The sequence below is a fragment of the Papaver somniferum genome, chromosome 9, assembly GCF_003573695.1.
Source record: "Papaver somniferum cultivar HN1 chromosome 9, ASM357369v1, whole genome shotgun sequence".
NCBI lineage: Eukaryota > Viridiplantae > Streptophyta > Magnoliopsida > Ranunculales > Papaveraceae > Papaver > Papaver somniferum.
The window spans coordinates 20,749,723-20,808,421 of record NC_039366.1 but is presented as its reverse complement, the minus strand read 5'-3'; the positions used below and the strand labels follow the sequence as shown (position 1 = coordinate 20,808,421).

At 39.7% G+C, this 58,699-nt stretch overlaps 2 protein-coding genes across 17 annotated transcripts; one reads left to right on the top strand and one right to left on the bottom strand.

Moving 5' to 3' along the window:
* Nucleotides 1–24,680: 24,680 nt before the first annotated feature.
* Nucleotides 24,681–30,365, bottom strand: LOC113310680. 16 transcript variants are annotated; one of them, XR_003341323.1, is made up of 10 exons: nt 30,159–30,360; nt 29,912–29,989; nt 29,655–29,759; nt 29,351–29,503; nt 28,700–29,162; nt 27,213–27,427; nt 26,415–26,722; nt 25,756–25,881; nt 25,177–25,236; nt 24,681–25,090 (listed from the first exon to the last, which is right to left on the bottom strand). XR_003341323.1 is itself a non-coding variant. In XM_026559429.1 (7 exons), the coding sequence occupies exons 4-7, from the start codon at nt 25,782–25,784 to the stop codon at nt 24,815–24,817; spliced, it is 432 nt and encodes a 143-aa protein (XP_026415214.1). In that variant the 5' UTR covers nt 25,785–25,881; nt 26,415–26,722; nt 27,213–27,427; nt 28,689–28,713; the 3' UTR covers nt 24,681–24,814. The 16 variants fall into 16 exon arrangements, 1 of the variants encoding a protein (XP_026415214.1); XR_003341322.1 differs by having other exon boundaries at nt 29,655–29,752; XR_003341327.1 differs by lacking the exon at nt 29,351–29,503 and adding an exon at nt 25,596–25,658 and having other exon boundaries at nt 29,655–29,752.
* A 4,436-nt stretch (nt 30,366–34,801) lies between these two features.
* LOC113311547 (chloroplastic import inner membrane translocase subunit HP30-2-like) lies at nt 34,802–36,334 on the top strand. The gene is made up of 4 exons (XM_026560375.1): nt 34,802–34,996; nt 35,071–35,186; nt 35,483–35,612; nt 36,137–36,334. The coding sequence occupies exons 1-4, from the start codon at nt 34,802–34,804 to the stop codon at nt 36,332–36,334; spliced, it is 639 nt and encodes a 212-aa protein (XP_026416160.1).
* Nucleotides 36,335–58,699: the final 22,365 nt, after the last annotated feature.

Here is a 58,699-nt window from a genome sequence, read left to right as displayed (position 1 = left end):
AAGCTGGATTTCTTGGCACACCAAATGGTGAGGCAATAACATGAGGCAAAAGGTATTTCTATTTCTCTTTTTTCTTTTTTCTTTATTTTAAATTTTAATTATTTATTTTAAATTTTTTGCCATATCAACTAGTGAGGCAATAACGGAAGGCAAAAACATTTATTATTATTTAATACAAAATTATTTTGATTTACATTTTATTCAAAAATTATTTTGCCACATCATTGAAATTATTTTGCCACACCATTATTGTGGCTATGAGTGCGGCAAGACAAACCCTGATGCCACAACTTGTATGTAGCTAAAACTCATTTACTGATTTACTGGCCATTGTAATATGTTTTAAATTATGCACGGTAACAAAAAAAACAGTAAAACAATAACAAAAAGTGAATCCGAATTTAGAATTTAAGTTCCATTAAATAAAAGTAGTTGTGACAAGACATAGAGAATCCCACTTAACCATAAGGAAACAAAAAAAATTACACAATCAAAACTAAAGAAACCTAATAAATCAAACTTGGCCTAGTCCATGTTAAATCAACTCCTAGGGGGCCTAGGTATCCAATCCTAGACGTCTTTTCATGTTCCCCGCGTACCTGCTAAACAAGACCACCAAGCAAAAAGAATATCAACAAACGTAGAGAACCATCATGTCTAATGGAGCATCAACAAATACCTTTATTATCAAAGAAGAGAGACTTACAATCATTTTGAGGTTTGTTGAGTTTGTCCCTGGATATGTAAAGCGGCTCCGAAGGTCCAAAGAGTAGCTCCTAAGGTCTTCCAGGCTGCTCCCCAGGTCTTTGGCGCTGCTCCAACGGTATGAAAGGCGTCTCCCCGTGTCTGTTGGGATGCTCCCCGGGCCTGTAAAGCGGCCCCGCAGGTCCAAAAAATCGCTCCTCTGGTCTGCCAGGCTGCTCCCCATGTCTTTGGCGCTGCTCTAAAGGTATGAAAGGCATCGTCCCATGTATAGATAGTTGATCCCAAGGTCTGTGATGATGCTCCCCAGTTCTGAAGAGGTGATCTGAAGGTCCTGAGAGTTGCGCCGATCTCGTAAATAGGTCTAGCCTGCACAATCTGACATACTCCATCATTTTGTTCTGACGCATGTTATACTGCTCATTTTGCGCTTCCATTCGTCTCTCCCATTCTGCATCTCGTTCTTTCATTTGCCTCTTAAATTCTTCCTCTCTCTCTTCCTTTTCTCTCTCAAAATCCTCATTTCTGTTTGTAGGTACTACATTTGCATAGACTTCATTAGTTATTGACTGTTGGTTACCATCTTCATCCAACCCATTCTCATCCAATCCGGATTGTTCCCTCAGTTGGGCCTATGTAAATCAGGAAAAAAATAAAATAAGCAATCTTCTATAAGCAGCAAATTCATGAACTTTGCTAGTGATACTTTGAAACCATTACAATAGACTTGCAATGTATCCTTGTGAAAATGGGTCCAAAGCTTTTCCACTGACTTTATTTATATGGGTTTTAATAAACACGTCACCACCAGTTGGTGGGTTCCCTCTTTTCTCTTGAGCCTAAACAAATTCAGCCACATAATGAATAATGGTATCCAATAGAATTAAATGATTAGAATTCTGACAAAACTTAATAGAAGAAAAAACTGGTTTAGCACTATCCAATGTTCACTAGCAGTTAAGTCAGACAGATGACCAACAAGTGCTAAATATGCTAAAGGAAAGAAAGGCCATTTAAGCACTGTTGAAAATACATGCATCTACATACCATTTCAGCTTCGCATCGAGAGTAGTTTTTCCTGCCCATTTTGTGTGCTTCGTTTTCTGTTGGCTTCTACTAATGGCATTTTTCTTGGATAGTATCTTACGAATACACAAGTCAAATTTAATTAGGCATGAATGTTTTAACATAACTCAAATGCAAACATTTTAGATGTGTGAACTTACTTGATGCTGTTCACTATCCCAAAGTTTTCCAAGAGACTTCCATCGCCCTTCGGTTAACGAATTGGGTTTATCTTTCAGATTCATTGCATGTGTATTTGTGAGCTTATAGTGTTTCCTTTTCCATTTACCCTTCTTGTCTTTAAATATTCCACCAACAATAGATAGGGTACCTTGTTTATGACATTCATCAACAACAAACAAATCCTGAAATGAATAAAACAAAAAAAATTCCATTCAGTTCATAAGTCACACAAAAAATCCTTAAGTTCACTGCAGAGCATGTTCACCTTATGTTCGGCCCACAACCAATCCTTAGCGTTGTCATCTTGCAAATTCCAAGGGTTTTCCCAGTTCCAACTGCGAGATTGTTTGAGCAACACACCAATGACACCGGAATATTTCGCTTGTTTTTTTCCACAAGGTTTATCTTTTTTCATATCCCAATCAACCATTTCCCTTTCTTTCTCCTCTTTTTTCTTTCCAATGAAAGATTCAAAAGTGCTATCACCTCACACCTTTTTCTCTCGATAGACAACAACTGCTTAGAGAGTAACGTAAGCATTTTGTACACGGTTAACTAAAAATACATCTAAACATAACGATACCCAAAAAAAAAAATCACCAGTAGTTTCGGAATTGGAATGCTCTCCTTGCTCCCCATTTTGTTGATATTCCATCCTGCATAAAACAACAAGGTTTCTTTTATAATCATACATCAGAAGAACACTCAGATTGGAATCTACGAGAGAACTGTTGGAATATGCTAATTTATAATGTCCAAATCTAATCAAGGAGCTCATACGTAATACTTAAGCAAGAATATAATAAAAGAGTGAGTTTTGAGCAGCAACACTAAAACTAAGAAAATACATCTCCTAAACAACATCATTGAGTGACCAATCTCACATGATATCATTAAAAATAAGGGTAAATGGCAACAGAATCAGGAGGGTGGGAATAAATCAAAGTATTCAGACATGACTAGGATGTTAAGAAAGGTTTTTCTCTTATTTCTAAAATTACTATTACAACTAATTTTTGGGGAACCAAGACCAACTTAGGAACAGGACTAGGATAATTAATTTGTATGGAAGCATAGTTATTACGAAAAACAAATAATTCATCTGTAAAAAATAAGTAACATGGACAGTTAGCTAGGTACTAAGTGACAATGCCATCTTATCACTATTTCGACTTAGTTCACATGTCAATTTGCGGATCTTTAGCTATGACAAGAGCCGCCAACTCACTTCATGGGACACAATCTTTACAAGATTTTCTGATGCGTGGAAATACGCGAGCGAATGTATGCTTCCGGAGAAATGTGGCTCACTAGGGATCTGTGAGAACAATAATTGTGTATCTTGTCCAACACCTAATGTATTGAAGAGATGGACTAAAGATTGTAAGCCAGCAACACTTCCTTATTGCACAACTAATAAGAAAGTTAACGTTACTACTTCTAATACTAATGTGACTTCTAGAAGAATCTATAACCTTGTTCAGGGTATTAAGACGAGCAGTAAGCAAGCACCTCAAATAATAAGTCATTATATAAGAGACAACTGATTAAAAGTAAAGACAGACAAGTCAAAAATAGTACACCACACACAACACATGATCAGCAATATTAAAACCTTTCCTGCTCACAGAATTTAGTCTAATAGACTTTCAAATTAGAACCGAGTACAAGCTTTAAGTACACCTTAACCAATATAAGATAATGCTTTAAACATCTCATCTACACACAATTGGCGATTCTCAAACAAAATCAAATCTAAACAAGAACTGAAACAAAACAAATGAAAAATCCTTACCTAATACTCAAAATGGCCCTAACAATCAAATATGAGAACCAAACCAAAAAAAAAAAAATCTTGCCAAAAACAACATAAACCTTATAAGAAAGGGAAAGATAATAGGGATTGAAAACTTACTCTTCCTCAAATTCCATCTTCAGAAATTGAATAACTCTACAAACAAAATTTTAAAAAAAAAAATCAGAAAATCGAAAACCCAAATTAAAGAAAATCCCTTTTCGAATTAAAATTTCTGAGCGGAAGGAGGTGAGAAAATGACCTGAATAGTCTCTGGAGAGTGAAAACCCAAAATTAATCCGAAGAACTGTGTAGATATGTAAATAAAAAAGAATAACCTATTATGATCGATTGGAAGTTATTTAACCATTTATATAAGCATAAAAATGATATACCTTGATGTTTTTGATCTCGGAACTGATAATCCCCGAGAAAAGGTGTATTTCTTAACATCCCTCGACTGATTTTAGGGTTCAATTTATAGATACTCCAAAACACCAAGCGCGAATAATCCCGCCCAAAAGGATTTTCTTTTGATTTCATCCCGCCCAGAATGAAAATATTAGGGTTCAAATCGAAAAAGAATTGACCGAGATTATTCCCGCTAGATGTTCTTCGTTCATTCCTTCACAATATACTTTTGTTTTCATCAGATTTTCATCCTACGGCGATGCAAAAATATTTCCAAAATTCCAGAATAAATCTTCTATGAATAACCCCTAATTCCCCTTTTCCTCTAACAAACTTTCCCTAATTTGAAACGAAAATATCTCACAAATTTATCCTCGTTATCTCCGATTCTCTCTGCTGCTCTGCAACCTTGTTTTGGGAAGGCAAAAAAAAGAAAGAAAGAAAATTGAGGATTATGTCCTCTCGTGTATTAGTTAGGTCAGGCCAGGTGTAAACAAGGAATCAAAAAAAAAGTGAACATTTTTAATCCGAATTTTTAATGATGGACCCTTCTATACCTTTGTTACGTGTGGCTTCCACTTCTATCTATAACTTTGTTAGTGACTTCTTTGTTAATACCTGACTGTTAATACGTGGCTTCCACTTCCATAACTTTGTTAGTGGTTTCTTTGTTAGTACGTGGCTCATCTGTGCATATACAAATAAAAGATCTATATATGTTGTTTGGTTAAGTTCTAGGGTTAAGTTGCATAGGGGAAAGAAGATTGCACAGGGGAAGAAAGGTGAGATTTTGGCTATTACACGTTACCAAGAATACTTATCCAGGGTTTTCCCAAAAGAAAAAAAAAAGGGCACGTGAATCACGTGATTTCTTTTCTTTTATAATTAACCGGATATTATTGCTATTATTGTAATAATTTAATCGATAAAATTATTGGAAAAAAAAATGAATATTTAATAAATGGTTTTAGCCTCAAAAAGGGAATTTAAAATTTATTAATTATTCTATTCTACATTATTTAAACCCGTTGCCACGTCTATGTGGCTAGAAATTAAGCTATTGCGTCTTCAAAGAATAACATGAGGCAAAAACGTATCTTTTGCCTCGTCCGTTCACATGTGTAGCAAAAACTATTACTTAATGTCACACCTGTTATGGCGTGAGGCTAAACCCCCCTTATTGCCACATTATTTATAGATGTGTGGCAACATAATGAGGCAATAGACCCACTTTCTTGTAGTGTTGGTCGAAGCGAAAAGCTTACCAACACATATTTCGATATATAGATAGGCGAGGTATACTCGGCTTGAAATACCAAATGTGTATAATCATAGTCTATATATATAGCATACGACTTTTTGTTTCAAAGAGTAGGAGATAGAATAGATAGACTTTTGAGTGACAGATAAGTTCAAGTCTCCACATACCTTATTGTCAAGAAGTTCCACCGGTTCCTTGAGTAGATCTTCGTCTTGTATGATGAATCGCCATGGAGTCCTTGAGCTCAACTACACTTACTATCCTAGTTCGAGACTTAGTTATAGTAGACTAGAAATCAAGACTTATAGTTTTGATCACTAACATTGACAAACATGCTTGAGATAGCAACGCATGCGAGTTCGACCGAGCAATGCTCTAACAGTCTCCCCCTTTGTCAATTTTAGTGACAAAACTATCAATACATATGGAATACAAAAAAAATAATGAAACTTTAGTAGCTCCTGTTCCACATGTATAATCTTCAACATTCCTCGAAATCTTCGTCACTTCCAAGTACTCCAATGATCCCAAAGGTTGTAAGTTTAGCATCACCGTTGTTGAAGATCTGTAGCTATAACAATGAGAAAACATCGGTCTCGATCATTGTTACACAGTGTCATAGTATTATTACATAGTGTCAAAGTTCAATTGTATCACAACTTCAACAATAATACTATGGTGATATGTATCACTCCCACTTAGTCAATACTCCATCTCACATGGAAACCACTCCCCCTTACACAATGATCCGAAAACCATATGTATTTGTAGTGTGAACTACATATTAATTCTCCCCATTTATGGCAATAAAATTTGCAAAGGTATAAGAATGGGATCATAATGAAATTTCCGTAAGAGACATTTCATGACTGAGAGAAAGAAACACACATCATCTTATTTAGATGCAATCATATAGCCGAAGCTAACAGCATTCATCAAGGAGTTTAAAGATACAAGATAACCCCTCTAAAATTCCACAGCCGCACACCCCTCAAGATATGACCATTAAGCACAAGTTCAAACGAACTCTCCCACATTTGATGTCATTCCTGAAAGAACAACAACGAGCGATCTTAATTTCAAGAGAAAAGAAGGATTTTTATTGGACACCAAAACCATATGAATGATTTTTATATCCAAAAACTCAATCAAATTAATCACAAGTAAACCCATGATTAATTTAATCGGAATACGTAATCAAATAAACACAAAAAGTGATCAATTTAATTGATTGTGCTCAACATAAGTAAGCTTACGGAGTAACGACTAAGTTAACCATACAAGAGAGTGATTGGCTTAATCGTTCATATACTCAACACAAGTGAAACTTATGGAGTAATAACTAAATAACCAAACAAGATGATTAATTTAGTTCTAAAATGCTCAACATAAAGTACCTTACGGAACAACCAACAAAGCTAATCAAAAAATAATCAACTTGGTTGTATCGTGCTCAACATAAGACACATTACGGAGCCTCACAGTATTACATAAAATATGGATCAGTGAAGATTAATACTGTGGAAAACACAAGGATTCATTCTATCTTAAATCATTATATGCATAACAATAATTAATAGACATAATCCTTGATTACAAAAGATTTTAACCTATCTTCCATCAAAGATTGACAATATAGGCTTAACTTTTGTATATGTCAAAAGTCCATTCATTCCTTAATCAATAAACGAATATTGATCGTGAACGACTTTACTTTTGACAAAGTATGGGTCAACATAGTTCACGGACGTAAACACCAATATCCCATAACAAGTTGCAATATAACAAATCATAAAGATTAAATACTTCAAAACATCATCCTCCAAACAGTTTTAGAATTTAAACCAAAAACCTAAAAACATGAAGATGAAAATAATAGCTATGTGTAGACACAATCATCGCTAGTCAAAACACTAGTTATTCTTCCAACTAAGCCAAAAAGAAGACATACTAGGCAACAATGTCTTTGAGAAATTCTTTATCATTCCCGAACTCCTTGTCGTCAACAACCATTGGTACATAAGGTTCGTGAAGATAGGAGTTAATATCAACAAACCGTCTTGGATGATGATGTCGAACCAGGTCTTTCTGAATTTCTAAAGATCTTAAAACGCAAGCCTTAATATCACGAATCTCCTTTCTTACTTCCTTCAACTCATCAAGAACATCGGAAAACTTCTGAGAGTTAGAAGGGACAGCCCTCGGCTTTCTTGTATTCCTCCTTTTTCTTTTCAAGGACGGAGTTACTGGAGATATCTCTTTTTCCTTGGTTGAAGGCTTAACAATCATGTTGACATCCTTTCCATCCAAAGACATGATGCTTTTAGGGAACAATTATAAACAACTGATTTTTGTGAGTAGAATTCACAATCTCAACAAGCAGTCTTAAGATGTAAAGGATATCAGAGAGGAAAAAGGAATGTAGGGTTTGCAACCTTTAAACAGGTTCGTGGACGTCCAACTCTAAACCCTATAAAGAGTATAATTGTTGAAAATAACCCTTCCTTTTATTTGATAGACAGAAAAGAACAACCCTAAGAGAAAAAAACTTTTCCTAAAGCCTGCGCATTCACAATCTTTTCTCTTTTGATCAGGCACATGAGACAAGATTTACCAACCAACACAATTAATTTGTGCTGTGGTGAACAACAATTTGTCCACCATTTTCCTCTTGAGAGGAATCTTCTGACCTCTGTCTATCAAAACTATTTGATCATTCCTTCTTCTCTAATGGTCTTGTTTTGTCTTTGAAAACTAACTTCTTAGACGAAGATAAAATCCTACATACCTCAGCGGTCTTCTGAGCAAGTTTAAACTTCCTTACTAATTGATTTTCTCTTCGTTGAAGTTTGTTGGCGTGCCTCACTTGATGTTTGTACTTGTAACATCTTGATAGTTCACGACCCTTCTGAGAACAAAACGAGCACGTCAATCTTGAATAATATTCAGGCATCTGTGGTGTAACAGCATCTAGACACAAGGTAGATCCTGAAACATTACAAACAGAGTTTCCAAAAGATGGGTCAATTGATTCTTCCAGCTTGATTGGGTTCTCTTCTTTACCGAAAACATCAAGGTTGATATATGTATTGCTACAACTATCAAAATCAATGTTTTCACATAGAAGACCGACACTTGATTTCCTATCTTCATCAGAATCATGGATTTCAGACATCCCATCAAGTGTTACACCAAGACCTTTGTTCCCAGTGTATTTTCTACGATTTGGTCACTCGTTTTCAAAATGACCAAAACCTTTACACTTAAGCACTGTGGCATATCCTCGTCATCAGCCTCGTCAGCATCCCTGTTTTTAGGAGGAACACGATTGTGAGGTTTATCTGATGACCTAGGTTTGTTTCTTGAAAACCATTTACTTCTCTTCAATAGAAGATCCCTAAACTGTCATGTCATCAAGGAGACTGATTTGTCAAGATCTTCATCCGAAAAATAACTCTCAGACTGATCATCCTCAGAGACATAAACACTTTTACTCTTATCAAGTAATTTAGTGTTCTTCTGTGCTTTAAAGGCAACATCCTTTCCGATTTTGGATGTATGCTCATGATCAAAGATCTTTAGCTTTCCAACCAATGTATTTCTGGAAAGATTATCAAGGTTATTTCCCTCAACGATGGCATGCTTCTTAGACTCGTATCTAGATGGCAGCGATCTGAGAATTTTCATCAGAGTGTCCTTTTTAGGAATAGTCTTACCCAATGCAAAAGATGCATTAACAATTTCAGACACTATGTGATTAAACTCATCAAATGTATCTTCATCTGCCATACGAAGGTTCTCCCAATCGGAATTAAGGTTTTGAAGCCTAGCTTCCTTTTCACTGGAGTTTCCTTCGAATACGATTTCTAAGATATCCCAAGCATATTTAGACCGAGTGCAATTAGACACATGGTGCTGAAGATTTGGGGTAATGGCATGTATGATGGCATTCAAACCGTCGGAATTTTGATTTGCATCATTTATCTCAACAGGGGTGTATTTACCAATAGGTTTGGGAACGTTTACATCTCCAACTTCCACAACGGGAGCATCATAGCCATTAACAACATATACCCATGATTGAAAATCTCGTGCTTGAAAAAAAACTCGCATAACAATTTTCCACCATAAGTAATTAGAGCCATCGAAGACTGGTGGTACGTTAATAGAGATAGCACCTCTGTCCATAGAGTCAGATTGCTACAAACACAGACTTGTAAGGTCTTGAATGTGTTTGCCTGCTCTGATACTAATTGAAAAAGTGGGGGTCTAACAACACCATCCAATATTTCGCTTAGCAATCTGTATGGAATAACTCCGAAACACTTTCTAGAGAATCAACTAGACAGTCAGACTCAATCTAGGTAAAAGTATCTCAAGAAGTTAATATCTCTCTCTTGTTTTGATTTACTCAAGCTAATAGAAATCAGCGAGTCTTTAATCAAACACAAGGAATAACTTGGACGGTACCAAAGACCAATGTCCAAGGATCAATCAATGTTAATCAACAACCAAAGGTTGGATTATACTAATTGATTATCTAAACACACAACTTGTATTATTTCAATTATAAAGATAAATCAATATAATGCGGCAACTGAAATAACACAGACACCAGAAATTTTGTTAACGAGGAAACCGCAAATGCAGAAAAACCCCGATACCTAGTCCAGATTGAATACACACTGTATTAAGCCGCTACAGACACTAACCTACTCCAAGCTAACTTCAGACTGGACTATAGTTGAACCCCAATCAGTCTCCCATTGATCCAAGGTACAGTTGTACTCCCTACGCCTCTGATCCCAGCAGGATACTGTGCACTTGATTCCCTTAGCTGATCTCACCCACAACTAAGAGTTGCTACGACCCAAAATCACAGGCTTTGAAAATAAACAAATCTGTCTCACAGAGACAAGTTTATCGAAGGATAAATTTGTCTCCCACAGAAAAACCCTAAAGTTTTTGTTCCGTATTTTGATAATAATCAAGGAGAACAGGAACCAATTGATAACCCGGTCTTATATTCCCGAAGAACAACCTATATTAATCAATCACCTCACAACAATCTTAATCGTATGGTAGCGAAACAAGATGTTGCGGAATCACAAACAATGAGACGAAGATGTTTGTGATTACTTTTTATATCTTGCCTATCGGAGAAATCAAACATTCTCAAGCCAATCAATATGATTTTACTCGTACGATAGAAGATGCAAAATCAGATCACACAACTACGATAAAAGTAGTATCGATCTGGCTTCACAATCCCAATCAAGTCGTTTAACCTGGTTTTAGAAGAAGAAAACCAAAGGTTAAAGGAGAACCGGCTCTAGCACGCAAACTAGTATCACATGTAAGGTGTGGGGATTAGTTTTGCAGAGTTGCTAGATGTCCCCTTATATAGTCTTTCAAATCAGGGTTTTGCCTTGGTGACAAAGCAATCAATATCCACCGTTAGATGAAATCCTGATTTAGATTCAAGCTAATACTTCTCAACCGTTAGATCGAAAACTTAGCTTGTTATACACAAATGAACTACACGCTTCTAGGTTTGTTAACCGTACCCAAACGTCTACATTTTTGGTTCAACAATAGTCAACCAAAAAGTTAGCCATATGAGCATTTCATATCAACCATGTTCTTCTTCACCATAACTAGTTCAAATGACTCAATTGAACTAGTTAGAGAGTTTTTAAATTGCAAGGAAATCTTATGTAACTACACAAGACACAATTGAAGCAAAGATGATTTGATTCACTCGAATCGGTTCATGAACTTTTATAGCCACGGTTTGCAAATAGCATTCCTTAGTCTTTTTAAGTTTAAGTTCAGAAATCATCTTTAGATATATAACCTTCTCAAATTTGCACACTAGGTTCGCAGACTTAAGCAACCGGGCAGAGTTTACAAACTCCAGCAGAAAATCTCGTCAAAAGACATTCCACCGGTTCGCGGACTGGGTTCGCGGACTGGTACTCACGCAACTAGTTTGTCAACTCCAGCAGAATTTCTCGGGATGAGAAGTTCGGAAGTTCGCGGACTGGGTTCGCGGTCTTGGCAACAAGCCATTCTTTCAGTTTCTCTTAATCAACAAAGTTCAAAAACTTTGGTTCAAGGAATAGGACTTATACATAATTGTGTTTCCACAACAATTTTTATGTCCACCATTGTTTATGTAATATAAACTCTCATTCCAATCATTGAAACATTCTTAGAAGAAGTTATATAGTTGTTACACCATTTCTCGTCAAAGTAATTTTCAAAGTGATTGAAACATATCATGACTTTCGTCACTAGGTAAAAATAAACTTGGTCGAAGCGAAAAGCTTACCAACACATATTTCGAGATATAGATAGGCGAGGTATACTCGGCTCGAAATACAAATGTGTATAATCATATTCTATATATATAGCATACGAATTTTTGTCTCAAAGAGTAGGAGATAAAATAGATATACCTTTGAGTGACATATAAGTTCAAGTCTCCACATACATTTTTGTCGAGAAGTTCCACCAGTTCTTTGAGTAGATCTTCATCTTTTATGATGAATCGCCATGGAGTCCTTGAGCTCAACTACACTTACTATCCTAGTCCGAGATTTAGCTATAATAGACTAGAAATCAAGACTTATAGTTTTGATCACTAATATTGACAAACATGCTTGAGATAGCAACGCATGCGAGTTCGACCGAGCAATGCTCTAACAAACACGATTCATTAGATAACAAGCAATGTAAAAAGAATCATAACAATATGAGGATAGTACAGAAGCCATGTTTAGAATTGTAAGTCCAGTTTCACGAATATGACAATGACGGCGTTCCACTAAACCATTTTGTTCAGAAGTGTGTGGACATGAAAATCTATGAAAAATACCAAGTTGTTGAAGATGCGGAGTAAGTTTGCGATACTCAATTGCATTATGAGATTGAAATTTTTTGGTTTTTCGATTAAAAATATTTTCAACAGGATTTTGAAACAAAAAGAAGATAGAAAAAACATCAGACTTTTGAGACATAGGAAACATCCAAGTAAAACGACTAAACACATCAATAAAAATAATATAATATTTGTATCCTTCATTACATAAAATATGAGAGGGTCCCCATACATCTGAGAAAATTAAATCTAATGGATTCAAATAAGTAGTTTTACTAGGATTGAAAGGTAACTTATGACTCCTATGTTCAAGACAAGATGAACAAAACTTAATAGTCTGACTGGAAACCGGAAGTGAAAACTGAGAGACGACTTTACGAACTGTACGCATCATTGGATGTCCCAATATAGAGTGTCAGTTTTGTAAGCTAGCACCTTCTCCTATACAAACTTTAGGAGACTTAAACGAATCATCAAGTTGATAGAGACCACCCCTCCTACTGCCGCGAAGAATAACCTTCCCGGTACATCGATTCTTCACAAGAAAAAAATTCGGATGAAATTCAAATAAGACATTATTATCAGTAGTAAAACGAGATACTGACAAGAAATTATGAGAAATTTGTGGTGCAAAGAGGACATTACGAAGCCGCAACTTACGATTGGGAGTTCCCAAAACAAAAGATCCAACATTAGAATTTGGAATAGAAGATCCATTACCCATCTGAATTTGATCAGGACCAGTGTACTCGGTTGAAAAATGAAGACGAGAAAGATCATTTGTTATATGATCTGTAGCACCATTGTCAGGAGTCCATGGAGGAGTTGGCAATAAACCAGTTTGAGCAGTATAGGCACGCGGTGCGGAACCAGGTGGTTGACGGCGCGGAGGACGAAAGCTTCGATCAAACCGGTTCCAACAGTCTGGAGCTTCATGATTTGGACGACCACAGAGCTGACATGGGAGTTCCACACGACTACGTTGTGCTTGAGGATCTGGAGGACTATTGGACACAGGTAACCGAGACGAGCTTGGTGCAGTATTGAAACGAGTTGGTGCAGCAGCGAACTGAGTTGGGGAGGAGTTGTATACGCCAGAGAATCGAGTTGAACTTGATGCAACTGTTGACAGTGGTTTTTAGCTTAAGAACTGTACAACTGACATGACGTCACTATGGCCATTCGCACATTTATTGAATCAATCAGCATGCCTATGCAAGAATTACCGGGGTACCTTTTTTTGGGTCATGTTCCACGGCAGAACCCTTATCATCGACTGACATCATCTATGAAAAACCCTAATTCTCATGCTATCGCGCCAAGGCATGCCAACCATGCCAGCCGCACCACTGTACCAATGGCAAACCATGCCAGCAACATCTCCGTGCCAAGGCATTCCAACCATGCCAGCCGCACCACTGTGCCAATGGCAAACCATGCCATCCACATCTCCGCGCCAATGCATGCCAACCATGCCATCCGCACCACTGTGCCAATGGCAAACCATGTCAACCACATCTCCGCGCTAAGGCATGCCAACCATGCCAGCCGCACCACTGTGCCAATGACAAAGCATGTCAACCACATCTCCGCGCCAAGGCATGCCAGCAACATCTCCGTGCCACGGCATGCCAACCATTCCAGCCGCACCACTGTGCCAATGGAAAACCATGCCAGCCACATCTCCGCGCCAAGGCATGCCAACCATTCTAGCCGCACCACTGTGCCAATGGAAAACCATGCCAGCCACATCCCTGCGCCAAGGCATGCCAACCATGCAAGCCGCACCACTTTGCCAATGGCAAACCATGCCAGCCACATCTCCGCGCCAAGGCATGCCAACCATGTCAGCCGCACCACTGTGCCAATGGCAAACCATGCCAGCCACATCTCCGCGCGAAGGCATGCCATCCATGCCAGCCGCACCACTGTGCCAATGGCAAACCATGCCAGCCACATCTCCGCGCCAAGGCATGCCAACCATGCCAACTGCACCACTGTGCCAATGGCAAACCATGCCAGCCACGTCTACCGTTCCAAGGCATGCCAATCATGCTAGCCGCACCATGCGCCAATGGCATGACAAACCCTTGGCACCACCATGCCAAGCCAACCGCACCTTGCCTTGGACCCAACCATGCTAGCCGCACCATGCGCCAATGGCATGCCAAACCCTTGGCCCCACCATGCCAAGCCAACCGCACCTTGCCTTTGTCCCACCATGCTAAGTCGTCCGTGCCAACCCTTGGCCCCACAATGCCAAGCCGTCCGCGCCAAACCTTTGGCCCCACCATGCCAAGCCAACTGCACCTTGCCTTGACCCCAACCATGTTAGCCGCACCATGCGCCAATGACATGCCAAACCTTTGGCCCCACCATGCCAATCCAACCGCACCTTGCCTTGGCCCCACCATGCCAAGCCAACCGCACCTTGCTTGGACCCACCATGCCAAGCCGTCCGTGCCAAACCCTTGGCCCCACCATACCAAGCCGTCCGTGCCAAACCCTTGGCCCCGCTATGACAAGCCGTCCGCACCATTTTCCTTGACCCCACCATGCCGGCCTTCCCTATGCGGCTACCAAAACGAAGGCGTGCGACGATCAACGACCACCCTTCAATCCTAGATGCAAATCCTAGCCGTCCAAGGTCGCCAAACAACACATGGTAACCTTTGGCCCAAAACCCTAGTTTTGGCCACGCCAAACCGCGTCAAGGCATGCCATGCCAAATGTTCCAATGACATTCCAACCACCTTGTAGCGCCATACCATGCGGCCTTCCCTAAGCGTCTACCAAAACGAAGGCGTGCGACAATCAACGACCATCCTTCAATCTTAGATGCAAATCCTAACCGTCCAAGGTCGCCAAACAACGCATGGTAACCTTTGGCCCAAAACCCTAGTTTTGGCCACGCCAAGGCATGCCATGCCACACGTGCCAAAGGCATGCCAACCACCTTGCCGCGCCATACCATGCCGGCCTTTCCTATGAGGCTACCAAAACGAAGACGTGCGACGATCAACGATCACCCTTCAATCCTAGATCCAAATCCTAGCCGTCCAAGGTCGCCAAACAACGCATAGTAACCTTTGGCCCAAAACCCTTGTTTTGGCCACGCCAAGGCATGCCATGCCACATGTTCCAATGGCATGCCAACCACCTTGTCGCGCCATACCGGCCTTCCCTATGCGGCTACCAAAACCAAGGCCTGCAACAATCAACGACCACTCTTTCATCTAAGGTGCATATCTTAGCCGTCCAAGGTTACCATCTAACGCATGGCAACCTTTGGCCCTAGTTTGGTCGCGCCTAAACAAAGCTAAAACCATAACTTTTGGCCGTGCCTGAACTAGGCCATATTAAAGCCATACTGATCATGCTTTCATGTCACTGGCTACCAAACGAAAGGTTACAATAATCAACATCTACCTTTCCTCTTAAGATGCAAAATCTCGACCGTCGAAGGTCACCACCGAGCCGGCAAGTCTCCCAATCTCAACTTTCCAGACAAAAACAACGTGCTACATGTTTTCCATGAAAACACTCGAGACATCAACGCATGTCACAAACTGGGGGATGCTCATTGGGTATTGGTTTGGCGGTTTACAGCGTGCGGCGTACACTACGCTCGTTATAAGAAAGTATCATAAGGACGAGGTGGTTAGTAAATACAGGGAGTAATGGTGAAACGCTTTCTTTTATGGAACATCAATTCCATACATTACCGGTTACCACCTCCTCCCATTTACTCACCCATTTTCCATTTGTTAATGAGACCAGAGTACGTTTCACTTCGACTTGTATAAATAGGCATTACCTATTTCCACCGAACAACGAGTTCAGAGCAGGAGCATACAACACTCAGAAAATATTTGCTAGCTTTCCATCTGTTAGCTTCCCACTTTCTGATACAAGTCGTAGAAAATAACTACTCTTCCAGAATCAACTATTTTGATCTCAACACTTTCTTCGCTTCCCTCCCCAAAACCAACCCTTCTCCTTCACTTTGTGACCGAAGCAATTTTGGAACGGCCATTTCTTGGTTTAGGCCGGATTTGTACAGATTGATCTCTCGAATCTAAAGTACTCCCTTGCAGTACATTGTTTAGGGTTTAAATTCGTTTCTCACTCACACACCCGAAATTACCAAAATCAGCAGAAACCGTTTTCACCCTCAAACAATTGGCGACCACAGTGGGAGATTGATCGTTCGGTTACAATGTCAATTTTCAATCCTCGATCTCATACTTCGACCCAGACGTCAGGACGGTAGAGGAAAACGATCCGCTAAGGGATCGACGACTCAGCTACCAGACGGCCCGATACGATCCGCTAAGGGATCGACGACTCAGCTACCAGTCGGCCCGATACGATCCGCTCAGGGATCGACGACTCGATTATCAAGTGACTCAGGGACGACTGGGGAAATTCCACATCGTGGTGCTTCACACAAAACTCGGACTTGCACCTGACTCATTTTTTGTTAGCAGATCAAAAAAACCGAGTAAGTCTTGCCTAGACAAAATACATGGTTTACTATTTCAAGTTTTCACGGGAATGATAAAACCGATATCCATGTTATATTTCATCCCATGTCTTCTGCCGACACGCAACATTCACGGTTCCATATCTTCCCTGGGATGTTTGTGTCAGTTACAATCATAACCAAAAACGGCATCATCCTAAAACAGTTCATCCTGAATAATGATCCAAAACCCTCATATGTAACACTTGTCTATTAACCCAAAAATACAGAAAATCAAACCATAAACCAGGCGCTTTGTTTGACTTACAAAAAAAAAAAAAAGGAAAACCCTAACGCCTGATTCTTCGTGGAATCAGTCACCTACCCGTACGTACCCACTTTTCATAATAATGATTACCCGTCACTATTCATGAGGTAGCTGACGCTACTACGGTGATATTCGAAGAGGAATTGTTTACGATGAATTATTTCTACAAGTTTATGAAAGGCATCCCTACGGCTAGGGTTTATACCAGTTCAGAAGAATAATATTTCTACAGATTTATGGAAGGCATACCTATGGCTAAGGTTTGCACCAACACAATAAAAACAAGAAAACAAATTGAAAGAGAAACACTGGAGTACATACCTGGAATATGCTTTCCCACTTTATTGCTACCACGTCATGCCAAGTTAGCGCCTTGCCAAGCCAGCGCCCATTCCAAGCCGATCTAGCGCTAGAAGCTTGCATCCATCCAGCGCTAACAACTTTCATCTTTCTAGCGCCAGCAGCTTGCATCTCTTCCATCGTTGAAAGCTTGCATCCTTCCAGCGCTAACAGCTTGCATCTTCCCAGCGCCAGCAGCTTGCATCCTTCCAGCGTTGCTCTTGAACGCTCAGTAGAAGGGAATCAGTAATCCAATTTCATCACACGTAGAGGTCAGGAATGACTTCTCCAAAATCGATGCAAGGAGATCAGCAACCCCCCTGAGTTCAAAAAGACTTTCTTCCCGTCAGGAGATGCATGATTTCGAGAGACTTCACCCAAAAAATTGTGCAGTCTATGGTGGAACATTTATGAGAGATTTTATATTTTACCAAGGCGCAACGTCAAGACATATTTGCATCCCTCAACCGCGCTGTGTCAGGAAAACATCTATTTCCGGCCAAGAAGTCGTTCCCAAAAACATCTATTTTCAGCCAAGAAGTCATTCCCAAACCCCTACCTCTCTTGGAAAGTACGATAGATGAAACTGGGGACTCCTAACCATTGTTCGCTTGAAGGGTGTCCAGTTTGACAGCACACTGATTGACGCATCCTCTCCGCTTCAACGTCCTCCAGCAGCGGCTCCGCTTCAATGTTCACTTCAGCGGCCGCTCCGCTTCAGCATTCTCTCCATAAGCTGCTCTAGGATTGAAGCCGAAGCTTCAGTGTTTGTCTTCTTATGTTTCAACATCCTCTCCAAGAGCCGAAGCCTCCTCAACGCCGCTTCCTCCTGCCAAGGATCGTACGGGGGCCGCCACTCCTTCCTGCAAAGGGTCGTACATCCACGCTCCCCATGTCAAGGATCATGATTGCAGCCAGCCAATCTTCGTAGTCATGACCGCCTTTTGATCCATCCCGCCAAAACTCATGATCATGGACAGTTTGCTCGCTTACGCATCCATCCAATTATTTAATTCCATGGATGCCCTTACAATTCCAGCCAACCTACTTTGTTACCACAACAATGTAGTCTCTTCTGATTACATATGCTACCAAAAACTGTTACCACTCATTTGTTGATACCAGCCAGAGCTTCACCACAACAGCAATCACTACAAAGATGAAAACATGTAAACCATACTTGGGGACTGAGGATATACACGGAATCCCTTCACTGTCAAATCTCAGAAGACACGGTCAACCAAAAGGTTATAGCCACAACAAGGTCATCTACTATTCAAGGGTGAAGCGCAAGAATATCATCACCTTTGTGTCTAGAAGACGCCTTCAACACTTTGCGAGGCCGCGGAGGATCCCAGGCCTTCTTAGATGAAAACAACTTCAAAAACTAAAGAAAAATGCGATTGGGGACTGCTCATCGCACTCGACGGCCATCAAAAACTCATGAGAGCACTCCAGAGACGCGGCTGAAACATTTTCTTGAAGAAATAGAGGAAGCCACGATAAACAACATAACTCTCTCATTTCTACCTCTTCGCTATCCAGAATATTGCGTCCATGTGATATTCTGAGCATCCCAGCGTCGCATCCAAAAGAATAAAATAAGCTTGTATCAAATCCCGTGGACGTGGAGTCAAGACGATGCAATGAAAGTAGGCTACTCACAGGGACTACCAGCATGGGAACGCTTTCACTCCCCTCAACCAGGTTATTTTTGATTTCAACATCATCACTGTCGAAGTTTTACGAGCCACGAGAATTTCTCAACACAAAGCCGTACATGTGCATCGAAGACTCCAAAAGCACACCACAGAGATACATTCACATGTTCGGCCGTACCATCGGATCTAACAGAAATATAACTGGGGAATGCTCACCCATCTCACTCCATACAATAGTCCAAGATTCATAAGATGGTTTGAAGGATGTCTCTTGGAACAAAGTCCTTGAAGACTTGATAGTAGCACGTCGGTAACGAAACGTCTCCCAACTCATCTATTTCATCCAGTGGCTCCGGAAGATTTCGACCGTACAAGCATCCACAACATACTGTCATCGCGATCAGAAGGTTCAGGACTGAACAACCTAAAATCAAGGATGAACCGACAACGCAACCACATCCATCCGTCCCAAGAATGCGATGGAGTTTGGTAAATTTTGGAATCCACTGGAGAGACACTGCAGACGAAATCACGGATCCGGACGAGCGACAGAAAAAAGAAGAAGGTCAATACCTCTTTTCATATGGATGGAGTTTCTATAGTTTGCACAAAATAAAGTTTTCTTCTTGCTCCATGAACGGGAATGGATGACTCGGCGCGACTATGTTACCCCGGGCCCGCAACATCCCTCCTGAATTCTTCCTGAGTTTCATTGTCGGGCCATTTTCACCTCCTAAACGAGCTCAAAAACTAAATATTCTCTCGTAAGGAGATAGGAAATTCTTTTCCGGTCATATGGAGGGGCGGACCGTCAAAATCCGAGTTCGTACGATAATTCTACAACGATTCTAGTAAGGGGCGCTAATTAGGGTTTCGGCATGCCAAACCCTAATTTAGACAAAGTTGCCAGGCGCCATCACTACCATTTGATAACCGAAGTTCCAGCGTCATCACCATCGTTTGGTAGCCGAAGTTCCGAAACCAGTTTACACCATTCTGTGGACTGAAGACAGTTTCCACCATTTCGTGGACCGAAGCCAGTTTCCTCCCATTCCAAGCCGACCGACGCCTGCGGCTCCCATTCCAACCCGACCAACGCCTGCGGCTCCCATTCCAAGCTGACAATCTATATCTCACCACTTTACGGTATAGCCAGCAACACCACAAGTAGAATCTATGCAAGGCCTCCAACACGAGAATCACGAACTCTCCTTACCTCTCGAAAAAGGTTAGTCGGACCTTCCTGACCATCTTTCCACGACTTGTCGTTTCGATTTTTGTCCTTGCCCGTCACCATCTTCTTCTTACCTCGCAACAATGCTCATGTTCCGAGCTAAGCAAGGGACTTAATGTTGATGATGGTTTTTAGCTTCGGGTTAAAATCGTAAAATTATACAACAGACATGACGTCACTATGACCATTAGCACATTTATTGAATCAATCAGCATGCCTATGCAAGAATTACCGGGGTACCTTTTTTTTGGGTCATGTTCCACGGCATAACCCATAACATCGACTGACATCATCTATGCCAAACCCTAATTCTCATGCTACCGTGCCAAGGCATGCCAACCATGCCAGCCACACCACTGTGCCAATGGAAAACCATGTCAGCCACATCTTCGCGTCAAGGCATGCCAACCATGCCAGTCGCACCACTGTGCCAATGGAAAACCATGCCAGCCACATCTCCGCGCCAAGGCATGCCAACCATGCCAGCCACACCACTGTGCCAATGGAAAACCATGCCATCCCCATCTCCGCGCCAAGGCATGCCAACCATGCCAGCCGCACCACTGTGCCAATGGCAAACCATGTCAGCCACATCTCCGCGCCAAGGCATGCCAACCATACCAGCCGCACCACTGTCCCAATGGCAAACCATGCCAGCCACATCTCCGCGCCAAGGCATGCCAACCATGCCAGCCGCACCACTGTGCCAATGGCAAACCATGCCAGCCACATCTCCGCGCCAAGGCATGCCAACCATACCAGCCGCACCACTGTGCCAATGGCAAACCATGTCAGCCGCATCTCTGCGCCAAGGCATGCCAACCATGCCAGCCGCACCACTGTGCCGATGGAAAACCATGCCAGCCACGTCTACCGCGCCAAGGCATGCCAACCATGCTAGTCGCACCATGCGCCAATGGCATGCCAAATCCTTGGCCCCACCATGCCAAGCCAACCGAACCCTGCCTTGGCCCCACCATGTCAAGCCGTCCGTGCCAAACTCTTGGCCCCACTATGTCAAGCCGTCCGCGCCAAACCCTTGGCCCCACCATGCCAAGCCAACCGCACCTTGCCTTGGCCCCAACCATGCTAGTCGCACCATGCGCCAATGGCATGCCAAACCCTTGGCCCTACTATGTCAAGCCGTCCGCGCCATTTGCCTTGGCCCCACCATGTCGGCCTTCCCTATGCGTCTACCAAAACGAAGGCGTGCGACGATCAACGACCACCCTTCAATCCTAGATGCAAATCCTATCGGTCCAAGGTCGTAAAACAACGCATGGTAACCTTTGTCCCAAAACCCTAGTTTTGGCCACGCCAAACCGCGCCAAGGCATGTCATGCCACATGTGCCAATGGCATGCCATGCCAACCACCTTGTCGCGCCATACCATGCCGGCCTTCCCTATGCGGCTACCAAAACGAAGGCGTGCGACGATCAATGGTCACCCTTCAATCCTAGATGCAAATCCTAGCCGTCCAAGGTCGTCAAACAACGCATGGTAGCCTTTGTCCCAAAACCCTAGTTTTGGCCACGCCAAATCGCGCCAAGGAATGTCATGCCACATGTGCCAATGGCATGCCAACCATCTTGCCGCGCCATACCATCCCAGCCTTCCCTATGCGGCTACCAAAACGAAGGCGTGCGACGATCAACGATCACCCTTCAATCCTAGATGCAAATCCTAGCCGTCCAAGGTCGCCAAACAACGCATGGTAACCTTTGGCCCAAAACCCTAGTTTTGGCCACGCCAAACCGCGCCAAAGCATGCCATGCCACATGTGCCAATGGCATGCCAACCACCTTGCCGCGCCATACCATGCCGGCCTTCCCTATGTGGCTACCAAAACGAAGGCGTGCGACGATCAACGGCCACCCTTCAATCCTAGATGCAAATCCTAGCCGTCCAAGGTCGCCAAACAACGCATGGTAACCTTTGGCCCAAAAACCTACTTTTGGCCACGCGAAACCACGCCAAGGCATGCCATGCCACATGTGCCAATGAGATGCCAACCACCTTTCCGCGCCATACTGGCCTTTCTTATGCGGCTACCAAAACGAAGGCCTGCAACAATCAACGACCACTCTTTCATCTAAGGTGTTGATCTTAGTCGTCCAAGGTTACCAACGCATGGCAATCTTTGGCCCTAGTTTGGTCGTGCCTAAACAAAGCCAAAACCCTAACTTTTGGCCACGCCTTAACTAGGCCATATTAAAGCCATACTGATCATGCTTTCATGTCACTGGCTACCAAACGAAAGGTTGCAATAATCAACGACTACGTTTCCTCTTAAGATGCAAAATCTCGACCGTCGAAGGTCACCACCGAGCCGGAAAGTCTCCCAATCTCAACTTGCCAGACAACAACAACGTGCTAGATGTTTTCCATGAAAACACTCGAGACATCAACGCATGTCACAAACTGGGGGATGCTCATTGGGTATTGGTTTGGCGGTTTACAGCGTGCGGCGTACACTACGCCCGTTATAAGAAAGTGTCATAAGGATGAGGCGGTTAGTAAATACAGGGAGTAATGGTGAAACACTTTCTCTTATGGAACATCAATTACAGGCGTTACCGGTTACCACCTCCTCTCATTTACTCACCCGTTTTCCATTTCTTAATGAGACCAGAGTACGTTTCACTTCGACTTGTATAAATAGGCATTACCTATTTCCACCGAACAACAAGTTCAGAACAGGAGCATACAACACTCAAAAAACATTTGCTAGCTTTCCATCTGTTAGCTTCCCACTTTCTGATACAATTCGTAGAAAACAACTACTCTTCCAGAATCAACTATTCTGGTCTCAACACTTTCTTCGCTTCCCTCCCCAAAACCAACCTTTCTCCTTCACTTTGTGACCGAAGCAAGTCTGGAACGGTCATTTCTTGGTTTAGGCCGGATTTGTACAGATTGATCTCTCGAATCTAAAGTACTCCCTTGCAGTACATTGTTTAGGGTTTAAATTCGTTTCTCATCCACACACCCGAAATTACCAAAATCAGCAGAAACCATTTTCACCCTCAAACAACGGCATTACGGGATGGTGAAGCAAGGTTAGCAACAGGCTGAGCAGTCAACGTTTTGGCCTGATGCTCTATACGCAATTCAAAAGTTAGAAGAAAAGTAAGAAAATCTTCCACAGTTAGAGAACTCATCGTGGTATTCAAGGATGTAACAATTGCATCATACGAACTGTCAAGGCCAACGAGAAGACAGTGACGAAATTCCTTGTCCGTAATTGTTGTATTAGCAGCTGCAAGATTATCCACTAAGTTTCGAGCATGATTGATATATTTGCGCATAGTTTTTGATCATTTCTTAAGAGCACGTAGCTCACAGTGAAGATGGTGAATTTGAGCATCGGATTTAGAGGCATATTGAGCTTCAAGAGAGTCCCAGATTTCTTTGGAAGTAGTAAGACGATGAACATGACGAAAAAAGCAGGTGTAAGAGACGAGAACAACCAACTTACCAGGAATTTATCCTGTTTTGTCCATGAAGTAAACACAGGATTGGGAGATTCATCGGCAAGAGCAGGGGCAGGGCAAGGATTGGTACCGGTTACGTAACCATCTAAATCATAACCTTGAAGATACAGTAAGAACTGAGCACGCCACAATGAGTAATTGGTTTCATCCAGTTTGACGGTGATGATGTGATGAGGTTGGGAAAATTGAACAGACAACATAACAGATGTTTGCAAAGAAGAACTGGAAGAGGACATAAAAGCAGAGGTTGTTGAAGAAATAGTTGCAGACTCGGTAGACATTATAGAGGATCGAAAAGGCTAAGCTGATACCAAGTTAGAACTACTAGGTTTAGGTTTAGTTAAACAAGAAGATAGAACTGCTAGGTTTAGGTTTTGTTAAACAAGAAGGTAATAAACAGAAGAAGAGATAAACTGACAACTGAGTTTCTATTGATTTTTCACACATACAATTGTCGAACAGAGTACATCATATATACATAGATTTCCTTGAACTACAAGGTGCACTGTTTCCTAAATAACTTTGATTTCCTAATATACAACGAGTCTTCTTGTCTGGTAGGGTATCGTGTGTTATTTCACACACGTACCATATGTTGTGTTAACACGTCTTTTCATTCAAGGCGGCAGTCTCTCTCGCTTTCCCAAAGTAGGATGGGAAAAATATAGTTTAGTCCAAAAACGCATCAAAAAGTATGGACTAGTCCATCCCGAGTTAACTAGGTACAATTTAGTCCAAAAGTTATTTAAAATATGAAAAATACAATATAACCTTCCTGATTTACAATTTAGTCCAAATGTTTATAATTTAGTCCAAAATGACACATGATGATGTCAGCAATTTTACATAAAATAAAAATAATTAAAAACAATTTATTTTTTAAATCATTCGTCCAAAATTCACAATCTCTATATATTCGGAAAGCTCTTTCCGAGAGCTACAAAAAGAGTACCTGTATGACTATATAACTCTCATTTTATTAAAATCTTAATTTATACTGGTGTACAAACATGTACACATTTACAAAAATCCAGAAAATCCAAATACAAGACTGAGGTGCACTTTAATCGTCCATCTAAGTGACAGTAGCCGATGGCGGTAGTATAGTGACAGGCATGAACATGTAAAAGGCTCTGGAACTTACTCTGACTGGTCGTCGCCAACACTTTCAAGTGTACCCCATGGAACACGTGTCGTGACATCAGTTTGGTTTCTGAACCTTGCACTAACGTCAGCAACGCTCCTGTTACTACTGTCGAGAATTCACCCTGCACACAAATGCAAGCACATAATTTACATGGTTATGGACATCAATATTGTTGGGGAATAACAGAGGCCTAGAAGGTTCAGATACCTGCACATCCGGCATATCCACTTGCATACTGAGAATCAATGATTTTGATAGTTCACAAGACTGTCAAAAAAAAAACATTTTTTGATTACCAAAACATTGAAATTACTCAATAGGTAATTTGTGTCACATGTATACAACAATGTACACTTATATTATAGGTGTGCCAATATGTACACGTATAATTTCTGTCATAACCAACAGTCAGTGGATCATAGCGTCACTGATTCAACATTCAAGGAATGAAAAAAGATAATTCACTGAAATTTGATCGAGTTCACATTGGAATAGAAACTACAACTGAAAGAGGAATGTAAATCCCCCAGAAAAGAAAATTTACAACTAGCTAGTACAATAGAATGTGCATGCATAAAAAGAAAGCCCCAAAGTGGAATGTAAACCTCCCAGAAAAGAAAATTTACCACTAGCTGGTACAGCAGAATGTGCATGCATAAAAAGAAAGCCCCAAATACCAAACCAGTAGACTGACTACAAGGACCAATGATAAAATGAGCAGCTTTCCAAACACGAGTAGTGGCTCAAGAAAGAAATCCAACATTTAGAAGTGAAGGATTTACTAACCTGCGTCCGCTATTTCCCTTTTCACCCATGTTTTTTTGACTCTGTATAGGTACAACAATGAAGACTGATATTCAAAGAATACCAGCTACTACACATTTCTAAGCAAGTCTTCATCGCCCAATTAAACTGTAACAAAGACAGCAAGTAAATGAAATGCAGAAACTATCCAAAGTATAAAAGTAGATAGAATGACGATCAAAGAAGAGATTGCAGTCGCCGAAATTAGTAGACTGTTATACATTATTGTTTTGATCTCATGGCTGCAAACCAGCAAGCCAAACCAACCTATTGTATTTTCTAAGATCATTTTCACATTTATCACTTACCCCACTTAATTTTTATAATATCTTATGGATTGTTTTTAAAAGGGATTGTTTTAAAATCTCAATCTTTGTTAAAAAAAAAAACTCCCATGGCTGCTTTTTTCTTTTTCTTTTCCCAGTGGCTGCTGCTCTAGCTAGGGAAGATGCATCGACCTCGAAGTCAGATTTTTGATTATAATGATACCATGTGTACAACGATGTAAACGTTAACAATCAACATGTGTACAACGATGTACACCTTAACAATCAGCAAGCGTACAACTGTGTACACATTGAGATACCCTACAACTATCACATGCCAAATAAAAGTGACACTTGGCGGGATAGAAAACTAACCTTGTAGCTAACTCCGTCCATGAAGTCTCATTGATCCTCCATGAATCAAGATAGCTTCTACTTTTTGTACCTGTGGCTTGTCTTCCCTAAAGTCAGATTTAATATTTTGCTTTAACAACGTCTCCTCTAGGCGCCACAAAGACTCTCTTTCTTTCCTCGGCATCTTAGAATATCTAGGAACAAACTTTAAATCTTGTTTAGCAGTGGTCCAGGTAAGAACAGTCTTCCCACCTGCACTCACTTGATCACTTGCTTCTTCAGTTAATTAAAAATCAGCCAATAAAACTTGGTGATTGAGACGCAGAACCCTGGAAATTTCAACGACATTTTTAGGTCAAATAACAAAATAAAGATAGAATACAAGGCCAAGCTACATGCTAAAAAAATATTGACCGATTTAAAAAAATAAATGAAATGGTGTACAACTATGTAGACACCTAAAAATGCACAACACATAACTGGTGTACAAGCATATACACCTCGTACACCAAGCACAACAAAACAGTGCACTTTTATGTGCACCCATATAACTGGTGTACAAGAAAATACACCACTTTATTCTTACTTTTAGGATTAAGCATAATCCTTAGACAAACTACATTGACGTGATAAAACAACAAGCAATCAGATGACTCAAAAAGGATAAGAAAGAAACAATGATCATATACGAGTCTGAAATCTCATGTTTGACAACAGCTTTTTCCATGGATTGATAGTAGTTTAAGAAACTCGAGCGTGTTGTTTCTACAATCTGAATGTAATGAGCCAAATAATAAAAGAATGAGTAGAATTCAATACCTGTAAAGTTAACTAATAGATACTGGGGTGTTTTGTAAACACACTGCGCGTGCGCCCACAAGCTTTTCTTCTTCTTCTTCTTCTCCTTGTAATGAAATATCTTCCATAAACTGATCTGGAAGATAACAAATACTGGGGATAATGTATTCTGCCCCTCACAGTATCGAACTTGTTTCTTTTCAGCTGCAGGATAATTGTATTTCAATATACGTGACCTGCGTTTTCGAACAAAATGAATACATTATCCAACCAATTCACTACAATGCAATTTAATATATAATAAAGCCATTACTAACTAATTCGTCCAATGACCCATGACTCCACAAAGTTTATCAATACACCATATAATCTCTGCTAATATAATTAAACCAAATTGATAATATTAGGTTAAAGCAGCTAATATAAAATGAAATTCTTCACTAGTTCTGTACCATTAACAACCAACATGTGTAAAACTATGTAAACATTACAATCAACAGGTGTACAACTATGTATACATTAGGAATCACAGGTGTACAACCATGTACACATTAACAATCAACATGTGCATATAGTTGTACACATGTTGTCCGCACGTGTATCCAAAACATACATACCCAAATGAGGGATGAATATGTGAACATATATACTTCATATGGATTGATGGGGGCCATGACGTGTGTAGGACTCATAGGACAACATGGACCATTTTTCATCGCCATCAACATTTACACTTCATAGGGATTGTATTAACCACCAGAATGACATAGTCAACACAGCCCTAAAACTATAAGGAATGAAGGATTGAAAGAAGAAGAGATAACTTCCCTTCATTAACTACTACTCCTCTTTGATTGCTGATCCAGTCCAAAATTTGAATCTCTTGCTTGGCTTGCTGGTGTACAATTTAGTAATAAGCATGTCCAACCATCCATCCATCTCCCTCTAGTTAGAACTGGGAATATCTAGGAATTGTTGTGGAACATTCATTTCACCCACCACTCCCCCAATTTGTGACTACCATTATTAACTAACTTTACACTTTTAATTAATATTAAACAGACATTTACACATTCTAACACAGATTCTTAATTATTTTATTCTTTCTTTTACCTCCATAACGCGTACCTTCTTAATTACACTTTTAATTAATACTAAACAGACATTTACACATTGTAACACAGATTCCTAATTATTCTATTCTTTCTTTTACCTCCGTAACGCATACCAAAAGCTAAAGTAACTATGCGTGGGTACTGTCACATTTCGAGGATCTGGTCCTCCACTTGTGTGTGTATTATACTAGTACAAAGATTTTCAGAGCACAATGATCCATCACGGATTCACAATTACTACTCCTTAGACTTAGACCCTCCCTACTTAACAAACTAACTATGGATGCTTTGCTTTCAAATAAGCTATTCTAAAAAGATTTTCTAGGAACATGTATCCTGTTTTATTCAATTGGAACCAAAGAAGCTGCTAAAACGGTAAAACCTGTTTAATACCTCCCCAAGAAGCAGAAGCGACGTGTGTTGCTCGGTATCTTCCGTCACTGCCACTTCAAAAAAAACAGAAATGGCCTTGGGTGTATTTTGCTGTAAGTGTCAAATGAAAAGAACCCCCAGGAACAGATAGATGGGGAGTAACAAGACACAACAGAAAAGTGTGTATAAACTCTACTTACTCTACCTTTTCTCCAATTATTGCTCAATATCCTCACGGTTTTTTCCTTTCTGCCTCCTCCAGTTTCCTTTCTGCTTCCTCCAGTTCTCGCTCTTTATCCTCTTCCTCTTCCTTTTTGTCGAGTTCCTAGAACTCTTTGGTAGCCGCCATAGCTTTCACTATCGCATCTCTAAGTTCAGATATTAAACCACCCCTACCTTGTACTCTTCATCCCTAATTAGGAAAAAAACGCTGATCAGGCCCCGTGCTCATGGGAACGTCAACTGCTAGTAGCTTCATGTCATACTGCACATCCATAGAAAAATACATCATTTCAGCTCATTAACACCGGAACCAAGTATATTATTTATCAATATGAGGTATGGATCATCATCATCATTTGATACTTTCGTGGTGAATATTTACAGACAGACTCTTGATCCAAATAATATGCCATATCCAGACAGACTCGATCCAAATAATTTCTACCTCACCCTTTCCGTCCTAGTTCCAATTAATTACATAAAATCCAAAATTCAAAACGCCATTCCAATGATCCAGTCCATAAAAATGTGCATGACAAAACATATAGCCAACATTATGATTGTTTTCTCATTTCCTTTCACTTGCCTCCTAGTTCCACATACCTAATTTCGAAAATTTAAAGTGTTATAAGAAGTAATAGACAAAATCAGTGCTTGATCACTGAGATCCATCCCTAAATCACAAGCCCAAATAAAGATCAAAATCCACAAATCTCAGTAACGAAAGAAATACAAAATGTGAACTATAACTTACATTCTCGGTAGTGAACATGGACTGATCTATCTGAGTTCTTCTTCAATACCACCACTCCATCAGCTAAGCAAAATCAAGAAGAACTAAAAAAATTCAACCTACAAACTTGATCAAACACAAGAAAAATTATTTAAATAATAATTATGGCTTCAAACAATTGATTTTTGCAACAATTTCACTTGAAATTTACAAATACGAAGTGAACAGTAGAATCAAAACCTAAAAAGATAACAAACAAGGGTTTTCAAAAGCTAAACCTCTCAATTGATGTCTGAACATCTTCAATCTGACCAGTGCTCGAAGGATTCAAAACCTTATTTCTCTAATTTCCTAACCTAAAACATATAGCACAAAAATCTTCATGAGCACTAAAATATTCAAACCTACTGAATCTCAAACCCTAAAAATCAACAAAAAGAAATAACAAATCATATAAGGAAAATCAAAATTGGAAGGATAACGACAACAGCTAACATATCAACAAGAAATGTGCTCGTATTTTACCTTTAAACATCATGTGACAAATTTGTCTACAATTAAATGAGGACTCGAAAATGTAGAAGCAGGAAAACCTAATCGATAATGAAAACGAAGAACAAATTGGAATTCGGTAAGTAATTGTTGTTCCTGAACATTTTTGTTGATGAATCTTGAGATTCAATCGTTGTTGGTGATTTCATCTACCTTCCGCATCAATTTCAAGCTAATTTTTCAATAACAGATGTCGATGATGTCGGATTTGGGCTTGCTGAATATGAGGCCTTGGTTTACAGGACTAGATTGTCTAAAGCCCAATAAGTTTGGGATTAAACGTCAATTTCTATAGGATCACAAGGAACGGAACTGAGTCACAAAATAGCCTTGGCGTTGGGATCTGCGATAAATTTGGGGCACACTAGTAATCAGGCCGATAGTATATGAAGCTTGGGCGCAAAGCAAACAAAACAAAAAGAAGGAAGAGGAAGAAAAATATTTTACTTATTTTTTGATCAGTAGGAAGAAGAATAGTTACGATTGAAGGAGGAGCAGTGATGATGACACCAACTAATGATAACATTATCAAACAACTTTTACCTGCTGTTGCCGATAAAGAACAAGTACCTTTAACTGTTAAAACTGCTGTTGCCGCTGCCAGCGGTGCTTTATTCGGAGCTGCTGGGGGTGTTTTGTATACAAGGCTTGCTAATAAGTTTGTTTCTCTTCAGGTTATGTATTAATTTGAATTCCTTTCTTTTAATTGCATTGTTAACATGATGACTGACTGTTTTTATTTTACAGACTCCTCTCATTACAGCTCGTAATTTCGCTGTTTTTTTGGGGGATCAATGACGGTATGATTTGTGCTAGGAAAGGAATCAGAGGGAAAGACGATACCAAAGCTAGGTAAACCCTATCTCTTTGCTAATTTGGAATAGCGAAAGAAAATCATGGCCTGACAAACAATTTATTGTCAAACTTGGTTCATATATATGGGTCATCATCTTGTTTTGCAGAGCGGTGGCAGGTTTTACTTCTGGATTCATGTGGCACTTTGTTGGGAACACGCCTTATCCCCGTAAAGTACCAGTTGCAACCGGAACAGGGATCTTATGTGCGCTTACTCATGGTCTTCTGCATGAGGTAAAATTCGTTATCCACTTTCTTAATTGCTGCATAGTAACCGGTTATGAATCATTGAACTAAACAACTGCAACATAGAGCTAAACGCATTTTGAAACCGTTTTCTTCTTGACTAGTATTAATTACTAGTAGTTGTTGCTGTACATTTTGTAATAATGCACACGGAACACAAACATTACTTTTTCAATTGATCGATCATCTTCGGCTTGGTTTTACTTATTTGTAGGTAGAAAGCCGTTATCAGCGTACAGCATTGGAGGATACACACTATACCAGAACAAGATGCATGTTGTCGGAGCTAGACCTTCAGGATTACGAGAAGCACTTCAAGAAACAATTGTTAAGGGATGAAACTATGCCTTGGCTTAAAGAAAGTTGTTCTTGGGTGAATTTCAAACCTTTCACCAGTAAGTTTTCCTGAATTTAAATTAAAATTAGCGGTAATAGTAGATATAACCATGTAGTTGGAAACACAAGGATGTTATCATGTAATGGAGAGCTTTTGTCATGAGTTGAATGATGTTCACTGAATGATGGTTGCTTTACTGAACGCAGTTGTTTTCTTAGTAGCATTCTTTTACTGCACTTTAACCATATTGACACCATAGCACCCCAACAGGAAATTTGCTTAGATGTTACCCATCGCTGGAGACTAATTTGTAAGGATATCATCTCCCATTAACATATAAAAACACTGCTTGAAGGGAATTAGAAAAAAATAAATTAAGAAAACCAAACTTGTGAATAGTTGCCCAGCAACTGCACTGTCTGGTAATCTTTAATGACTCAGTTTCTGAAGGTTCGAGGCCAAATTTGAAGGAAAGACTAGATTGGCAAACTAGAGTTAACATTTGAATTTGGATAGCTAGAGGTCTTTGCTTTCTTGCATGAAGGAGCAAAATTCAGAATTGTTCATAGAGATATCAAGCTTTCAAATGTTTTGTTAGACAATGATCTTAATCCAAAGACAGCTGATTTTGGATTAACTAAGTTGGACCTTGAAGAAGATAGGCAAAAATTCATATTAACTAAGTTGGACCGTGAAAGTAAAATTTTCTAGTTCCTGGTTTAATGTTTGTTTCAACAATTCATATTAACTAAGTTGGCTCTATCAGGCTGAAATACAAAATTTTCGCAAAAATTCCTGTGAATAAAAGGATCCATAAGAAAGCCAGATGCATTCCGCGAAAGTATTTATAAAAAAAGAAGATACAACCAGCTAATGAAAAAAGAACGTTAAACATAAGATAAATTATGCTTTTGACACACATTTCACCTCTCATTCTCATGGTATTACATTCCATTGTTATTAATAAAAACCTTTAGATTTATTTCGATGAACCTTTTGATGAAGATTTCTTGAACGATGATTTTTTAGACCATCCTTTACCTGGTGATTTTTTAGATGATCCACTTGATGACGATTTCTTAAATGATTTCCCTGACGCGGGCTTCAACTTGTTTGCATATGGTGATGCTTTCCCATCCTGCTTCTTACTCCTCTTTTTCTTCTCATTCTTATCGTTGTACATGTTTACAGCCTATTGAAAAGTAGATAGCATTACTAATTTTATGAGAAACAAGTAGATACCAGACATACAAGTTAATGTTTTTTAAGACAATCTTATGTGAACTATGTCATACCTTGGCAAAGCACCAACTTTCGCAGCTTGCTTCAGATTCCGTAAACGGTTCTTCTCATTCTTTTCAACACGCTGCTTCTTTTCTGTTTGTCTCTTGGCAAAAGGATCCTCTCCTGGCTCTGCAGAAAGACCAAGACATTAAACAACATCAGCCAAACTTTTAAAATCTATCAACTTCCAAAACTCTTTTAAACAGTTCGCGAAAACCAATTACTAAATGCTAGATAGACTAGAATGAAATGCTTCTTCGCATAGTTCATATCACTACTCAGTATACGGGTAGTGTCATAAAAGCTAAATTTTCCCTACAATTAAGATGCTGAAATAAAGTTGGTCCTTATCTTCTTTTTCAATATTTTAGGCTATTTTACTTTGAATTGACGACAAAAGGCTTACATGATTTATTAGACCGTTATAGTATGTAAACATCTATCAAGTAAAGCTATGATGTCTGCCTAATATATCGAAATATCACCAACAGGTTCTTAGAATGACTCTTATTAGTTTTGGTTTCAACAGTGAGTTGACATTATACTGAGATGATCTGTCACGAACCAGACCAATTACCAATACACCTCAAAAAGCAAGTGCTGATAAGGGCCTTAAAGTCTAATTACTTAAACCTAGAATCCTGAAATGTTTGACCCAAAATTTGCAGTTGTTATATAAGTGGTCGGTGCAGTAAATGTGTACAAATTTAGGGCACGGACACCCATCTCATTCCTGGATATGGTAAGGCTGTGTCATCTGTTAGGAAGAAAATTCACATGTCATTCCATTATTCTATCAAATGCAAAAGCTGAAATCAGCCTTGTTAAAATTAACACTTCGCTTCAGGCTCAAGCACAGAAGCTTTCAGTTCCATTGCATCCAACATTTTATTCTCTCTTTTTTTTTTTTTGATTTTACTGTATCGGACAGCTACTCGCCATATCGCACTACTCCATCAACATCTTGCAAGAATACACTAAACCATCGCCTGAAACTATTGTTGTTCTATTAAGTACGAGACATTCACCAAAAAATCTTGAGTCTTGATTATACCAAACACGAAAAGAAATTGAGAACTGGTCAACTACTAAATAATTTAAGATATATAACGTACCATCAGTCATCTTGGCCTCGATGATGGGCACATCTTTATCATCATTCACATGATCATAACCATGGGGACGCTTCCTTGAATGAGTCTGTTCATCATAGACAACCTTGTCTTTCTTGCGGTTCTTAATACCTGCAATAATATAAAAAAAAAATCATCACATTTAGCATATCAAGTAGTCTCTAAGAAAGATCTGCATTCGAAAAACAAAGCATTCAAATATACTTAATTTTATTACAGGGATGATGATTCAACAAAATTCTACAGTTTATGGAGCTTTAGATTGGATTACAAACCTTTTGTTTTAGCAAAGGTCTGCCAAGCTGTAGTCGGTCTAGCAGCTAAGACAAAAAAAGTGCAACATGCCACCTGAGACACCAGGCAAGTGCAAAAGTGTGCTTCCAGCAACCAAGGCACACAAAAGCAAAAAAAAGTGTTGCAGCAACCGTCCAGGTCCATAAAAACAAAAAAGTCGTTCTAGCAGCTTCCACAAGGTGATCCTACAAACAGCTCGTACATACAGGAGCCATGTAGATCACAGCAACTACGCCCAGGGTTGGGGCTCATAAACCATACCAAATTTTAGGCCAATCGAACGCAAAGCCTTCTATCTCCCAGTTCGAATCCGTGCGAAGACAATTGAAAAAAAACAAAACCCTTTCGTCTTTCCATTCAAGTAGTAGTCTCTCTCGCTTTATTATAAAATTGTAGTAGTCCTTCTTCCCTCTCCCTCTAAAAAGCTAGGGCTTAGACAAACAGAGAAAGAAAAAGACGAAGAAAAGATGGACGGAGGAGGAGGAACAGGAACGTTTGTGATGACACCTACTAACAATAATACTAAATCGCTAATAGCTCAGCTTCAAAATGGTGTTGAAACTGTTGTTCATACTACCACCCATACTTTACGAGAAGCCGCTTGCGGTGCTGTTTTCGGTGTTTTGGTTGGAAGCGTGTTGAAGGTCCTTCCTCCTTGGCAGGTGATCATGTATTTGTCTAGCTGAATTCGTCATACCTAGTTTTTTTCGAAACTCTGACTCCTTGTATTTTACAGGATATGGTTAATTTGCCAGGAGGCTTAGCTCGTGATTGCGCTATTTGGAGGGGCACCAATCAAGGTATGATTTGTGCTTTGAAAAGAATTAGAGGGAAAGATGATACCAAGGCTAGGTAAACCCTATCTCTCATACAATTATTCTTTACTGCTTCTTTGCTAATTTACTGATTGAGAAAATAATAATATGAGTTTTATTTTAAGGCTTTGAAAGTGATTCTTGTAGACCTCTAATAGAGAATAGACATAGATATCATTGAGCTTGTTGTTTCTGCTTGTTAAAATCATGGATGCTCTATGGCTTGATAAACAATTTGTTGTTCAACTTTGGTTCACTATCTTTCTTTCTGGAAATATGAATGAACTGGTCATCATTTTTGGACCTACCTGATGGGAACGTCTCGTTTTGCAGAGCGGTGGCAGGTTTTACTTCTGGATACCTGATTCATGTCGTCGCCAACCACGTGAATCCTTCTCCTAGGCCCTCAGAGCCAACCGTGACAGGGCTCATCTTTGCGCTTTGTTATAGTGTTCTGCATAAGGTAACTTTCATCCTCCACTTTCTTAATTGCGGTGTGATGATCAGCTAAAATTTTATCTGTATCAGTCTTGCTTGTTTTCCATACATGCATCCTTGTCTTCGCTTTCAATATCTTCCATGACCCTTTATCCCAAGAACGGTACGTAGAAGGGCCTATAGCCAACGAACAGAATCTCCTCTCCTCTAATGCTAATCCAAAATGGATAAAGAATCCTTTAATCCATGCTAACTTGATTTTTTTCTTTTCTTTCTTTACTGTTGATTACTAGTAGTAGTTGGACTATTGGTTCCCAAGTATAATCTGTTCAGGTAGAGGGCAGTGTCAGTTACATGTTTATTAGCATTTTTTAGTACTCGTCTCTCTTCAAACTCGGGGTAGAGTCGTGTGACATATGGCATCAAATTCAGTGTGGTATTTCCTTTTTAAGTTATTCTTTGAATGAAATTTCGTAGTAGGGCTAGCGGAAAACGTTACTGTTTTTCAATTTAGCAGTTTATATTCAGCTTGATTTTGCGTATCTGCAGGTATTCTCTTCTCAGTTGCCCGTATTGGATGATAAATGCTATACCAGAACAAGATGCATGTTGTCAAAGCTAGGCCTTCAGAAGTACGAGAAGCACTTCAAGAAACACTTGTTAACAGACAATACTATCCCACTGCTTAATCATAGGCAAGTTTTACTGGAGTTCATATTATGTCGTTGTTTTTGTGCGTGTTCTTAGTGTTTTCTGAAGATGATGACAGCCATTTTCCCGTCTCTTAATATTGTGCAGTGACCTTGCGGAGGCGAGAATCCCTCTTGGACCAAGAGTTCTAATACTGAACCACATTGAAAGGTGTTGATTGCAGATCTCTATTTCTTTTATTTTTATTTTACTTTTCTATTCTTGAAGTTGTAAGTTAAGATTTTTCCTTCACTCTTAACGAAATACCCAGGGATACTGGTTTCGGAAAGATGCGGGGAAGCTGAAAAAATACATGTTGTGTGAAACTGATGGTGAACAATCAAGTTATATATAGAACCGTTTTTTTGGGGACTACTCAAAAATGGTGGGACTACTCTCCATTTTTTGGGGTGGATATTAGAAGTAATAATGAGTCACCCCTTATCTAAGTTTTTTTTTAATACCAAATTTGCCCTTGATTAAATTAGTGTAATGATTAGTGAGATCAAATTAATAAGTTGATTTTTTCAAAAGAAGAATTATTGAGAGGGAGAAGAAGAAGATGAAGATGATAATGAAGATGAGGGTTTTGGAAGAAAAAAAGTTAAATCTTTTTCTTTAAGAGCCACAACAAGAGTATGATGTTTTGGTTCCCCACGGATACTTCAAATTTAGTTAATGGTGCTTGAATTGGCCAAAACATTCCTAAAAATGAGCAATTTACAAATTGATTTCGGTTTGGCTAAAAAAGTTCGGCTACGAAATCTGAAGAACATGTAGCCGAACTCATCTGCAAGTGTAGTTCGGCTAATATTTCTGAAAACACAGGTAGCCGAACTCAGCTTTAATGGAGTTTTTTCTTTCAGAAAAATGTTCGGTTAGGAGAACAAAATTGCGACGTAACCGAACTAGGAGTTCGTCTAGGAAAAAAATTGCGACGTAACCGAGCTCAATATGCAGGTTTTTCAGAGAAAAGTTCGGTTAGGAGAAAAAAATTGCAATGTAACTGAACTTTTTTCAATGTAACCGAAATTTTTGCGACGTAACCGAACCATAAGTTCGGCCTGGACATTTTTTTTCGACGTAACCGAATTTTTCTCTGAAAACAAAAACCTCTATTAAAGTTGAGTTCGGCTAGTTCGACAAAAATTTTCACATAATTCCTAGCCGAACTTCTCTCTGTAACATCTATTTTCAACTCATTTTGATGATTACTTCTCATTCTTTCTACGAAAAACGAATGAAAAGTAATGGGTTTGTTATAATTTTGATTTTGATTTTGTTTTGTTAATGATTTAAATTAAGCTATATATAGAGGTGGCGGTGGTGGTGATTTGAGGTGGTGGTGGTTGGTGGTGGTAGGTGGTGGTTGGTGGTGGTGAGCGGCGGTGACAATGGGAGGAGGTGGTTATATATATAGGTGGTGGTGATGGGAGGAGGTGATTATATATATATATATATAGGTGAAGGGTAGGTTAGTCATTTCCACACTTTAGGACACCCCTTATAAATATAGGGTAGACATTCCTATCACAAAGTAGTCCCCCACCATTTTTGAGTAGTCCCCAAAAAACGGTTCTATATATAAGTTGAAAACACAATAGCAACTTATTCGGCCCATGTAATTTTCAGCAAGAACTAGCAACCCCATGTAATTTTCAGATTTTGTAAAAATTAGCCCAGGTGAGAATTAAAATTAGTCCAAGTACTACCTTAGCGCAACTACAATTTTGAAAAAAAAATTTAATGCAAAAGAAAGCATTTCATTTCTTAAGTTATCTTACATAACTTCTACTGACAGATTGATCATCCCTAATTACTTTCATAAACAAGTCTGGGATGTTACAACTAAAATCAAAACAAGATCGGTCAGTTCTAGCTTTACTAGTAATTACATGAGCAGCATTGTTTGCGGTTCTTTTAACCTGATTAACCGAAAAGGAGGAAAAAGAGGAAAGCATGTGCCTTATTTCATCCACAATTCCTTGATTCATCCAGTGGACGTAGGATTTGGCTTGCTTGATAGAGTTAACTACATTTGTACAATCAGATTCAAAAGTTATTTTGTGTAATTTTCTTTCTTTGGCCCATAAGATAGCTTCATTCATGGCCAAACACTCAGCTTGCGCTGGATCTACTCCTCCATTGAAGTACCTGCCCCTGATGCCTCTGCATTGACCTGTTGAATCACGAATAATTAAACCAACACCAACATCAGATGTGTTATAATCGAAAGAAGCATCTAAATTAGTTTTCAATTCACCCATCTGAGAAGGTGACCAGGACTGAACAACTGACTGTTGTGATGACATGTTATCCTCTGAGCATTGATTCACCATATTGTGGATATAATGTATTGTACTCAGAATATTTTGATTTTTATTTTCAAAGACTTTTAAACACCTGTTTTTCCACAGGGTCCAAGCTGTGATCATAATTTTTAAGACCGAGTGATTACTACTATGGTTGCTAGAAGAATCTGCTATGTCGAACCAGCTTCTAATCCAGCTTGTTACATATGTATGTTGAGCTTGAATGTTTGAAACATTCACATTCATGGCTAACCAGACAGATCTAGAATGATCACAATCAATGATCAAATGTTGTAATGTTTCCTCCGTTGATAGACATCTGGGACATATGGTATCAATGTCTTCTCTATAGGTGTGTAATTTAAATCTAGTCCGAACTATACTTTTAAGGTATTTCCAAATAAATATCTTGACCTTATGCGGAGCCTTTGTTTTCCACAAATTTTTCCAGCAGATATTTGGAACTTGATTTCTTTGAACTAAATTATTAAAATGATTTGTCAATGCCTTATAAGTCGACTTAACCGAAAATTCACCTGTCCTACTTGGTCCCCAAACAAGTCTGTCACAACCATGTTGAACCAGATGCATTTTTCGGATTAAATCAGATGTTTCTTTTGGAAATAAGGATTGCACCAACTGAGTATTCCATCTTCTTGGATTTTGAAGCATTAAATCAGAAACTTGAACAATTCTAGCTGGCTCTGGGAAGGTATCATTAGGTGTTGGTGGATAACCTAAACCTTGCACCCATTTATCATACCAGACTAAAGTTTTGGTTCCACATCTGATATCCCATCTATGGAATTTCTTTACAAAATGAAGCCTTAACTCTAACCCTTTCCAAATCCAAGATGAATTATTATGAGACTCTTGAAGATGAAGAAAGTCAGAATAAGGTGAATATTTAGCTTTCATAATTTGTGTCCAAGGTTTATCTGCTTATGTGCAATACCTCCAAGCAAGTTTAGTAATCAGGGCGTCGTTGTATTGTTCTAGATTCATGAAAGTTAATCCTCCTTCATTCTTAGAAAAACATAGTGAACTCCAAGCAATCAGTTTAAGACCTTTGTTGTTCTTGTGTCCCCACCAGAACTTAATTTAAATAGAATCCAGTTTGTTAATAATATTTTTTGGTATTTTGAAATTGCTCATATAATGAGCTGGTATAGAATTAAGAACTGATTTTACTAGAGTAGTTCTAGCTGCTTGGTTCAAAGTTTTTGAACACCACCCTTGTAGTCGATTTCCATAAGAATCTTGAATAGAGGCAAATGAATTAGACTTAGACTTACCTAAGAGTATAGGAAGTCCCAGATACTGATCTGAAGGGCATAGTTGTTTAACATCCAGCATATTCCTAATGGATATCTTCTGGTCATAAGATAGATCTCCTGTAATAAATGCCGATGATTTCATGAAATTTATCATTTGGACAGACACCTGACTAAACTCTTGCAAGAAGGACTTAACTTGGTTAATGTGTCTTTGATTAGCCTGAAAGAACAACATACAATTGTCTGCAAAAAGTAGATGATTGGTGGATATGGAGTTTTCTACTACCTGAATTCCTAGCAACTTGTTTAGAGCTTGTGCATGAAATAAGGACCTTGTAAAATACTCCATAGAAATTATAAACAGATAAGGGGATAAAGGATCTCCTTGCCTAAGACCTCTATAAGGAGAATGTAGATGGTGGATTTTCAACAAAGGTCAAAACCGTAAAATCATGATGCTGCATGTTTCTGACACGGCTTTCAGGCATGTGATGATTCATATTTTACGAGACATGATGAATATGTTTCTCGAAAATCCTCCACTAGCTGAGCGTTCGATACCTTGCATTTCATCATGACCTCTATGCAGAATAACGTAATTGGGCGGTTCTCCGTAAGATTGAGAGCAACAACGCCTTCAGGACGTCGGTGACTCGTTGTTCCCTGACTGCATAGAGAGATCCACCTCTACATAGAAGAACGATTGGGCGATTCTCCCTAATATTGACAGCAACAACGCCTTCAGGACGTCGGTGACACTCACTGGTCCCTGACTATGTAGAAAGATCGTGTATAGATCCAGGCGGTTCTCCGTAAGATTGAGAGCAATAATGCCTTCAGCACTTCGGCAACACTCGTTGTTTCCTTACTATGCACCTTTCAGAATGAGTATGACGCTTTAACTGGCTAATATCCCTTATGTGATAGATTAATTCTACCGTGACATTCACCACTGAATTCCTAGAAGATAAACTGTTTTATCTCATTACTCCGATTTCATGATCGAATCCACATCTTATCTCATGGAATGGTAATAGATAATCTCATTACTCCGACTTCATGATCGAATCCACGGCTGATCTCACGGGATGGTAATAACTACTTTCATTACTCTGATTCCGTGGTCGAATCCACGATCCCATGGAATGGTAATACTAGTTTTATTATTCTGAATTCGTGGTCGAATCCAAGGCTGATCCTATGGATTGATAATAAGAAACTACTCACTTTTATTACTCAGTTTCATGAATCATTCTCCACTGAATTTCATAAATTAGTAATAAATACTCAACAATCGGGCATCTGGACTATCACTGAGTAAGCCCCATAAAATTGTGCAAGTGTACGCAACCATGATGCACAAACGAGCACCCAAATGCATGAACGAGAATTCAAAAATATGGACAAATGAGGAATCCTACACGGAATGGGTGAGAGAAAATATTATTAAAATAATAAAGTGGCGCCTGTGGGACCGGGCCCACCGGCCGTCCGGTCATGCCGCCGTGGCCGGTCCCCCACGCCCCTTTTCCTTTATCTTAATTATTCTATTATTTTCATGAACTCATGAAAACTCATTTATTCTAGCAATTTTCCTTGTTTGAGCAAAACTCATAGGTTCTCCTATTTTCACGGAATCATGAAAAATAATATAAAATTAGGGAAAGTGTCGCGGGGCCGGCCCCTAGCCGGCCGGCCATGCCTTGGCCGTGACCGGTCCCACACTTTCCAAACCCTTATTTTATTATTATTATTTTCCTTATCTCATGGAAATTTCATGGTTTCAATAAAACTCCTTGGTTTCATGGAATTTCCTCCGAATCATGAAAAATAATATAAAATTAGGGAAAGTATCGCGGGACCGGGTCCCTAGATGTCCGACCATGCCTTGGCCGTGATTGGTCCCACACTTTCCAAACCCTTATATTATTATTATTATTTTCCTTATCTCATGGAAATTTCATGGTTTCAACAAAACTCATTGGTTTCATGGAATTTCCTCCGAATCATGAAAAATAATACAAAATTAGGGAAAGTGTCAGCGATCGGGCTCCTAACCGGCCGGCCATGCCTTGGCCGTGGCCGGTCCCACACTTTCCAAACCCTTATTTTATTATTATTTCCATAATTTCATGAAACTCCTCCGTTTCAACAAAATTCATGATTTCTTCATATTTTCTCATATATTGCTCAAACCATGAAAAGACCAAAAAGTCAAATGGTCACATGACCGACTAGGCTACTCACGTCAAATAATAAAATATTATTATTTTAATATTTTCCAAATTTTGATCAAACGAGCAAAGTTCTTTGCGCTCATTCGAGCAAAATCAAGAATTTCAGTCTCTTCTGAAAATTCAAAATATTGCTCAAGCGCACATCAGAAAATGTCAAAACTCTCAGGACTGAGACACTGACATTATGGTGACACGGGCATGCTTCCTTATCCGACCAAGGCTGACCCTAAGGATTGCAAGTATCCGGTCCCACACATTCTCATAATTTTGACCTAATTTGCTCAATTGCTCATATTGGGTCCAAACTCTTTCCAACCAACTTGGAATTTTCCCAAACGACCATCAAATGGTCCCACTGCCACCAAGGGCCGGTTTCATGCCCTCCTGGTCGGTCCCTCACTTTTCCACAATTAGGTTTTATCACCTAATGCTCAATCGAGCACTATTTCAATAAATGAGGAAACCGACATTTTATCATCATTCTTTCACCAACCGGCCAACTAAAGACCTGGTGCACGCTCACTTGTGCACTTGGACGCCACATAGACTCCCTCATTCCATCTGTGGTCGGTCCCTCCCTTACTCATGACCTATTTTTAGTAATTCATCAATGGACGAACAATTGATCAAAAATTAGGATTTTGAACAAACGCTCCACGAAATCATCATTCGAGCAAGTTCAAACACTAATAAAAATTACATTAATCCAGCAATCAATATTTGGATTAATTATATAATATTTGGCAGTCTACCAATATTTTAATTAATATTTTATTGGGTCACGTCACCAATAAAATAATTCGTCGAATGGAGCAATACTTGCTCAGTTACTTGAATATTGATCCAACTATCAATATTCAGTAATTTATCAGTAATTCTTCGAATTGAGCAATACTTGCTCAGTTACTTGAGTATTGATCCAACAATCAATATTCATTAATTTATCAGTAATTCGTCGAATTGAGAAATACTTGCTCAGTTTCTCGAATTTACCATCTTTGCTAATACATGCAATATCAACATCATTCAAAGAACTATATGTCTCAACAGACATGTTCGATCCATGAATCACTGAGCATTCGTCACTCATGTTCGATTCAACAAAACTCAGACTCATTTTCTAATCAGTCAAACAACTGACTAATAAGACATACGTCTTTCATGCAGACTCCACGATTCGTGAGACATCAATCATGTCACATGGGGGGATATCAGTTAGGGTTTTGGTCTGGCGGCCTACGGCACGTGGATTCATCCACGATGAGAAATGTGAGTAAATCGTGCAAGCGGTTGAGGGACTTAGCAAAGTAGTGGGTGAATGGTTAACCAAGTCTCCGCACGACCTGAAACTGGTTTCACCACGATCTTCCACTTTCCCACTCTTTCACTCAAGAAACCGTCACACTTATAGGGATCAAGGTGTTTGCTATTCTAACAATATAAATAAGTCTCTGAATCCATGATTGAAGGACATCAACATTCTTCTACACAGAATTTCTCGAACAATTACTCTCAAGAATTCGTCAATCTCTCAGATTTTATTCGAACTCATAAGTTCACAAAAAACTTGCAGAAACCTTCAATACATCCACAATCCTTAATCATCATTGATCCTACACAATTCTCAGATTCCCTCCTACAGATCAACCCATCTCTCTCTTTGCGACCGAATTGACTCTGGAACGACCATTGACTTGGTTTAGGCCGGAGTCCTACAGATTGATCTCTCGAATCTAAGCACTCCCTTTGCAGTGCATCTGTGTGAGGTTGAACAGTTTGCTCGGTTGAGGAGTCTCGAAAACACACTCGTCTCTTCATTCACCAAAAAACCAGCAAATCGTTTTTCTCCATCTACAGATTGGCGACCACAGTGGGAGATTAATCTCTCGGTTACAATCCCACATTTTCACAAAATGGCTGGTCTTAGGTCTGGGTTATTTACAAATGCAAACGACGCTAGCACTAGCAACAATAACAATGATGGCATTCCAGAAACCGTTCCTTCTTCCAACAATGGTGGCGACACTACTCCTCCTCAAAACAATGTTGAAAATCATCCTATCTTCGGCCGGCATCCTGAGGAAGTCAAAGAAAATCCACCCACCATCGCGGATCTCATGAAAGTCCAGGAGGTTCTCGCCAAAAATCAAACTGATATGGCTGCTACTCAGAAGGACCTATGCAATCATCTCAAAACTCTGGCAGACAAAATGTCAGAGAAATCTAAGGAAGGGTTAGAAAAGGGAAAATCCAAATAAGTCGACCCTGAAGTTTGACCAATCCATGTGGTAGATGATGATGAAGTCCGCAGAACCGCAGAAAATCCACCAGAAAAGGAGTCTGCAGGTTTCATCACTCGTGAAGATTTGGAGCGCTTCATGGAGGATCGAGGAAAATACAAGGCACCGTCTGTCCATCGTCATAAACCGCCATATCTTGCTGCTACACAAAGGATTCCCCTCCCAAAAGGTTATACTTCTCCGACATTCACATTATGTAACGGAACTGGGAACGCTCGAGAACACATTTCTCGATTCCAGGAGGAAATAGGAGAGCACGAACACAACCATGTTGTCCGTCTGAAATAATTCTCGAAATCTCTGATGGGCCGAGCAAACACCTGGTACAACAACATTGCACCTAGGAGTATCGCTAACTGGGGAGCAATGGTTAACGCCTTCTACAGGAAGTACTTTTTCGTCTCCGAGCAGGTTACTCTTTCTGAATTAGGAAGGATGGCTCAGAAGAATACTGAACATACGAATGAATATGTGAAGAGGTTCAGAATCCAAGCTTTGGATTGTCATGACCCTAATTTCACTGAGCAACAATTGGTGGGCTTGTGCATCAACGGGATGGTCCCGGTTTACAGAGCTTTGCTGGAAAATATCTGGTTCCAAACCTTTTCAGAACTTCATGAAGCGGCCAAGCGATCGGAAACTACTGCACCTGTTTTACTGTAAAGATAGCAAAGTCTGCAAGGTCGAGGAAACTCGAAGCAGTCGACGCCTAATCAAAAAGCAGTACAATCTCCAACCTTCCATGAATGTTGCTGAAGGGAGCAAAAGAAAAGCTGAAGTGCAGCCACATAAGAACGCTTCTCCAACATCCCAAACTCCTCTGAAAGCGCAAAGAAAAGATAACCAATATTGCACAAACCTCGACCCGGCATCAACGAACGGGGAATGATCAGACCGACTCAAACTTATCTCTTCTCATGAAGGAGTGATCGAGTTACTGAAAGTCTGGGTTCAAGATGGTGCAATCATATTGTCATTCATCGGGAGAGAGCCAACTGAAGAAGGAATGGAGAATCACAGGTACTTCCTTCATAGGTTCATCGATCATCCAACAAGTAACTGCAATATTTTGAAGCACATCTTCAAAGATAAGGTTGATCCACAATAGATTCAACTGGGGACTGAAGGAGTACACAAGAATCATCTCCTAATCAGAACCTTTACACTCTCTGAACAACCAGTCAAAGAAGCAGTTCAATCGTTGATCGAGCATATCTGTGAAATTGCTCTATCTGTCTAAGGCATAAAGTAAAGACATGTTCGCAGCATCGAATTAAATTGTGTCAGACGTCTGTCCATCCCGGAAATACTCCTTGAACCTTCATCCACAGACAAGAAGATGCATGACAGGGGACTTCTTACCACAGTCCATCTCAAAGGAAATAAATTCGGAAGAATGTTGATCGATGCTGACACCGCCATCAACTTCATTCCAATGAAAACCTCAGAGTCGCAGGCATCACTCGACAAGAAGCTACTCGTGATCCCATCTCAATCAGAGACCTTAAAGCTCAGAAATACTTATGGATACATCACACTCAAAGTGAACATAAGTTCAACAAATCAAGTTTCACATAATCAGTAAGATCCAGGATATGACATTTTCTTCAGACAAGCGTGGATCCACGCTGAAAAGATGGCTACTGACAAAGCGCCTTTGGTTGTACATCTCTCCAACAAAGAAAGTTATGATCCGGAAGATTTGGCGGACATTCCATCATCAGAGCACTTGGAGGAATTTCGAACTTTGACGAGGTTAAAGCAAGAACCTTCAAAAGATGCGTAGACATTCATCAAGAGGTTCCGCACTCAGGCAAGTATCATTCCTTCCATGTCTATGTCATTTATCTCCTCACATGTTATCCTAGCATGGGGACTCAATTCTGCTAACAACTCTGCAAGACGTTATGAATGGTATCTTCACCGCATTAGTATTTTACTAAGTGGTTGAATCTAACATTTCTCCGAGTTGATCACTGAGACGTTCATTACTAAGATGATGTCCAAGCATGGAAAAGAACGCTTTGGGCGTTTCTCCATAGCCTTGCAGGAGTTTCCATGTGCTCCACAAAATCAGAAAGCTCTAATGTATGCATAAGTGTTGAATCCCACTATCGCAACGAAAGGAATGCTGAATCAACAGAAGATACTCAGGGCCGAGACGATCAAACCTAAGACATTCGATGCTTACGGGATATGATGCTTCAACGCTCAAGCATCTAAGAAGCCTTCAAATTGTACTCCCAATCAAAGAGTACACCTTCGATAATGACACATCTGGCTTCAGCACAAATATATCGATGATGACACACTGATTCAACACCAGCACAGTCAAAGTGTAACTGAACTACAATCGATAAGTCTTCATTATCCCATGATAAGACTTCTGAAGCAGATGCAACATCATTTATACATGAATAGCACTAACTCCTTCAACATACACTGGGAAACCTGAAGTAATTCCGTGAAACTTCATCAACGGGACTTCTTTACATCAGAAGCACCGGCTGAGTAACTTCTTCTCTTCACCAATCACGTCCAGAATGAAGGTCGTTGTTGCTATCTTCCGTAACAACATTGACTCACTGACAAAGCCAGTTCACAGTAAAGTCATACTGATCAGGAGAATTCGGGATTGTACTACCAGTACCCTTCATCTTTGGGATGCTCAAACCACCAACTAGTTCGTGAATGTAAAGGCTCACTGGATGGAGGAGCAAAGATTATCGATAATCATGGTTCTAACCTTTTCGGTCTCTGGAGCGACTCCAATCATAGTATCGGAATCAACAAGAATATGTAGAGGATCTCCATTCATGGTCTCAACATCAACAAGAATTTCTAGAGAGAATTCAATCGTGATCTCAGCATCAACAACAGTCTCAGGCGCAACATCCGGCTTCATCAACTATCCATTCTCTGAAGCGTTACTTTATGGATCGTACTTCTTCAAGCCCTAATGATTCATATAAAGATGTGTATACATGAAAACATGATAACATGAATGTCTTCCCAAAGCTTGCACGATAGACGGGCACAAATCAAAGTCTTCTACCAGATGTTCTCATCGCCTCTACAAATGAGATACGACATGCTCCATGCCATGGGTTTACAAAAACGTACCAATGGGTTAGGAATTGGACAATGCTTCCTCAATGAAAGATGTTTTTCTATGTCTCTGCTACAACATACCAAAAGGGCGCATCAATAGGACATACGAGCTGAAAGATATGGCCTTTACCGTCAGGTCTACGAAATCTGAAAAATTTGTACGGGATTACAAATTACAAATGTGCACGCTTCGTTGGCTGACCTCTACAACTCCGAAATGAGTGATTATTTTCTCATGTGATAACTCAGTTTCTTAGCTTCAAAATTTGGGGTCAATCTTTGAATTCCGACGTTGTATGAGGTTCCTACAGTTTCCAGAGCATACAACATGCAAGCAACAATTCTTAGACGGGATTCATAACTTTTATAGTCGATCATCGGTGTCCACCAGGTCATTCTGCTAAGTCCTTCATCAAGGTACCCCCAAATTCGACCACCTAGGTCTTTACATCAATTTTTCTACCCGGGTCCTCTATCTAGGTCTTGCCAGAAGAAGGGAAAACGAAAAGACAGATTTAACAAAATATTGGGGACAGACGGTCCACTGGTCATGGCGATCACTTTCACAGTCCAAGACTCGTGACACCGGACTCTCATGTGCTGATCATTCATAATAAAAGAAACGCTATCACCGGGACATGCAATCATGGTCATTACATCACCGCTCTTGAGAGCAACCTCAGTGATGGTCCCGTGACCAGGGTTTCGGAAGTGATGTTTCTACGATTGACATAAACAAGATGGCACTGCAAGCACCATGCTCATGTATCAATCAAGGGGTCCTGATCTCAAATGAATCAATGACATTAAAATCATTCACCAACCGTTCAAGACAAAAGCGAATGGTCTAAAGACACAACAAGAGTGTTTTACAACAAGCCCGTCTAAGAAGATTTTATGCTGCCCTGTATAAAACGACGAACTGGGAGAAATTGGTGAAGAATCTAGGGATTAGTCATATAACATTCTATTTGTGTGGATGTTCTCTACAACATATCCAAAATTCACATCAATTGGAGAAACAATCAAAACGATGTGGCCAAAACTTTGGACTACGCACCAGCTGAAATTTTTCTGAAAACTTCCTGGAAGTTTACTATTTCGTCGATTTCGACCCCTAACGTGATCAAAACTTAAAAATCTTCTTTTTTAAAGCTTGGAAATTTCCTGGGGATAAGGATACATGGGTAGATCACGAAAATCTGACATCGGATGAAGATTTTAGGGCGTTTTTGCTAAAACGTTGAGTTCCGAATTTTCTGGTGATGTATTTCGGTAAAAAAATTTCATATGGGTCTTCATTCATTCATTCATGAATCAGAGATCCTATACTTATATGAAGAAAATATAATATGGGTACTTACTTGAGTGGTCTCTAAGCCGTTCGAAGAACCAATATTGTCGGAGTCATCATTAGAAGCGTTATGACTTTCATGCGGTTTCGGGTTTTGGGAATTCTCCATCTCACTGTGGTCCAAGGATGAATGAGCAGCATCAATACCTTGTTCATCCACAATAATTTCTTTCTGGATTCATCAACAACAATTATTATTTCATTCAAGGAGATGCCACGATCACTTTGATGAAAGAGATACTTACATCGACTTCTTCATCAGTGCTGGATTCCTGAATTGTTTGCTCGGGAACAAGTTGAAGACCATAAATCGATGGAGAAAAAGTCTAAAAATAAATAACAAACCTTGGTCTCGTGATCCTAATTGCACGGGCAGGAAAAGTCATGACACAAGGAGCGCTAACAACTCACCAAAGAAACCACTGGGGACTGCACGTCATTTGCTAACATCCTGTAGTCCTTACTTCTGGATCCTCCTCCCCGAAGACTTACTGCTATTTCTGAGTAATCCACATCGATCCGAGGTCTCACAACACGACCGTCCTATGGATATTTCAATCTCGGCCTAGCGGAGACCATCTCAACAGTAGGAGGTTCTTCCACGAAGAAATCTCCATGTATTACTCATACTAAGTAACCAGAAGTACAACTCAGTATGAAGGATCTCTCACCATCACTCATAAGTCTCAGAAATACCATTCCTAGAAGTTGCATCCATAGAGATGTCATCTCTGGAATTCTCATCATGGGAGTCAGTCATTCTTGCAAAGTAGCTGTGACAGATGCATAACATTTCTACTCCAGCACATCGTTCATACAAAGCGCAGGATTCAACAAAACAGTGAATCATGGAATAAAGGTGCTCACAACAACGTCTACAAAAATGGTAAATTTCAACTCTTACTTGTTTACGATTCCACTAACAGTAGTGATTGTGATACAAGAGTTAATACTTCAAAATTTGCTCATCTCCTCGAACCTGCAAGCACTAGCAAAAAAAAAATTCAAAATCATAACTTGATTTTCATGTGAGCAATCCACAAAATTTTCATTGTGTGAGCGACTCTCACCGAGTGAACACTCATTGGTTTTTGTGCATACACTATCAGATCACAAAATCTATACAAACAATATTTTATCAAAAATTGTTTACTTCTAGCAATTGCAAAAAATCAAAATTTGATTTCGCATAAATTTTCACTGTATGAACATTCACTGGTTTTTCAAAAATTGGACAAACGTCCATAATTGTCTACTTTCAATAGTTGTTCAAAATCAAAACATTGATTTTACAAAAAATATATATTTTAACGTGAAACTCACGTAACTTTGAAAATATATGTATATATATTTTTGCTCCCTCTCGCGAGCATCCGTCTTTAAAATGAGAGCATCTCTTCAAAACTTTATGAAGGCTCACATATCGAAAATAAAAAATTTCATGAAAGCTCATATACAAAAATTTATTGCTAATAGACGCAAGTCTATTCAAAAAAAGATAAATTTTTCTCTCGTACGAGCATCCACCTTTGAAACGAGAGTTTATTCCTTTTTGTGAAATCTCACATATTTAAAAAATAAAATTTCGGCTTTCGTGAAAGCGCATAAACAAAATTTGTATCACTATATTTTGTTTGTTTCTTAACTAACGAATGAACGAATGTTTGTTCCTAAAAAAAGAATTTCTTTTTGGGCTCGGGCCCGCAAATATTAAACCGACCAAAACAGGATGCCCGATCGTCCAAATCAGCAGTGCCTCATCTCTCCGTGACCACGAGATGACACTCCATCACACCATCAGGATCCTCACCTGAACATTTGCTCGTACATGACACCATTGGAGCAAATCGGGGATTCTGAAATACCTTTGTACAAATGAGTTCAACCACTGATCTCGTCGACTGAAAATCACCATTTAGTGCTTACTGCGGAACATGACTGTCCCTCACTAAGAAAGGGACTTAATGTAGATGGTGGATTTTCAACAAAGGTCAAAACCGTAAAATCATGCCATTGCATGTTTCTGACACGACTTTCAGGCATGTTGATGAGTGCTAAAAAGTGCATATTTCTATATATTTTTCTTGGCATTTAACTCATCTTTTGTGCATTAATTCTACATTTTATCCCATATTCTGTATTTTCATTGTTTTCAAGAATAAATATTTTTCTTACTTAATTTTGCATTTTTAGGTAATAAATAAAGTCTGGATGACTTGCGGAGCGGAAAAGAGCTGAAGAGTGGTGAAAAGCCGGAAGAAATTACGCAAGGAAGCCGCAAAGAATGGTGCGCACAAGACCAAAAAGCTAGGAATGGGCTCAAGAAGGAAGAATTGTTCTTAAAGAAGATATGGGCTTGGCATACCCAAGGCCCAAAACCCTTACCCAAACCCATTTTCTATATCCATACCCGCCTTCATTCTAAGCCGTTAGATTGGATCCATCTCATCATCCAATGGTCGCTTCTTCATCGTGCATCAAAATCTGAAGTCCCTGCAAAACACCATAGTGCCTAAATTCCAAGCCTTCAGATTAGATCACATTTAGATCCTACGGTCGCTTCTTTGCCTGCGCATCAAATCTCGATACTTCCGCTTAATACTTCAACACCTAACCCTATCTAGAGCCGTTAACTTCGTTGTATCAAGATATCCGACGGTCGATACCAGCCTCTTCAGGAGGAGCCGTCCGATTCACCTACCAGCTTCGATTCCAGTGGCTCAGCTTCGCCAACATCTAACTTTGATGCGCCCGCTCAACACCCTAAAAACGGATACCCTATACCCTAAACTGTCGACCCATTCTTCTTCTCTTTCATTTCCTTCTTCTTCTTCTCTTTCTCTCCACTCCTCTCTGCAACACCCATTCCGCCACCATACCTCTGCCACAACCACCAAAAAGCCATCATGGCTCTCACCAATCGAAACCCATCATCATCCTACCCTTCTACCTACCTATTTCACCATTCTCTCTTCCTTTTCAGAAACCCTAGAGGAGAGATTAGTGAAATATGTCGAGCTAGAAAGAGAAATTGAAGGCATGGGAAGGAGCAGAGAAGGGAGAAGAAGCATGGGTTGAAGACAGACTCGTCTTATCACAGTTAGTGAGTAAAAAAAATCAAAACCCTAATTTTACTGTTAATTTGGGGATTTTTGGGATTGAGCTTGCATGTACAAATTGAAGGCATGGGTTGCATCAGGAGAAGAATAAGAGGCATGGGTCGACGTATGAGGGATGTTATCAGTAGGTTAGGTGAGTCAATTTCACTTTTTGGTGAAACCCTAATTCTCTGATATTTTGGGGATTTTTAGGTTTTTGCTTGCTTGTATAAATAGAAGGTGTTGGGTGTGAAATTGGCTCATGCTGGACTAGCCAGTGTCCAGAACTGTGAAGTTCTGTTAATGTTCAATTTCAGTTTCAAATCAATTTTAGTTAATTTTCAATTTCTGTTTTATTTCATGTTTAATTCCATGTTCATTTAATTTATGTTCTTATAATTTCTGTTTGTTTCTAATTTCAATTTAGTTTTGTGTTTAATGTTAGTTCAATGTTATGTTTAGTGTTTAAAGGTTTAGTTCCTCAACTGTTGTTTCAATTCACTGTCAAGAAGTGATGGAATGTTAGGCTAGAAGCTTTGAGGCACTGTATTGATTGAGCAGTGGGGAGAAACTAGTGCTCACTAGTGACTGTGAGCAAACTAGTTCTCTTCCCACTCTAGTTGTATGCCTAGGCTCACCTTCACCATTTCACCTTCACCATCTCACCTTCAACATTTCACCTTCACCATTTCACCTTCACCATTTCACCTTCACTGTTATGTGCTTCCCATGTTATGTTATTGTGTTTAAATTCATGTTTTGTTCACTGTTAGTGGTAGAAGTTTAGCTTTGAGGCACTGTATTGATTGAGCAGTGGGGAGAAACTAGTGCTCACTAGTGACTGTGAGCAAACTAGTTCTCTTCCCACTCTAGTAGTATGCCTAGGCTCACCTTCACCATTTCACCTTCACCATCTCCCCTGCCCTTGGCTTAGGCCTTGGTTCCATTGTTCTCTGCTTGTAGTTTCATTGTACTGTCACATTTACTTCACTATTACCTTGTGTTTATTGTTTTATCATCCATTGCCTCATTATTTCACTACTATCTTCATCACTTTCACAATCTTTTGTCACTGCTTTGTTTAGTGCATTGTTGTTTAGTTCTTTGCTGTTTAGTCATTGTCTTGTTTAATTTTCTTCATTGTCTTTGCCTTAGGCTAACTGCCTTTGTATTATTGCCTCACTGCCTTCTTCCTCTATCTTTGCTGTTTTGGCCTAGAGCCATTGTTGCTCACTGTTACCTGTCTCTCCTGGTCACTTCTTCTTGACCAAAAACTCTCTAAGCCCACTGTCCATTGTTTGTACAAACTGAAGCCCAGTTCACTGAGGCAAAGACCCAGTTCAATCCAAAGATCAAGCCCAGTTCAATTCACATCAGAAACCAACTGAACCCAAGTTCAGCCCATCAAAACCACTGAAAGCCCAACTCATTCCAAGGGTATTCATAACCCATTAGCACTCAAAAGCCCATTGATTATTCATAGCCCAATAGCAATTTAGAGCCCAAAGTAGCTAAATACTCCAAACACACCCAGTCTCTGTGGATCGACCCGTACTTGCACGAGCTACAACCGACGACCGTGCACTTGCGGTATTACTTTAGGCCCGCGTTTTCATTTCGCTTAATTTTCACGCATCTCCGGGCCCACCAAGTTTTTGGCGCCGCTGCCGGGGATTGGTGCTGTGTTTTTCTAGTAGTTTTATTAGCTATTTTTGCATTTCACTGCATAGCATTTGCATCTGCATCTGCTTCATTTGCTGTTGGACCTGCTGTTCTGAACCTGTTTTCCTCTGCTGGGACGCCACCAAGGAAAAGAACCAAAGCCCAACTGGGTTTTTGCAACAATATCAGAGCAGCTGGGCTGTGCTTAAAAGGTAACCCATTTAAGAGAACCCGAATTGTGGGCTTCCAATTTTTAATTGTGGGCTTGTAATATTAAAGCCAATTTTTGGGCTTTTTATTTTCTGTTGGGTTTGTAATTAATTTTTGTGGGCTTGTTTGTTTAATTTGTGGGCTTGTTTAAATTCTTTCATTGGACTGGTATTTTGGACTCTGGGTTTAAACCCAGCTGAGCTTGTAACCGATTGTGGGCTTGTTTCCACTCAAGAGTGGACCTCGAAACCAAAGTTTTAAAACAAACGTTGGGCCTTAACCAACTGGGCCAAATTAAACTTTCAAAATTAAAACTTAGTGTTTCGTGGGCCGCAGCCTTCCTCCCATTCCATTAGAGGACCAACAGTGGGCTTGCTCCCATTCAAAAACCAAATTTTATTTTCTTTTAAAAAAAAAAAAAAAAAAAAAAGTTTCCAAATGTCTCCCGACAAAACCAAATTTTTCCCAAAAAGTCCAATCCCATTAAAAACCAAATTTTCTTGTAGATAATGTGTTAGTTAAATTTCCTTTTGTATATATTTTGTGCTCATCCATTGTGACTCCGAATATGTTGGAGTTTTGCCTTGGATAACGGAGTTTTAATTCTGCTTTCGCCGAAATCGGGTATTCTCTCTCCTTTTACTCTACTCAGCATGTCCCTTTCCATATGTTGCATTTTAATTCTTTCCATATTTTGAAACATTGAGGACAATGTTTAGTTTAGGTTTGGGGGTATAGAGTAGATACCACGATAATATGCTATAATTGAAAACGAACTCCTTCTTCTTTTGAAAAAATCGAAAAAAATTCAAAAAAATTAAAAAAATGAAAAATCATAAAAATGGAGCTCATTTACCTTGAAATGTTGACTCTTGTGCAAATATGTAATTATTAGGAGTCTTAGTCTAGATATTTAGGCACCCTGATTCTAGCACAATTCACATAGTGATAAGAAATTTGCACGCGCACGATCTACCAATACATGTATAGCCTCGATCTTCAAGGTGTTTGATAGGAAGTTACGATTTCCAATCACTTTAGAATACTGAACGAAACTTGACTAGCTTGTTCTTTGGTTGGTTGGGATAGAAGGTGGAGGTTACATTAAAAAAGACAACCATCGAATTTAACTAGGTGCATCAAAAAGGGCTACCTCTTGCAAAGTGTCATGTAATCTTTTGTTTCCTTTTGTATATGTATCAAAAGTGTTTCTATGTCCAAATCAAAAAATCAATGTTAAAAAAAAAAAAAAAAAAAAAAAAAAAAAAAAAAAGTCAGAAAAATACAAAAACAATCAAGTATTTATCAATTCCATCGTCTCTTGTTCCAAAAATAAAAAGAGAATAGTCAATGTAAATAAGAGTCATGTAAAGAGTCATTTTGTTGTTTCATTGTAATAAGCAAGGAGGGTGTATGCCATTGATGTACAACGCGAGTAATTGTGAAATACCTCCAACTCATTCACAATTCTCGTAAAGTCCGGACAGCTAGCTAGATTTCGACCTTGGTTCTTAGCCTGAGAAACTATCTCTTGGTGATTAGTAGTCATAACTTCAGATCTTTCTTTACACATGTGTAGATACACTTTACACTCTTATCACATGTCTTTTTTTGTTATCAGTGCTAGGATTGTGCCTTTGATAGCTAGATTGACATCTCCATTTTGCTGTGAGCTTAACTGTTTTGCACATGTCACATTTGATGGAATCTGAGCTTATATTTTGACCTAGAACTTTGTAGGTACGTTCTAAGCAAACCTTCACGAGACTTCAACTCGTCCACTAGGGACACTTAGTGGTTTAAAAGGCTTAGTGCATACGCTAAATGCATTCGAGAGACCAGCGACAGTGGTATAGTTAGGATTTCCTTAGTTTTGTTTTACTTGAGGACAAGTAAAATTCAGGTTTGGGGGTATTTGATGAGTGCAAAATAATGTATATATTTATCCCTTTTTGTTGGCATTTAACTCATCTTTTGCGCATTAATTCTACATTTTATCCCATATTCTGCATTTTCATTGTTTTCAAGAATAAATATTTTTCTTACTTAATTTTGCATTTTTAGGTAATAAATAAAGTCTGGATAACTTGCGGAGCGGAAAAGAGCTGAAGAGTAGTGAAAAGCCGGAAGAAATTACGCAAGGAAGCCGCGAAGAATGGTGCGCATAAGCCCAAAAGACTAGAAATGGGCTCAAGAAGGAAGAATTGCTCTTAAAGAAGATATGGGCTTGGCATACCCAAGGCCCAAAACCCTTACCCAAACCCATTTTCTATAACCAAAACCGCCTCCATTCTCATCCGTCAGATTGGATCCGACTCATCATCCTACGGTCGCTCATTCATAGAGCATCAAAATATGAAGTCTCTGCCAAACACCACAGCGCCTAAATTCCAAGCCTTCAGATTAGATTGTAGTTGAATCCAACGATCGCTCCTATGCATGTGCATCAAAATTAGATACTCCCGCTTTACACTACAGTACCTAACATCATCTAACACCGTTGACTTCGTTGTATTTCACAATCCGACGGTCAAAGTGATTCTTCTCTTATATTACCGTTAGATCTACCAACCATATTTGCATCCAACGCTCAACGTTTCTGATCATCATCTCCGATGTACATGCTCCACAGTGAAAATTCCTATACCCTAAAAACCATCGAGAGTTTTTTCTCTCATTTTCTTCTCCTCTTTCTTTCTTCTTCTCCTCCACCCGACAGTTGCAGAGCTGCAACTGCAACACCCATTCCGCCACCATACCTCTGCCACAACCACCAAAATCCATCATGGCTCTCACCAATCGAAACCCACAACCACCTAAAAACCATCGAGGTAGAAGAAGCATGGGTTGAAGACGGACTCGTCTTATCACAGTTGGTGAGTAAAAAAATCAAAACCCTAATTTTACTGTTAATTTGGGGATTTTTGGGATTGAGCTTGCATGTACAAATTGAAGGCATGAGTTGCATCAGGAGAAGAATAAGAGGCATGGGTCGACGTATGAGGGATGTTATCAGTAGGTTAGGTGAGTCAATTTCACTTTTTGGTGAAACCCTAATTCTCTGATATTTTGGGGATTTTTAGGTTTTTGCTTGCTTGTATAAATAGAAGGTGTTGGGTGTGAAATTGGCTCATGCTGGACTAGCCAGTGTCCAGGACTGTGAAGTTCTGTTAATGTTCAATTTCAGTTTCAAATCAATTTTAGTTAATTTTCAATTTCTGTTTTATTTCATGTTTAATTCCATGTTCATTTAATTTATGTTCTTATAATTTCTGTTTGTTTCTAATTTCAATTTAGTTTTGTGTTTAATGTTAGTTCAATGTTATGTTTAGTGTTTAAAGGTTTAGTTCCTCAACTGTTGTTTCAATTCACTGTCAAGAAGTGATGGAATGTTAGGCTAGAAGCTTTGAGGCACTGTATTGATTGAGCAGTGGGGAGAAACTAGTGCTCACTAGTGACTGTGAGCAAACTAGTTCTCTTCCCACTCTAGTTGTATGCCTAGGCTCACCTTCACCATTTCACCTTCACCATCTCACCTTCACCATTTCACCTTCACCATTTCACCTTCACCATTTCACCTTCACTGTTATGTGCTTCCCATGTTATGTTATTGTGTTTAAATTCATGTTTTGTTCACTGTTAGTGGTATGAGTTTAGCTTTGAGGCACTGTATTGATTGAGCAGTGGGGAGAAACTAGTGCTCACTAGTGACTGTGAGCAAACTAGTTCTCTTCCCACTCTAGTAGTATGCCTAGGCTCACCTTCACCATTTCACCTTCACCATCTCCCCTGCCCTTGGCTTAGGCCTTGGTTCCATTGTTCTCTGCTTGTAGTTTCATTGTACTGTCACATTTACTTCACTATTACCTTGTGTTTATTGTTTTATCATCCATTGCCTCATTATTTCACTACTATCTTCATCACTTTCACAATCTTTTGTCACTGCTTTGGTTAGTGCATTGTTGTTTAGTTCTTTGCTGTTTAGTCATTGTCTTGTTTAATTTTCTTCATTGTCTTTGCCTTAGGCTAACTGCCTTTGTATTATTGCCTCACTGCCTTCTTCCTCTATCTTTGCTGTTTTGGCCTAGAGCCATTGTTGCTCACTGTTACCTGTCTCTCCTGGTCACTAATTTTCTTCTTGACCAAAAACTCTCTAAGCCCACTGTCCATTGTTTGTACAAACTGAAGCCCAGTTCACTGAGGCAAAGACCCAGTTCAATCCAAAGATCAAGCCCAGTTCAATTCACATCAGAAACCAACTGAACCCAAGTTCAGCCCATCAAAACCACTGAAAGCCCAACTCATTCCAAGGGTATTCATAACCCATTAGCACTCAAAAGCCCATTGATTATTCATAGCCCAATAGCAATTTAGAGCCCAAAGTAGCTAAATACTCCAAACACACCCAGTCTCTGTGGATCGACCCGTACTTTCACGAGCTACAACCGACGACCGTGCACTTGCGGTATTACTGTAGGCCCGCGTTTTTATTACGCTTAATTTTCACGCTTTCCCGGGCCCACCACATGTGATGATTCATATTTTACGAGTCATGATGAATATGTTTCTCGAAAAGCCTCCACTAGTTGAGTGTTCGGTACCTTGCATTTCATCATGACCTCAATGCAGAATAACGTAATTGGGCGTTTCTCCGTAAGATTGAGAGCAACAACGCCTTCAGGACGTCGGTGACTCGTTATTCCCTGACTGCATAGAGAGACCCACCTCTACATAGAAGAACGATTGGGAGGCTTTCCATAACATTGAAAGCAACAATGCCTTCAGGACGTCGGTGACACTCACAGTTCCCTAACTATGTAGAGATACTGTGTATAGATCCAGGCGGTTCTCCGTAAGATTG

Bases quoted from the DNA above. Each gene is read 5' to 3' on its own strand.
- LOC113311547 (XM_026560375.1), top strand. From the start codon at position 34,802: ATGGACGGAGGAGGAGGAACAGGAACGTTTGTGATGACACCTACTAAC. The intron at 34,997-35,070 runs GTGATCATGTAT...TGTATTTTACAG, and splicing joins AGGTCCTTCCTCCTTGGCAG to GATATGGTTAATTTGCCAGG. The intron at 35,613-36,136 runs GTAACTTTCATC...GCGTATCTGCAG, and splicing joins GTTATAGTGTTCTGCATAAG to GTATTCTCTTCTCAGTTGCC.
- LOC113310680 (XM_026559429.1), bottom strand. From the start codon at position 25,784: ATGGGTGAAAAGGGAAATAGCGGACGCAG. The intron at 25,237-25,595 runs GTAAATTTTCTT...TTTTTTTGACAG, and splicing joins TTCTGCTGTACCAGCTAGTG to TCTTGTGAACTATCAAAATC. The intron at 25,091-25,176 runs GTATCTGAACCT...ATTTGTGTGCAG, and splicing joins TGGATATGCCGGATGTGCAG to GGTGAATTCTCGACAGTAGT.